This window comes from Monodon monoceros, unplaced genomic scaffold, assembly GCF_005190385.1.
Source record: "Monodon monoceros isolate NGI ecotype Baffin Bay Population unplaced genomic scaffold, NGI_Narwhal_1 Super_Scaffold_12, whole genome shotgun sequence".
Classification (NCBI taxonomy): Eukaryota; Metazoa; Chordata; class Mammalia; order Artiodactyla; family Monodontidae; genus Monodon; species Monodon monoceros.
Window position 1 is genome coordinate 155,935,580 of NW_021703768.1, and position 53,968 is coordinate 155,989,547.

A 53,968-nucleotide genomic window follows, 5' to 3' on the forward strand; every position below is an offset into this window, starting at 1 on the left:
GTTGGGGGGGAATGGGGACTGACTGCTGATGGGGACGGGCTTCCTTTCGGGATGATGGAACGTTCTGGAATTACATAGAGATCAATATACTAAAAAGAAAAACAAAACTGAATTACACTTTAAAAGGTGAACTGTAGAATAGGAGAATTATGTCCCAGTAAAAAGAAAAAACCCAGTGCCTCAAGGTGTCATGCTCTACTCCACCCTGGGAGGTGGGTGTGGCCTCGCCCGCTGCCTGCCGCCTGCGGAGTTAGCTGTCCAGTCTTAGGGAGGGCACACAGGCCCTGCGACACCCCGACGCTCGGCCCACGGCTGCATCGCCACGTGGAAACCCAGGACGGTGCGGCATGGGCCCCCCACAGCAGCCTCCCTCCCGCCAGCATGGGGGTGGGTGGGGCCGACCCCGCCAGGAGAGACGGGAAGGGGCCGAGGCACCCGGAGATGACAACCCCCCCCCCGCCCCCCGCCCCCGGCAGGTGCCAGGCCACAGGCCCCAGCTCACCTTGGCGTAGATCTCCCGGAGCAGCGGCGAGGTGTTGACCTGGGGCGAGGGCACGGGCGGCCGCGGGGGGGTGAAGGTGGGCTTGGCCTTGCGCACGGCCCGCAGGAGCTCAGCCCGCTCCTCGGCGCTCAGCGGCACAGCTGTGAAGAGCCCCTGCAGCTGTAGCCCGTCCTGCGCCATCTGCTTCAGGCACCTGCAGGGCACACACACCCGGCTCACAGCGCCAGTGCCCGGGGAGCCCCAGGGATCCCAGCCTCCAGCTCAGCCAGGCCACCCTACACCGACCCACCCACCTTCGGATGGTACCAGCATCCTGGTCCAGGCGCCCCATGCACTGCAGGGCAGCCGCGTAGGACTGCAGGTCCGGGGCGAGGCCGGCGTCTTTCAGCATGAAGAACACGTACGTCAGCTCTTTGAAGGAGCCCTGGGGGAACCAAGCGGGGTGAGGGCCTGCGGGGGGGGCCGGGTGTGGGCGGAAGGGAGGCCCCAGCTCGGCCCACAGTGCTCCCTGCTGCCCGCCCACTCCTCTACCCAGTTTCCCGGCGACCGGGCCTCCTTCCTCCACACAGGCCTCCCCGCTAACTTCCCCTGTGGTTTCTCCTCCAGCCCACTGGTGGCTCAGGAGAGATGCGACAGACCCTTCCAGAGAGAGGCATTCCCAGCACCCCACCATGTGTCCTGCACCCTGTCTGACAGGTGCTGCCACCCCAGACCACGTGCCAACAACTGGGTCCTAGGTGCTTGCCTGCACGGCCCGGGGTGGGGGGCAGGAAGCGGGGGCTGCTCAGTCCGGTAGTCACCAACCACAGCGGCCACTTAGCTTAGTTTAACTTAAATACTTGCTTCAACAGCGACAGGAGCTGGAGCAGGTGAGGAACACTGGCAAAGTCACAGAAAGGCCTACCGGACGCTGCTGGTCCAGATGCAGCCCATCTATCCTACCTCTAAACACTCGCAGCAGGAGGACTTCCCTGGTGGCGCGGTGGTTAAGGATCCTCCTGCCAACGCAGGAGACATGGGTTCGAGCCCTGGTCCAGGAGGATCCCATGTGCCGCGGAGCAACTAAGCCCGTGCGCCACAACTACTGAGCCTGCGCTCTAGATCCCACGAGCCACAACTAAGACCTGATGCAGCCAAATAAATAAATAAAAAGTGGAAACAACTTTTATTAAAAAAAAAAGAAAAGAGGGCTTCCCTGGTGGCGCAGTGGCTGAGAGTCCGCCTGCTGATGCAGGGGACGTGGGTTCGTGCCCCGGTCCGGGAAGATCCCACATGCCGTGGAGCGGCTGGGCCCGTGAGCCATGGCCGCTGAGCCTGTGCTTCCGGAGCCTGTGCTCCACAATGGGAGAGGCCACAACAGTGAGAGGCCCGCGTACAGCAAAGAAAAAAAAAAAAAAAAAAAGAAAACTCACAGTAATGTCACCACCACCACGAAAACATGCATTCGAACCTTCACAGTGTTAAACACATACATACATGGGGTTGGAGCCCTAGATTACAGCCCTCACTCCTCCCAAGATGGGAAACCCAAGTGTCAGAGGGAAGGGAGGGGTGTGGCCACGGGGAGCACGTGGCAGAACGGGACTAAACTCAGGTCTGGGTGGCAGCCAGGCCTGCCCGACATAGGCTGGCTGCCTAGGGCCCCCAAAACTCACATCCACCTGGAACCTCAGAAAAGGGCCTTATTTGGAAACCGGGTCCCTGCAGGTGCAGGGTGCAGTTAGGATGAGGTCAGTTAGATGAGGTCAGGTGCAGTTAGGATGAGGTCACACTGGAGGAGGCCGTGTGACCACCGAGGCAGAGATCAGAGGGACGCGGTCACAGCCCAAGGGACATCGCAGACCCAGGAGCTGGCAGAGGCACGAAGCACCCTCCCCTGGAGCCTCCAGAGGGAGTGGGGCCCTGCCACGCCCTGACCTCGGACGTCTGGTCGCTGGGACTAAAAGAAAACAAACTTCTGCTACTTTAAGCCTCCCAGTTTGTGTTCATTTGTTCGGCAGCCCCAGGAAGCTCATCTAATCAGAAACATGCTGCCGTAACAGGACGCTTTGTTGGGGGGACGGCGGAGGCCAGAAACCTGGGAAGGCAGACTAACTCCTGGAACTGAGTGCCCTCCTGCAAAGACAATGCAGGCAAGAAGCCCCCCGTGACTGTCGCTGTGGAGGCCTTGGGAGCCTCCCAGCGCTATCAGGCAGCTCTGGGCCGCGTTCTGTGCGTGAGTCGGCACAGCGAAGTCCCTGCCGCCAACGTGCCTTAGCGAGTCGCACCTGTGTCTTCACACAACTGTTTCCCTTGTTTGCCCGGCACTAACGCTTTCCCTGCTGCTCCTCAAATGAGGTCGCAGACCCACGGGAGGGAGGGTGTTGGGGAAGTTTTCACAGCAAGGGCGCTTAAGCAACACTCCTCAGCAGCCACAGGTCAGAGGAGAAATCGCAGGTGAAAACAGAAGACGTGGGAGAGGGAAGCAGCTAAAGCTGTTCCCAGAGGGAAAGTCACAGCTGTGAGTGTCTGCATTAAAAAGCAGGATCCCACCTAGGAAACTCGAGACAAGAACAAGCCAGATGGAAAGCACTGAGGTCGCAGCCCCAGGGAGGGTCTGCAGCGCCCCTCGCACCAGAGCCGTGGTCAAGTAACCAGAAGGAAATGCTCTGAACCAGAGCACAGCTTCATTTTCACACTTTGCTTTGAAGGCCACGTGTGACTCATAATTGACAAGCCTAAAGAATTATTAAAACAAGAAAAGACAAAGGCCTGAGCCCTGGGGCTAAAAGACAAGGGTTCGAATCTAAGTGCCCCCAAGTTGGCTTCTGCCTCTGACCCCGGGGCACTCGCTCCCTGGGCCCAGTCACTCACCTGGCGAGCCCAGCCGAGCATGACCATGTTGTACATGGAGAGCGTGAGCAGCCGTTGCTGCTGGGACTTGCTGTGGTGGGTGACCAGCACGTGGTGGGCCAGGGGCAGGTGGCCCGTGAGCAGGCAGCACTCAAAGAAGGACAGGAGCCTCTGCTGCTGGCCCTCCAGCCGCGACTCGGGGCCTCTGTCCGCCGGAGCCGCCGCCGCCTCGCTGCTCAGCCTGTGTGGGGCCTCCTGCAGCAGCTGTGCCAGCTGCTCCTCCCACGGGCTCCGGGGCGCCCCCTGCTCCCAGTGCTGCAGCTGGCCCGCCAGCTTCCTGCTCAGCAGCCGGGGCTCCAGGCGCAGCTGCTTTTGCCAGGCCCCCTTCTCCACACGCTTCCGCAGCTTCCCCTCCAGCCGCTGCTTGCGCTTCTCCGTCAGCTGCTGATCGCTGTCCAGTTTCTGCGCCCAGCGGCTGCTGGGTGTGGCGGCGGCCCCCTGGGCCCCGGCCTGGGCCTGCCTGGGCGGCTGCGCGCCGCCAGCCTCCGGGGCTCGAGCCACGGTCACCCTCTTGGCCACCCTCTTCACCGGCACCTCTGCCACGCCCTCGGCCTGCAGCTGCCGCACCCGCGCCTTGAGCACTATGGGGCAGAGGGCGAGACGTCAGGGGACCCCGCTGCCCAGGAGGCGAGAGACCTCAGCCCCATGTGTCTGCTGACCACCGCCAACGTCCCTAGACTTACCTCGTTGGCCACGCACGCCCCACCCACCCAACCAGCACTCATCCACCCGAGCCACTCAAACCCAACGTCCCGAACAGGCTCCCGGTGTTGCCCACAACCTGCCTCTCTGCGTCTTCCTCCACCCCCCCAAGCTCTGTCCTTCCCAGCCTGACCAAAAGTCACAGGTCGTCTGCGACTCTCCCCCCCTACATGCAGCCCGTGAGCGCCTCCTCAGGGCTCTGCCTTCAAAATCCACCCGGGTGCCGGCACCTCCCTGCCCCTCCCACCCCCACTCCATCCGTAATGGCCTCAGGGCCTTTGCACGTGCCATTACCCCCACACCCCACCAGCCCACACAGACAATTCACAGCCCGCCGCTGCCCCGTGCCACTTCACGGACAGTCAGCTCTCAGAACCTGGGGCAGTTCTGTTCTACAGAGTTTCAGGCCACTGAGCTGGTGAACAGGGAACCACCACTCCCAGGCAAACACGGGGCTCCTGAGAGCCCGTGGTCGTATTTCCACCAACAGGTCCACACATAACACTGTTTTGTGAGTTCTCATCTGAGATATCTTATTTCCTATGTATTGCTAATTCACTAACATTGAACTCACAGCCAACACTCCTACAACTCACCCCTCAACAAAGCTTGTCGAACATGCAGATTTTCTACAAAAGGCACGTCACAGCCCCGTTGAGCTGAGGAAACTAGACAGCACCCCAGCACCAGGTCTGGGGCCATTTTAAACTGCAGAAACACCAACGAACAGCACAAACTGCAAAAACGTGGCACCAGATACACCCTGAAAAGGATGCCTGTTGACAGGGCGTCGCCCGGCTCCACCTCAGCTGGGAAGGTGTGCATCGGCTTTGGGGTTACAAGCTCAGCTGGTAGGAGACTTTGCAAACACAGAATCCGCGAACGTGAGGACCAAGGGTATCCATCTCCTGCCTGCGCCTGTCTCACTACAACATCGGCCCCAGAGAGAGCTGGCCCAGAGCAGAAACACAGGCGCGGCCCTAGCCTCAGTGTCCGGAGACTCGGCAGACCCTTTCTGCACGTGTGGGAGAGTGTCCGGCGGCAAAGCGTCGGGCAGGACACGAGGCAGAAGCAGGATGTGGGCACAGGTTTCCCTTGGAGGCGGCTGCATCCAAGCCACCTGGGGGGGTGACCCAGGACAGGCAGGTGCAAAGCTCCTGATGCCAGAAGCCGAGGAGGTAGGCAAAGGCCTGGAGGTCTACGGCCCTCAGTGGGGGTCTGGAGATTATTCTGTGAGAGAGGAAACAGTTGGACGGTTCAAGGCTGGGGAGTGAGATGAAGTGATTCAGATTTCCAGACCCTGGGCTTAGCTTTAAAATAATGAGATGGGTGAGAAACGAAAGAAGGTTGCTCTTGAAGCCCATGGGACCTGTGGCTTCACATCTGCGTGTTTGGGGTTTTCTGAAATTAGGTGTTATTTTTCAAAGCCTCCCCCACCCCACTCCTGGCTGCTGGACACACACTGGACGAGGGACAGGAGGGGAAGCAGGAGGCACTGGACGTCTGGGAGGGAGAGGACAGTGAGGCGGCGAGAAGGACAGATGCCCCCCCACTTGCTACAGAGGCCGCCAGGACCTGGCTGTCCGTCCCAGGTGACAAGGACCACGAGTAGACCCCATCATGCGCCCAAGCCCAGGAAGCTGAGCCAGGACCACTGAGCTTGGTCATGTCGCAGCTCAAAGCCCAGCTCTGCACATGCAGCGGTGCGTGGCCTTGAGCCAGTCTCTCCAGCCACAGATCTGGGCCTCCACTGTCTCATCTGGAAAGGGGGAGCCCCTGCTGGGACGAGGGAACTACAAGAGCTCGTTGTGTACAGCACTCGCTTCACCGTGGGAGCCCTCGGACCACCAGAGAGCGGGACCCCATGAGTCACCCCACCTTACAGACTGACATCCCTTCTCACCGGGGTCCCTGTGGGGAACCAGGGAGGCGGTTCCCAGCAGCGCTGCCGACGGGGGGACAGCGAGGAAGGGGCTTCAGGCCCCAAACCTCGGGGGTCAGGCTCACCCTCCAGCAGCTCGGCATGGCCCCAGTCCTTCCGGCGGTCCTGCTCACAAGGGCTGGCAGTCGAGCTCCTCTTACGGCTCCAGGAGCCACCAAGAGCCCCTGCAGGAAAGACCAGGGAGGCTGAAGGAGGCGGGCATCAGGGGTGGGGGAGGGAGGGCCCTGACGGGGCAAAGGAACCCTAAAGGCAGTGGGAACTGACAGTGGTCACCGGTCTCACACTGGAAAGAAACTAACAGGACAAAAGTGAAGGGGACACCACGGGCAAAGGAAAAAAGAAAACTGGGGCGTGGGGTGGAGGATAAAAGGTTCGTCGAACTAAGGCACAGACAATCCAAAGGTTAAAAACCCTAAACCGTAAATAGTGGGTCATGGGGCTCCAAAAGAAATCAAGGGTCGAAGATCAAAGTGCCCCGCCGACCCCTGTCCGGAGAGTGGGCCAAGGGCGAGTGAAAGCGGGGTCGAGTCACTGGGTTTCCCAGAACTCCCAAGAGCAAAGGGCAAGGGTCGGAGGGAGCTGGATTCCGAGGGTCGAGAAGCCAAAGGTCACGGCCGCGGGTGGGGGGGCAGGGCAGCGGTTCCGGGACTCCCCTTCATTACCTTCCTCGGCCAGGAGGCCGGGGGGTCCCGCCGGCCACAGGGCCCTCCCGAACCCCGCCGCGCCGCGGCCCCAGCGTACAGCTGACATGCCGCCAGCACGCGGAACCACCGCGCCGCCGCAACGCACATGCGCCGCCCGCGCCCGCCGGGAGTTGTAGTCCTATGGCCTACGGCGGCCGCGAAGGGACCACGCGCCTGGAGAGCGCGGGAGGAACCACAATTCCCAGGGGGCATCGGGGCGCCGGAGGCGGGGGGCATGCGCCGGTGGTGCCCGCTGATTGGCTGTTCCCTGTCGAGGCGGGGCGGGACAGAGCCGTTGCTTGGGCAACACTGCGAGAATCTAAGCCATCTTTGGGAGGACCCGGAACCTGCGTTTTGTTGTTGTTGTTGTTTAAGGAATAGTCGCCAAATAATTAGGACAGCGTTCTGCAATTTAGAGATTCCTATCCGCGATCTTCATTGATCCAAAGATAGCTCTGGGGAGGGAACTATTACTATCTCCCGTTTATTGTGGAGGAAGCTGAGGTTCAGAGAGGTCAATCAGGTTCCCCAAAGACACACAGCACGAATGTCAGAGAGACTGGAATGAAGGCCCACATCCGTCTGACTCAAAGCCGCAGAGCCAACGGTCAGCTGGGTCATTGTGTTTCCTGGACATTTCCCTCATTCACTCTTCCTGGCCTCAGTTTACCCACTAGTTCCCAAGGCCAGGGACGGAGTGGGGCAGAGAGCGCAGACTCACCTCTAACTAAGTTGACTTGATGACAAGTGGAATGAAATAATGCCTGGAGCATCTCAGCCCTCGTCTCCAGGGAGATCCCACTCAGGAGTAAGCAGGGCCAGAACTTTAGAATCAGACCTGGAAGGCATGCCTCACCTTATCGTTCAGTTGGGGAAACTGAGGTCAGGGGAGGGAGCGTCTTCTCTGGGATCGGCTGGTATGTGAAGGGTGAGAATAGGCACACATGGTGTAACTGCGCTCCAGGCAGCAATCAAAGTGAGTACAAAGGCCTGAGAGACAGGAAAGTTGGAATTGGAGCAGTGTTTGGGAGAGAGGAAGCAGAGACAAAGGTGGAAGGGTGCTCAGGGGCCAGACCACGGTGGGCCTTAGGGGCCTCAGCTCAAGCTGCCACCTGTCCCCAGTTGCTCAGACTTCAGTCTCCCCACTACCCAGAGTGGAGGCCGGACCTGTACTCTGGAAGGGCCAGACTCCTAGGTCTGGACGCCTCTCACCAGCACATTCCAGATGCAGCTGCCCACGCGGGCCTGTGCACTGTGATGCCACCAGCTGGGAATGTTTTCAACAGACAGCAGCATCCTCCCGAAACCGCCCCAATCCACCCCAAGATGCCCTGGGGTGCCGTGACCTCAGACCTGGCTCATATCTAGGGTTTCCTTCCTGGCCTGGTGGGGGAGGGGGTCACTGAATCAGCTGGCCCTGGCTCCCCCTAGACCTAGAGACATCCCCTCGTATCCCTGCAGTCTGGCAGAGCCAGGAGCCTGGACTGGAAGCCAAGACTTCTGAATTCTTTTGCCTCAGTTTCCTCTTTTACTCTCTGGGACATCAGATTCCCTAAACCAGTATCTCCCCAAGAGCTGGATCCTGGATCTTGGCGGTGAGGAAGCCATTCTCCTTTCAGTCCCTGCTCAAACACAGGCGGTCTCGATTGGTGCCACTTGCGTGTTACCCCTGTCTCAGCTCCTGGGCTGGGGTCCTGCCAATCGGAGACTTTTGTCACATGGTCTCTTCTCTTTGTATTTCTTCTTACAGCTTATTGTCAATGTGTCAACGTATGGCACTGGTTTTCCACTCCTGATGGGGATATCAAATTTCCTTGTAAAACTTAAGCATGAAAATACGAATAACACACGAGACAAGTGGAGACAGAGGTCCTTAAGAGGGAGTCATGGCATCGAGACGTTGGGGTTTGGGCAAGACTGTGTTTCAGAAGCTGTTCGCGTGTGCTGGGTTCTTCCCCAAAACTTTTCACCCAAATTGAACCAAGAGACGATCAGGTGAACTTAGGCTGTGAGACATTCTGTGAGACTTCAGAAGTGTTGGGGGGAGGGGAGGGATAAACTGGGAGACTGGGATGGACATACACACACTACCATACATAAAATAGAAAACTAGTAAGGACCTACCATGTAGCACAGGGAACTCTACTCAGTACTCTGTAATGACCTATACGGGAAAAGAATCTAGAAAAGAGTGGATATATGTATATGCATAGCTGATTCAGTTTGCTCTACACCTGAAACTAACACAGCATTGTAAATCAATTACACTCCAAGAAAAAATTAATAATAATAAAAAAAAAGGAGACGTGTTGAGGAAGGCAAGGAATGCTCTCTAAATGGAAAGACACGGCAACAGATTCTGGGGGCCACCATAACAAACGACCACAAACTTGGTGCCTAACAACAGAAATTAATTCTCTCATATTTCTGGAGACAAGACATCCAAAATTAGTATCACTAGGATGAAATCAGGGTGTGGACAGAGCCGTGCCCCATCTGGAGGCTCCCGGGGAGGGTCCTTACTGCCTCTTCCAGCTTCTGGGACTCCAGGCGTCCTGGGCTTGTGGCCATGTCCCTCTCGTCTCTGCCTTCGCCTTCACGTGGCCTCTCCTCCGTGTCTGTGTCTCTCATAAGGGTACTTGTGACTGCATTTAGGGCCCCTAGGATGATCTCATTTGAAAATCTTAATGTAATGGCAGCTGCCAAGACTCTTTATCCAAATAAGGTCAGATTCACAGGTTCTGGGGATTAGAATGTGGACACATGTTTGTGGGTCTTTATTCAGCCAATCACAGAGACAAAGGGAGAACAGAAGGCACTGCATGTGCCCTACCCAGGTTTGGCATGAGAAAAAAATGTATTCAAGGACATAACGGTGACAAGAGGGGGCATTTGAGCGTGGATGAGGGATGAGGTTGCCGCTTGGCTATGACGGAGGACCTTGACATTAGAAGACTCGTCCGGGAATTCCCTGGCGGTCCAGTGGTTAAGACCCCTCGATTTCACTGCCAAGGGTCTGGGTTCGATCCCTGGTCGGTGAAATGTGATCCCCAGCCGCATGGCACAGCCAAAGGAAAAAAAAAAAAAAAAACTAGTCCGACCATTTCTGAGGTTGCCTCTCAAATACTCACGTACATAAAAAGACCACACGTGTGTATTTTTCAGGTAGAACATGAACAGTGCACACATCAAGAATACAGTTCACGGGACTTCCCTGGCGGTCCAGTGGTTAAGACTCTGCATATCCAATGCAGGGGGCGCGGTTCCATCCCTGGTCAGGGAACTAAGATCCCACAGGCCGCGTGGGCGCAGCCAAAAAAAAAAGAAAGAAAGAATACAGTTCAATTAATTTTCCAGGACACAGGGGTGTTCCAAAGAACACCCAGCCCCTGAAACCCCCTCATGTCCCCTATCATTGCCCCTGAGGGCGACACCCATCAGACAGTTCACATCATGGGTTGGTTTTCCAGAATGTCCCATAGATGGACATCTATTGTGTCTGACTGCTTCTCCTCATTCTGTCTCATTCATCCACATTGTTGTGTATTCAGTGGGTTACTCTTTTTCATGGCTGCATAGTACTCCCCCATGAGTTTGCTGCAGTGTATTTACCCATCCTCCAGCTGATGGAAATCAAAAATAATATGTAGAACTGGGGACTCCCGCAACAGGGCGTTAATTGTGCTGTTCTCACAACTTGTCTGTAGGCTTGACGTCTTCCAGAAAACCACAGGGAGATACCTCTGTACCCAACTAGGATGGCTGCAGTCAAAACGATGGCCAATCACAGCTGCTGGTGAAGAGGTTGGAACACTGGATCACTCGTGCACAGCTGGTGAGAATGTGAGATGGGGCAGCTGTTGTGGAAGACATTCTGGCAGCTCCTCAAAAAGCCAACCGGGCTTCCCTGGTGGCACAGTGGTTGGGAGTCTGCCTGCCGATGCAGGGGACACGGGTTCGTGCCCCGGTCCGGGAGGATCCCGCATGCCGCGGAGTGGCTGGGCCCGTGAGCCATGGCCACTGAGCCTGCATATCCGGAGCCTGTGCTCCGCAACGGGAGAGACCACAACAGTGAGAAAAAAGAAAAAAAGCCAAACCATAGAATCACCATGTGACCCAGCAGTTCCACTCTTGGGTATATACATGAGAGAAATGGCGACTTATGTTCACACTTAAACTCGTACACGTCCGCAGTAGCATGATTCACGACAGCCAAAAGGCAGCAACAACCACGTGTCCAGCAATGGATGATGGGTAAACAGAATATGGTCCCTCCACACATGGGAGCATCACTCAGCCATGCGAAGGGGTGAAGCATTGACACTTGATACAATGTGGATGGAAGCTGAGCACAATGCTCAGTGAGAGAAGCCAGACACAGAAGGACACAAAGGGTGTGAGTCCATTGATGGGAAACGTCCAGAACAGGCAAATCCACGGAGACAGAGAGTAGATTCGTGGTTGTCAGGGGCTGGGGAGGGGATGAGGGTAACTGCTGATGGGGACGGGGCTTCTCTTTGCGGTGATGGAATGTTCTGGAACTAGACAGAGGTAAGCATTGACAACTCTGTACTGAAAGCATTAATTGCACAATTTCCTGGGTGAACTGGGTGGCATGTGAATTATATTTCAGTGAAGCTGTTGCGAAAAGCACCCTGGGGCGCAGCTCTCTTCTCAGGCGTGGGTTCCCTCCAGTCATACAGGGCCCTGGATCTTGTCCTCCTGGCAGGTGGGGTGGAGACAGTCTATGAAGGGAAGAACAAGCTTCTAGCCGGTGGGAGTGGAGGTGTTATTCCGAGTACCCAGTGAGGTTGTGGATTATCTCATTCCATCCTTCCAGCCTTCCCTCTCCTGGCCTATTTTCCACAGGAGGAGGCAAGGCTTGGGGAGGTGATGCCTGCAGGCCAGTCCCCTGGGTGCTGGCCTCAGGGCTCTGAGTGTGGGGAGACAGTCCGGGCTGGACCCCTATCTCAGTCCTGGGGTCCTGGGCTTGGATGTCTGCCACACCCCCTGCGTGGCCCTCCTGGGGCCAGGAAGAGGGATCGGGGAATCCCTGGAGCCACCAGGAAGGCATCCCTGCGACACCGTCTAGCTGGACCGGTTGGCCCCCCAGCAGTCCATCAGGGCAGGGTTGTCACCTTGTCCTCACCCCGGTGCTATTTAAAGGTGCCACCTGCATCCATGGCTGTAGAACTGAGCCACCAGGAGCCAAAAGGCAGGGAGCCCTGGGATGTGTCCTGTGTGGGGCCTTGGGGAAATCCCTGCCCCTCCTGGGCCTTGGCTCCCCCACCTGTCAATGATGTCGCTTGGCTCTGAGTCTGTGAAGGTTTACTGCACTCACCTCGCAGGGCCCAGGGCACTGGGTGGGTGTGTCTGTAACAGGGTGGCCCCATTCCTACCACCTTGGACATGCAGAGACGGATGCTGGGGACAGGGTGCTGGCCTTGGTCATCAACCCGGTCCCCATCAGCTGGCCTCGGACATGCCCAACTGTCCATCCTCCCATCGGCCACCTTGCTGCCCAACACCTGTGTGCACAGCATATGCTCCAACAGTTCACCTGCCCCTCCACCCACACTTTCCCCCAGGCCCACCCCTCAGCGAAGCCGCATGCCCCCTGGGACTGGCTCTCAGGAAGCTCTAGTTGGAAGGGTAGACAAGCCCCCCGGGGCATTCCCTGTTCAGGGGCCTGGCTGGCAAGGACAGGCACTCGGGCCAGAACTTCCATCCCAACCTCTGACCCCTGGGCAGCTCCGTCTCTCCCTGTCTCTCTGTCTCTCACACATCTGTCTGTCTCTGTCTCTGTCTCAGCCATCTCCGCCTGTGCAGTCTCATAGACTCTGTCCCTCCATCTTAGTCTCTGTCTATATCTCTGCCTCTCAGTCTCTTGTCTCTTTGTCTTTCTCTGTTTCTGGCTCTTTTTTTTTTTTTTTGCCCTTTTAAAAAATTGATGTGTAGTTAATTTACAATGTTGTGTTAGTTTCAGGCGTACCGCAAAGTGATTCGGTTATACATATATACTATTCTGTTTCGGATTCTTTTCCATTATAGGTTATTACAAGACCTGTGCTGTACACCTGGCTCTGTCTTTATATCTCTCTGTCTCTGGCTCTGTCTCTTCCTCTCTTTGGCTCTGACTCCCGCCGTGTCTCTGTGGCCCGCCTCTCTCACACTCCCGCAGCCCCTGCAGGCCAATCTGGCTACTCACGGACAAGCACCGCCCTCCCCGCCCCGCAAGGCAAACAAACACGCACGGAGGCCGGAGTGTTTTCCCGAATGGGCGCCGCCCTTGTACTGGCCCCACCCCCGTGGGGAGTCATCCCGCCCCCTGCGGCTCTGGCCCCGCCCCCCAGGAGCCGCATTGGCCTGTCCCAGACTCTGCAGGGCGGTCAGGCCGCCCTGACCACGGCCCCGCCCCGCATCCTGGCCCACCCACTGTGGCTCTGGCCCCGCCCCCGAGGCGCCCTATTGGCCCCGTCGGGCACGCTGCCCCCCCATCTATCAATGGCAGAGCCGCGGACGCGCGCGGGGAGTCAAGACCAGGCGGCGGCGAGCGGGGCGCGGGGCCGTACGCGGCCGCCTGTGGCTGGACCTGGCGTGGCTACTGCTGGCATGGGCGCCCGGCGCCGCGGGGACCCCAAACAGTCCGCGGAGACCACGCAGCTACATGCATCTGGAGGGCGACGTGCGCTGACGGAGCCTCTTCTCCTCCACCCACTTCTTCCTGTGTGTGGACCCTAGCGGCCACGTGCAGGGCACCCGCTGGCGCGACAGCCCTGACAGTGAGTAGCCGGGGGCGCTGCGCGGGGGCAGGGGTACAGGGCAGATAGGCGAACAATAACAGCAAAGGCAGCAGTAATAGCAGCAGTGAACTGGGCCCTCTCTCACTTGAGGGAGGGTCCGGAGGCTTCTCTGGCCGCGTGGCGTCAGCCAAGTCATTTCCTGACTGGGGCCTCAGTTTCCTCAACTGTAAAATGGGGTCCAACTCACTTGGAAGGAGGGTTGGACAGTTGGGGTGAAGGTCACAGGGGAAGCTCCCAGCTCTGGTCCTGGCTCAGCAGAAGGGTCTTTGTGAGATAATTGACGTTGGGGTCACGGGACCCATTTACAGAGGGGAAGCTGAGGCTCCCGGAAGGGCCCCCGTGGGCCCAGTACATAATGAGATGGGGGCAGAGCTGGGTCTGAACTCTGAACTCCCCACCCTGCAAAACAAAACTCAGGACCTGCCAGAGTTGGGGACCCCTCTATGTCTTCCTAGACACCCATTTGGCAGATGAGGAAACTGAAGCACAGAGAGGGCAAATGACCTGCCTGAGGTGGGAGGTGGGGGCATGGAGCTAGGGCTCCAAAGTGCCCAGAACCTCATCGAGTTGGAGTCATATCCCTGCTGCCCTGCCCAGCAAACAGTAGGTGCTCCATAAGTGTTTGTGGAATGTATGAGGCAAGAGGAGATGAAGGGACAAAGAAGGAGAAGGAGGAGGTTGGTGATAAGTGGGAGACCAGGGCGGTCGGTGACCCCAGGCTTGTCTCAGTCTCCCCACATTTTTGAGGCTGGGCAGGGGAGCGGGGGAGCCGAGCCATTGCTGGCCACTGCCTGAATCACCACCATTAGGGCAGATAATCACCCCTGCCCTTCCCACCTGCTTTCATCTGGGGCTCTCAAGGCCCTCATTAGGCTAACTGGACGAGGGCAAGGACAGGGGGAGTGGCTGGGCCGGTTGCTCAGTGCTGGGCCTGGCCAGGAAGGGTGGCCTCGGGCTGGGGGTGAGGTCTGGCTCTGCTGGGTGACCTGGGACAGTCACTGCTTCTCTCTGAGCCTTGGTTTCCCCATCTGGGCAGCGATAAGGGTGACAATGAGGAGGTAGGCTTGAGTTGAGCCTCATAAAGAAGGAGCTGGCCATGCACAAGAGGAGCTGAGTGCCTGACCCAGGAAATAGCAGGTGCAAATGTCCTGTGGGACATGAGGTGAGCTGCCCATCACCTGAGGCATCCAAGTCCAGAGTGAACACCAGAGGGCAAGGCCTTGACTCCAGATTAGGCCCCAGTGCCTGGGTGTGGCTCAGAGAGTGTGGGCTGGGGCTTGTCCCCCAGCTCTGCTTCACTGGATAGGAAACATCAGCTCAGATGGGGCAGGGCTCGCCCAGGGTCATCCATCCACAGACAGGGCCCGAGAAACTGGCTCTGCCACTTCTCAGGCCTCAGTTTTCCCCTGTGGGAAGTGGGCACGGTCCACACCTCCCTCCAGGGGCTGCTGTGTGGGCTTGGTGGGATACAATGCCTGGCATACAGTTGGCACTCAAGCAGTGTTAGCGGGTATCACTGATGCGAACACACTGTGCTTTAAACACCCTGTGTCCCACCTCCAGGCCGTTGCCCGGGCCGTACCTGCTGTCTGGAATTGTCTCCTCCATAACCGGACACGGCCGTGGCTAGCCGAGCTGTCAGGGTCGTTGCCGGGGGTCTACATCTGACAGCAGCAGCTCACCTGGCAGGCACTCACCTACTCTGGCTTGGTTTTCTCATCCCTGACTAACGGGGCCCTCCCCTGGGCTCCCCGTTGCCCTCCAGAGAAAACCCTGAGCTCTCCCCAATGACTTCCCCCCGACCCATCAGGGCCAGTCCTGCCTCAGGCCTTCCCCCTGGCCTGGTGTCCTTCCTCCCCCACCCCGTCACTCCCACGGCCACGGCCACTCCCACGGACCTGCGTGGTCCCTGGTGCATCCCCACGCCCAGCACAGGGCCAGGAGCACGGTAGGTACTTGGGGAATGTTCCCCACACGAATGAATGAATGAAGAGCGGGGTGGGTGGGCAAGTGGGTGGTGGGCGGGCCCTGACCCAGCCCCTCCCCGCAGGCGTCTTCTTCGAGATGCGCTCCATCCGCGTGGGCGTCGTGGCGCTCAAGGCCGTGAACACCGGCTTTTATGTGGCCATGAACCGCCGCGGCCGCCACTCCGGGTCGGTGAGTGCAAGTGCGCGGGTCGGGCTGGGGTGCGTGGGGCGCGCCCGAGTGGGGGCGTGGCCAGGGGCGTGGCCAGGGCCGCTGTGAGCGGGTCTGCGCTAAGTTCCGGGAGCGGCTACAACACCTACGAGTCTGTGCCCTGGCGCCACCGCGGCCGGCCCATGTTCCTGGCGTTGGACGGGCGGGGGGCCCCGAGGCGCGGGGTCCGCACGCAGCGACACCACCCGTCCACGCACTTCCTGCCCGTCCTGGTCTCCTGAGGCCCAGGATCCATGAGTGACGGCTGGACCGAGATTCCAGGAGGCGCGCGAGCCGGGCGGGCAGCTGAAGACCGAGGCCGGGGAAGGCGCGATCCGGGCGAGCCCGTGTCTGGTTACTCAGTGGTTTCACATGCGTTGAGCGCCTGCTGTGCTGGGCACTGGGGACACCGCCGGACCCCACAGACGCGGCCGGCCCTCAGGGAGCCCCTGAGTCTGAGGGGACACTGAGCTGAGCAGGGGCCATAGGAGTCCAGTCACAAGCTGGGGTCAGGGAGGCTTCGACAAAAGCACCTGCCAGGCGGGAGACGGGGACTCGGCCACGCGGGGGCCAGGTCTGGGAGGGCACTCCAGGCTGGGCACAGCCAAGCAAAGGCTCGGACCTGGGAACTCATTGGGGTGCCTGGGGCAGCGAGGAGGTGAGGGAGGCTGGGGAACACCGACCCGCCACAGACTGGCAGGGCCTGGTCCTGGGCCACCGAGCACGTGTCACCTCATGAGGCAGAGGGGACTTCGCAGGTGGGATTAAGTTAAGGCCCCTGAGACGGGGACGACCCTGGATTCCCTGAGGGGCCCAGCGTCATCCCAGGGTCCTTATAAGAGGGAGGCGGGAGGGTCAGAGGCAGAGAGAGACGGGAGATGCTGCGCTGCTGGCTGTGAGGATGCAGGAGGGGCCGCGAGCCAGGGAGGCGGCGCCTCTAGAAGCTGGAAAAGGCGGAACCGATGCTGCCCTGGAGCCTCTGGAGGAACCAGCCCTGCCCACGCCTGCATTTAGCCCCTAAGATGCAAATTGTGACCCCAGGACTGATATGATAAGCGTGTTAAGTCACCAAGTTTTGGTGAGTTGTCACAGCTGCCCTTGGAGACGCGAACACGGTGTCCTCAGAGCCCCTCAGATCCGGCAGGGTGTACAGGCTGGGGTGGCGGTGGGGCGTGATCAGCCTCCTGGGGGTTGATCTTCCTCCGAGTTGCAGGGGTGGAGCCAAGAGGGTGCAGGGGAGGCTCCCACCCCTCCCAGCAGCCACCTTCCACTTCAGAGACGGAAGACCAATATGGGGGGCACTTCCCAGGGCGCAAGCTGGACACTCACCGGCCGAGGCAGCCATGTGACCCTGATGGGGGACAGCCTGTGGATGACACGCCAGCTGCGGGGGCTCGGCCGGCTCACCTCCCCGGCCCGGGGCTGCGCCCCCCGACGCACACAAGTAACACGCCAACCACCTGCTTTTCTTTCTAAGTAGATGTATTTTTAAATAGCTTTCAAGATACACATATTTTCTCCTTTAAAAAACGTCTGTCAGAGCAGTTTCGTCCTTGTTTTGCTGGTCATCCTGGTGGTCCCGGGCCCCCGAGCTTGGAGTGGGGTGCAACGGCCTGTCCACGCAGTTGGGACCCCAGCCGAGCGACTCCACCCTGTCTCTCCACAGATCATGCAGGGCCGCGAGTGAGCTCAAACGTCCATTTATTTCAAAGCAGTAATAATTTAAAATTATAAAAACCTTTCTGCCGTCGAACACGTAGAGGGTGAGGTCAGAGACAAACAGGAAGGGAGTCAGACGCCCCAGGCGGCATGTGCCTAGCCCGGCCCGGCCCTGGGGAGGCCGGGCTCCCTCCGCAGCCGGGAGGGGCGGGTCCTCCAAGCCTGTGCCGCGGGGGGCCTGGCGGCACCGCAGTCCGTGGGCGCGAGGGGTGCGGGAGTCCGCGGCATCCGCGGTCCCGGCCCGCAGCCTGGTGCTCGCCCTGGGGGTCAGCTGGGACGCTCAGGAGCTGCTGGCCGGGTTCTCGTTACCGGGCGAGCTGGAGGAGGATGACGAGGAGGAGGAGAAGCTCACGCCCGCCAGGCCCGGGGGGTCAGTGGCCGTGTTCTGTCCTGTGAGGCTCTTTCGGCAGACGGGGCAGCTGTCGTGCTTTGTGGGGACAGAGGGGAGAGGGGAGCTGTTCAGAGGCGGGCGGGGCGGGGAGGGTCCCGGGCCGGCCCGCCGCTCACCTGCTCCAGCCAGGGCACGATGCAGCCGTCGTGGAAGAGGTGGTTGCAGGGCAGCTGCCGCACGCGCTCGCCCAACCCGTAGTCGTCCTTGCACACGGGGCACTCCAGCCCGGAGCCTGTGGGAGCGGGCGGGCCATGGGGCTCTCAGGGGGGCTTCTCTGCAGCCCCCGCCAGAGGTGTCCCAGGGGATGGAGGGCACACTGGCCTCCGGACCAGAGAAGGCTGGGCACAGGCGCGTACCTACGTGCTCCTCGGTCACGGGGATGGTGGGGAGGGCCTGGATTTTCTCTTTGTCTGCGGGTGGGGGACCCGTGTTTTCAAACTGATTGAGGAGCTGAAACACAAGAGGCCAGAGTGCCGGGAGCTTGTTGGCAGGCGGGCAGGGCCCTCGCCCCACGGGGCTCTGAAATGCAAGGCTGGGTTACCTGCAAAAGCACCGAGGCCCCGTTTGTCCTGGCCCGACCCCCTCGGGGGTCAGAGGTCAGCTGCCCCCAGGAGGCCCAGCCCCGGGCTTCTGCCCACTCTTCTCATCTAGTGAGCGTCACTTCACAGCCGGGGCCGGCAGGCACCTCCCACGGCCGAGGCACCTCCCCAAATCCTCGCGCGGCTACAACCAGGGGACCAGGCACCAGTGACAAAAATACTCAGTGGAAGGCCCCAAGGTGGTCACGTCCCCACCTCACAAGTGCCACCAGGGACGTGGATGTGGGAGACGACACCCCGTCCTCCAGGGAGCACGGGCCTATAAAGTCGTCGTGCCCAGTGCCAACCCCAGGGAGGCCCCTGTACCTGCGTGATGATCGCATCCAGGCCGTTGGCCCCCCAGGCGTAGTCCATTGGGTTTGAATGCAGGACGCCCCTGGGCAAAGAAGTCTGGGGTTCAAGTGGCAGAGGGGCCGGACAGGGCACAGGGGGACCCCCCCACCTACTCACCAGGGGCCCAGGCCCAGGTTGGGGATGGTGGCCGGGGTGATGATGCCGTTGACCAGCTGCTGGATGATCCTGGAACAGAGCAGCCAGGCCCAAGGTTAGCGCCCTCCCAGGGAGGGGCCAGCGTCAAGGGGCTGGCTTTTCAACTGGTAATAATAAGAACCAAACACGAAAGGCGCCCAAAGGCAGTGTCTCCTTGAGGGCTGCACGGCACCTGTCAATGCACGACTGAATCCAATTCTCATTTTGCAACCTGGGGAAAGCACCGTGGGGGATCCCAGGGGCTTGAGGAACCGTGGGATCAGCCTGGCTGTTCGCGGCGGCCCTGAAACGTGCCGGCTGAGGTCACAGTGAGCCAAGGCTGTGTCCTGAGCTGGACAGGCCTCGGCCTACCTGCAGTCAAGTTCCATCTACAAAGACCCACGAAAGCTCAGCCCCGACTCCTGCAGGGCTGGGACGGGCCTACTAGGTCCTCCTGTCCTCATGACCCCGCACACGGGAGGGGCAGGGACACCGGACACCGCATACCGCTGCTCGCCTGCACCCGGGACGGCTCGTCTGGGCGTGGACCAGCGCATCTCAGCAGATGAAGATGCCCATGGGGCGGAGGCCCCTCTGAGAAGGACGATGGGGGGCGGGGGGGGAGGGCAGGCAGGCAGTGGGCACACAGCTCCTCGGGCCAGCCGGACCCACCGGGGAACTGCCCTGCCCAGGGGACAGCCCCTGAGCCAGCACCCACACCTCCGTGCCCACAGAACCTCCTGGAAGGATAGCTCGCTGCTCTGCCTGAGCGGGGTGGGGCGGGCTCGAAGCCCCGAGCGTCCCGCCCGCGGCCGCCCCCGGGCCCCCTCACCCTTCCAGCGTGGGGACGCCTTCGTGCCGGCCGGTGGTCCGCCTCGCGGTGAGGCGGGCGCGGGGCTGCCGGGCGCCGTACCGGTGCCGGGAGTGCTGCTCTCTCTCCCGCCGGCTCTCGGGGTCCCTGCCGTCGTCGGCCTGTGCCCCGGGGGGGAAGGTGGGAATCTCGAAGCTGTCATCAAAGATGCCGAAAGCAAAGTGCCCGTAGCCCTGCGGCAGCGTGAACAGGGGCTGGTCCACGTTCTGCGGAGAGGAGGGCCGTGACCGCGTGGATGGGGGCGCGGAGGGGGCGGGGGCAGGGAGAGAGGCCACTGCTCACAACTCACCTCGAACGGCTGCCGGCTCTGGTCCGCGGGGGCTGTGGAGGGGGCCGAGCCATTCTCTGCACTCCTGGGAGGACAGGCGCCGTCAGCAGCGGGACGAAAGCGGGACCCCCCCTACCCGTGGGCCTCAGGCCGCCTTCCACAGCCCCTGCCCAGGGCCCGAGGCAGGAGGCTGAGGAACCTAAGGGCGGAGGTCCAGCCCAACCCCCACCCAGGTCCAGCGGCTGGCCCTCGTCACGGCCCCCCCGTCCCCCCTACCAGGTTCGGCCAGCGCACCCTCGGGCCGGGGGTCTGTGCCGGGGGCAGCCTTACCTGGTCTCTTCTGGAAGCTCCTCGATAAAGCCAGACTCGCATCTTGGGCAGATGTAATCCTGCGGGAGGAGAGGGCAGCGAGCGTGATCTCTGGGCTGTGGTAGGACCAGCATGGGCGTCATCTCAAGGCCCTGGGTGTGAACCCGCCAGGTCCGGCCGGGCCGCTCCGGGCAGGGCTGGCGCACAGACGCCCTTGCCCGTGGCTACAGCCTCCGATGCTCCCCTCGCAGGTGGCCTGCTCGACCTCCCATGTCCCCGAGTCCATCAGCCGGTGCTCCCCACAGTGACAGAAGTCACAGTTTCGGGGCCTCCAGTCAGCCGCATCTGTCAACAAGCTAGTTGACATGGGTTCAGCACTCTCCCAACTTGGGGGACACGAGAGTGTTCTGTGACACCCTCACCCACACACGCACAAAAAGGAGGGCTGGGAGAGTGACTAGCGGGGCTCCAGGACTATCTGGGCCTCGGAGCAGATCTGCTCCCAGGAAGGTGGCCACCAAGGGCGGGAGGCACCACCCAGGCAGAGGGACCGGCCTGCGGAACATTCTGGCAGCCCCAGCATGCAGCCCATGACACCAGGCTGGAGCTCGACTCCATCCACACCGGCCACCTGCCCTCCCAGCCCTTGCTTTCCCCAGGCCGGACAGCCAGCGGGTAGAGACCATGATGTCCCAAGGCAGCGGAGAGGGGGACCTGCCCCAGGGACGGCAAGACGTCTGAGCACCAAAGCCACCACTCAGGCCCAGAACCGGGCCCAGGCCACACGTGTCCCAAAGCCACGCAAACAGGGAGCTGAGCCGCGAGCGTGAGGTCCTTCCACCCGAGGCCAGCCGCGTACCCACGGGGAGAGGCGCGGTTCCTGGGGGCAGAGGGCACCACTGGCCTTGCCACCCTCTGCGGGGAGCGACGCCGGGGTGCAGCGGGCACAGCCCACCCTGCGGACGGCGGGACCACCACGGTGCATACCGTGTCCCCCCACCTGCCCTGCTCCAGAAAGCAAAGGAAGGTCGAGGATCAGAGGACACTGTCTGAGCCACGGGGAGGGTGGCTGGAGCTGCACAGGTGATGGGGACTTGTATCCAGAATACCTACAGAACTCTCACAATTCAACAACGAAAAGACAAACACCCTGGTTAAAAAACGGCCAGACAGAATGGCAGTGTGATGAATTGGAAGATCGGGATTGACATACATACACTAACATGTATAAAATGGATAACTTATAGGAACCTGCTGCATAAAAAAATAAAAACAAAATTCAAAACTTCAAAACAAACACAAAAACCGGACAGAGGATCAGAACAGACGTTTCTCCCAAGATAGACAAGTGGCAACAAGCCAAGAACAGACACACAACACAGGCAACAGGGAAACGCAACCCGAAACCAGCGGGACACACTTCACACCCGCCCCGGACGGCTGGACCCACAAAGCCAGCAGGGACCAGTGCGGGGAGGAGCTGGAGAAATCGGAGCCCCTACATGGCCGGTGGGGGCGTGAAACGGGGCAGCGTCCTCGGAAAACAGCCACAGTCACCCCACGACCCTGATTCCACAGCCAGGTGCCCACCAGAGGCAACGGAGACACACATCCACAGCAGCCAAAGGTGGACACAACCTAAGTGTCCACCAGCAGATGACGGATAAACACCACATGGTCCCTCCACACACAGGAGCATCACTCGGCCACGTAAAAGGGGTGAAGCCTTGACACTCACTACAACATGGATGGACCCTGACAACAGGATGCTCAGTGAGAGAAGCCAGACACAGAAGGACACACAGTGTGTGATTCCGTTGATGGGAAACGTCCAGAACAGGCCAATCCACAGACACAGAGAGTGGACTAGTGGTTGTCGGGGGCCGGGGTGACAGCTGATGGGCACAGGGCTTCTGTTTGGGGTGATGGAATGTTCTGGACTTGGACAGAGGTGACTGCTGGCTTCAGGACTCTGAATGGACTGAACACACCAACATGTACGCTTTAAGTGGGTGGAGTGTATCGCAATAATGCTGAGCCAGAAACAACAGGGATGGCAGTGCTCTGCCCTCCTGAGCAGGGCGAGGGGCCCAGGGGAGGCTCCCCTACACAGTGAGTGGCCATGACAGTAGTCACTGGCGTGGGATTTCCAGGGCCGGCGGGGACATCACTCAGGGGCTCCTCCTCAGGCCCCCCAGCCAGCCCTCAACCTGTTGTTTATTTCAACGTTTCACAGGGTGCAAAACGTGGCCACAGGAGGCTTTGTGATGGGTGACCAGGTGACCAGGGTTCTCATCCCCTCTGCCCAGCCCCCGGGGGGAGGGCAATGGACACAGGCAAACGTGGCTGCAGGTGAGTCTGTGGTGACCAAGGTTAGGAAGCTGGGAACCAGACGGCTCCTGAACACAAGCTCACAGGCAAGCTAGGACTCTGGCCTGCCCACACCACCAGGGTCTGATCTCGGTCAGCAGGCAGGTCCAGAACCTCACTGGAGCCTGGCAGAACCCCCGTGAGAAGCATCTCTCTCTCTCTCCTGGGGACCCTGCCTGCCCCAGGCCCGCACCCTGCCCCGGGGTGAGCCTGGAAGAGCCAGGGCAGGGCCGGCGCCACACCCTGCTGGAGATCGGGCACCCCCTCTTCCACTCTTGAGGCTCGCCACTGCTCCTGGGTGCCTGAGAGCCTGTCACCTCGCCATTCTCTGGAGTCCCTGTGTCTCCCTGAGCCCAAGTGCTCCCCACCTCACCTTGCAGCCCCAGAACAACCCAGCCCGGCCACGCCCACTCCCAGCTCCGCCCATCTCTGGGCCTCTGCCATCCCCTGTCCCCTGTGTCCCCTCGATCCGAGCAGATATCTACCTGGCTTGCTCCCTCTTGGAAGCTGGGTCTGCTCAAACATCACCTCCCGGCTGCAAGCCTCGGTCTCCCCATCTGCAAATGGAGGGTGGCCTCAACCCCAGGCTCTGGAATCCGGCAGCCGCGGCTGTCCTGCGGCTCAGTGCTGGCTGTGGTCAGGCCCTGCTCTGCGCCCTCCATCCTCGGAGAGCCCCACGCCCTGAGACTGAGTGGCCTGGCTGAGCAGTGCTCGCCCCGCACCCAGGGATTCAGGCAGGGCCCCGGGCTCTGCTCGCAGGCGGTGGGGAAGGCCCAGACCCTGGTCTTCCAATGCTCTCCTCCAAGGGCGTGTCCCTGAGATTTTTATTACATCACTGTGTAATAAAAGCGGTGGAAACCCTGGGATGGAGTGCTCGCCCCCCACAGGGCAGGGCCTGTCTCCCTCGGCAGGACCCTAGCTCGTGAGCACCTGTTCCTAGCCGAAGACTCCTCGTCTTGAGGAGATGGCCGGCAAGAGGGCCACCCTGTCATCATCACCATGGCAACAGCCGCCGACCGGCAGACGAGTGCTACAGTGCTACATTTACTGAGCGTTTGCTCCCTGTGCTCGGCCAGCTGGGGCCCTCAGAGACAGGCCTCACCCTTCACGCGCCCTTTCACACCATGTGCAGACCCAGGGTCCCCGGCCAGGCGCGTGTGGTGAAGCTGGGGACGCTGAGGTGGGAGCTGGAGAGATGCTGGCCTCGGCGGGCCCAGGGCCCCCAGAAAGGGTTGGGGCGCAGAGCTGCGGGGGGTATGTGAGCTCAGGTCCAGATACAGACCTGACGAGACTCCCCACGCCCCTGCAGCCCCTCGTGCTCCCAGCCTGACCTCACCAGCCCACAGACCCCAGGGGCAACCCTCCTCAGATGTCACTGGGCCCACCCAGACCCCATGGGCAAGTGCCCCTGCCCCGCAGCACTGTCTTCTGCGTCTTAGCAGCTGCCCCACAAAGCGCATTCACGCCCCTCTGTCCCCCCCAGCGTCTGTGAGCCCCACGCATGCTGCTGAATGCCGGGGTGCAGCACCGTCCCGGGGCCTCGCATCACCTGGGGCCCGCTAAGTGCCGGCAAGCGCCCATCGACGTGACACATGGGCCCACCCTGCCGGGGGTGCGCCTCACTTCAGCCTCCAACGGCGCCGGGAGGCTTGGAGGTGCAGCCGGGGAGCCCCACAGTGTGGCTCTGTCTGGCACCCCTCGTCCAGCCACCCCTCCGGGGCTCAGCCCCCTGCTGCACCCCCAGACTCCCGCCCTGTGCCGCACCGGCTGTCTCCGGAGCAGCCCTGTGGGGCAGCCCTCATCTCTGGGCCCCTGGGTCTCAACTCCAGGCCCAAGGGTAAGCCTCCCTGGGCCTCGGCAGCAGCGGGGGAAATGGGCGCCCTCGGCAGCTGCACAGCACGCCGCCGGGCGGGTGGGGGCCCAGCCTGCTCCCCAGCGGCTCTGTGTGGAGGACAAGGTGCGGGTGCGTAAGGCTGGGGACACACACGGGCCTTCTCTCCTCACCCTGATGGCCCTCCGAGGCAGCTGCCAGGTCCTGTCCCCGTCCTCCGACCCTGCTCAGGGACACTTCTGAGAGGAAGACAGGGGTCATCCACAGGACAGCAGGCCTCAACAAGGCCACCCGTGGTGGTGGGCCAAGCCCCAAACGCCACCTGGTCCGCCCACCCGCGGGGCCCACCCGCGGGGCCCGCCCGCGGACGCCCCATGTCCACCTCGTCCCTGGTGCTCCCGTTTCCTGGGGGAATCGAGTCTGGGCCTGCGCACCTGCGCAGAGGCCTCCGGATCGGCCAGCCGGTCCGGTTCCTGCTCCCACGTGCCCGCTCCAGGCAGGCACCAGCCCCTCCCCAGCTTCCCGGGCTCCCCCTGACCACGCGTGCCCGTCAAGCACAGGGGTGCCCTCGCCAACCCGTCTGACAGGCGAGGAGACCGAGGCCCAGGGCGTCTGGGCTGCTGCGAGGAAGCCTGCGGGCAGAGGGCGGGCAGAGGGCCGCGACAGCAGGTCAGGAGGAGCAGCTCAACACCAGCCAGCGTCTCACTGCACACCAACCTCGGGCTGGTTTCCCGTGAACAGAGGTCCGTGCTGGCGGGCGGCAGGGGCTGGGGGGCAGGGGTGGTGGTGGTGGCGGGGAGCGCAATTGCTGGTGGGGCACTTCCAACGTCACCATGTTAAGAGCCCACCTTCCTGCCCCCGAGAACACCAAGTACGCCCCTTACTCATAAACAGACACCCACTCTACTGGGCCTCTTCCAATCCCATCCCAAACTCCACGCCGGTCCCCTCCCTGCCATTATTTGCGCTTAACAGAATTTACCAACGTTCCCGATCAAATATTTGCCAATCGCTTGTTCAGCGTTGGCTCCCTATAAACTGGGAGGGCAAAGATCATGGCTACCTTGTCACCATTGGATCCTGTGACTAGGAGAAACCTCGCTAGCCCAGTGACAGTCGGAAAAGGTCAGGGTCCTTCTGGGCCAGGACCCAGGCCCCAGGCTGGCCCCAGGAGGGGAGGCCAAAACAGCTAGCAACACAGACTGCTCGGCCCCAGGCTTCCGATGGCTCTGGACAGGCCGCTCTGGGGTAAGCCTGAGACCCAGGGCCTGTCCAGGGCTCACAACAGCTGCGAGGGGCTGCGTGCAGCTCCTCCAGGCTGGGGACTGTCCTGCGACCAGCCCCTTCCTGCCAGTCGAGAAAACCAGACCCATTGCTGGGGCGTGCAGGGAGCCGGAAGAGGCAGAAGGAGGACTTCTTCCGGGACGCTGGAGTGGGGGAGTGGGGCAAGTCTCAGCTCCTCAAGTCTGCTCATGCACCCAGGGTTTCGATTTATGCACCCCCGCCAAGCCCCTTGCCTCTGGAAGCCACACCACCTCTACCCTTTCTCTCCTCCTGGGCCCAGGCACTCCTCTCCCCTCCAAACCCTGACTCTAGCTCAGTATCCTCTGAAGCTGGGATAATGTCCACCAACTCCTTCTCCTGCCTCCCCCAGGGAAGCCCACAGCTGCAAAGGTAGGACTAAGAGTCTGGCTCTAAATCAACCAGGTGACCAAGGAGAGCTGGTACTCTATCAATCGTTGCCACCTGCAGCTCCTTCCCCTGGTCAACCGCACCGCCCGCTTCTTGCTCCCCGAGAGCTAGCCGAGCGGCAAATGCCGGGAGCGGGGCCGCCGTGCCTTCAGTCTTCCACCCGTGCAGCGGGGGAGGGTCGGCCGGGAGCTGGGGCACTGATCCCATCCTGGACCTACCGACTCGGAACTTCCGGGCTGAGAGGTCTGGAAACCGAGCCTTTCACGAGCAGCCCTCCCGCGGCCTCCACCCGGGCGAGAGCGCAGGGCCCACCTGGGTGCAGGCCCCCACCCCCGGGAGGCAGAAGAACGCAGGATTGGGCCGCCGTCGGGCCCGGGAGAGCGGCGACTCCCTCCCACGAGGCGGCCGCGGCGCCGACCGCGCTCGGGGCCGGCCCCGTTCCCTCCCGGCCGCCGGCCCAGCTGCGCCACCAGGGCCGCCCGCTTCCGGGCCCTCCGCGGGGACCTCAGTTTCCCCGTCCGAGCCAGCTCGCCTCAGGCTGAGGCAAAGGCCCCCGCCCGCCTGGCCTGGGCCTCACCGGCAGGCGCGGCACGATCTCGACCGAGCAGCAGTGACAGAAGTACCGTCCGGGCTGCGGTGACGCCTCGGCCATGGCCACCGCCGCCTCCTCCGCGCCGCCCGCCCCCCGCGCGGCACTCGCCGCCCGCCGCCGGCCGTTTGCTGCTCCCTCGCCGGCCGACGCTCCCGCGCACGCTCCCGCAAGGCACGCAGGGCACGCACGGCGTGAGACAGGGAAGGGCGGCGGAAGCGGAGCAGGCGGCGCACGCGGCGGGCGGTGGCCCGGGCGACGGTGGCTGCCGAGGGGCAAACTAGGAGCGGGCGCAGGGCCGGGGCGGGGCCAGGCTGTGGGGATGGCAGGGGGGCGGGTCCTGAGGGGGCGAGGCCGAGTACCCTTGACAAACCTGGATCAGGGCCCGGGGTGGGGTTGGGGGCGGGGCCGAAGGCTGCGGGAAAGGCCGAAGGCGGGTCTTGGGCGGGTCCGAGCCCTTCCTCGTCTACAAATCTACAAAGGTCCCCGCTTCCCTCGTTATTGCTCTTATTGCCAAGTCCCACCTTTCTCTCACCTTTCTGTCCTCTCTGTTCCTGGGACGCTCTTGAGCGCTTTCACCTCCGGGCCTTTGCACTGGCTGTGCCCCTACGCGGTGCACCGTTTCCAGGACACCTGCGTGGCTTCCTAACCCACACGTTTCAAGTCTTTGCTCAAATGTCCATCTATTGAGGCGCCCTCCGCAATAGCACTCATTTCCGCCTGATAAACTGTAGGGTCAGCTCCACAACAGAAGGGATTTTTGTATCTTGTTCCCAGCTGGACTCAGAACAGTGCCTGGCACACAGGCAATCCATAAACATTCGTTGAATGCATACAGACAGGAGACCCATTCCTGAATCAAGGAGGGCTGCCCTCCCATGTCTCAGTGTGGCACATGGGATAAGAGAGTCTGAGGCCTGCCAGGTATGGCCTTGTTTCCATGATGCCTTCAGGTGAGAAGAGCGCAGAAAACCTAAACCCCCCAAAAAATTAATCAGCAGGCCAGGGTCATTTCTGAGGTTAGTTCCAGGCCAATCATGCACTTATTTCTTTATCCACTCGACAAACTTTCATTGAGCTCCTGTAGTATGCCAGACCCTTTGCTGGGTGCAAGGACACAGCAGGGGCAATCACAGACTCAACAGGCAATAAAAGTGGTTTTCTGAAGTACTCCATGTCTGGAGGAGACAGAGCTGGTTGAAGATACCCTCCAGCCCCGTGAGGTTGAGCCGGAGGATGAGTCCCTAGGGTAGACTTGGTTCAGCCTGGGGAGACAGACAGGACTTCCCAGGGGAGAGGACATTGGAGCCAGGGCTTTGAAGAACGAATAGGAGTTGGTTGGAGTTGCGCTTCCTGCTGAAGGGAGCACTGGAGCACGAGTGTCAAGGAATTACAAATTGGAGCCTGTGTATAAACGATTTTGAATGTCAAGAGACTAGGAACAGAGACTTGTCTGCCAGCCACCATTTTGTACCCCTCAAGGCTCAGTGATTCCAAGCCATTCCTGCTCTGACCACCAGAGAGCGCCCCAACCCTGTTGCTGGGAAACCAGGCAACACCCACCCACCCCTGCCCCGCCCCCCAGGATGGGCCTTTTGCCTCAGGCCGTTAATGCCTAGCCCTGGGCTTGTTTCGCACCAAAGACATATATTCATTCATTCATTCATTCATTCATCCTGCAGAAGTTTGTTTTTGTTTTTTTAGTGTGGGTTTTCTTGTTTGTTTGTTTGTTTGTTTGTTTTGCCGCGCAGCTTGTGGAGTCTTAACTCCCCAACCAGGGATTGAACCCTGGGCCCTCGGCAGTGAGAGCACGTAGTCCTAACCACTAGACTGCCAGGGAATTCCCCATCCTGCAGAAGTTTATGAGGTACTGCGCAAGAGGCCTTGGAGTTAGCGGGCATGCGTTCAAATCCCACCAAGTCACACTGGCTCTGTAGTCCTGGGCAACTCGCTTAACCTCTCTGGGCAGGCGGCAGAAACTGCCTCTCAGGGTTGTGAGATTGGATTAGGCTTGGGGCACCTGTGGGTACCCAAAACACCTCCTCACTGGGCCCTGCTGCCTGCCCTGAGTTTATCTGCCCCTCTCCCACCCCTCCCCAGCCCAGTCTCATTGGCGCCCATGGGTAGGCCAATCTGTATCCCACCTCAGGGCATTTGCCTGGTCATGCCCTCTGCTGGGAGTGCCATTCCTACCTTCCCTTCTCTTTACCTGCTTCTCATGAGGCTGCCCCTACCCTATCCTGGGGGAGCCCACATCTCCTGCTGCACCCGGCTGCCCAGTGCCTTCTTCCCTCTCCCCCTGCCACGGCCACTTCTGGATCCAGGAGTTATCAGTGGTGTCTCCCAATATGTGAAGCCAATACCCTGCATATAGTAGGTGCTCAAAAGCACCTCAGCGCCAGGCCTGCACAGGGTGCTGGGGATACAGTGGGAACAAGAATATGGGGTTTTGTATATTATAAAACTAAGAGCTCAGGATGTGCCAGGCCTGAAGTTTAATCCTCACACAAGCACCATGATGTGGGAAAAATGAAGACTCCCATTTTACAGATGAGGAGACTGAGGCTCAAACATGGTCATATAGCAGACTCCACCATTGGACCTCTGGGTCTGGGCTACTTGCCCTGTTGGTCACCCTGGGACTGGGGCATTTGAATTCAAGAAATCGGGCCACTGTCTGCATGTGATCCAGTGTTCCTGAGGCTCTTGGGCCTCAGGCATCCATTTGTGACTGGTGGCCACCTTGCTGCTGCCACTGATGGGACAGACTTGTGAGGGGTGCCCTGGCCACCCCAGGGCTCTCTGATTGCGGGGTGCAGCGAGACACAGGTGCCTCCTGATGGGTTCTCAGCATTTTCTTGAAAAGTCTTTGAAAGTGGATTATGAGGTAACCCCTCAGGACAGAACCATGTCACCCCCCCCCCACCCAAGTCACTGACTTGGGTTCAAATCAAGCCTCTGGGAGGGACCTTTGGAGGCTTTGGAGCTGGAGAAAGCACTGCTGTTACCCACCTTGCAGGCAGGCCACTGCTCCACCGAGCATTATATCAACAGGTATGAGCACACTGCTATCTGCTCATGCATTTTGGGGTTTGCTTTTTATTCTTTTATTTAAATATTTTCTTATGTCTTTTTTTTCTTTTTATTTATATTTGTTGGTTTGTGTTTTTTATTTCTATTTTTCATTTGCTTTTTAAAAATTAATTAATTTATTTTTGGCTGCATTCGGTCTTCGTTGCTGCACGCGGGCTTTCTCTAGTTGCGGCGAGCGGAGGCTCCTCTGTTGTGGTGCGCGGGCCTACTCATTGCGGTGGCTTCTCTTGTTGCGGAGCACAGGCTCTAGGTGCGCGGGCTTCAGTAGTTGTGGCTCGCAGGCTCTAGAGTGCAAGCGCACGGGCTTAGTTGGTCCGCGGCATGTGGGATCCTCCCGGACCAGGGCGCGAACCCGTGTTCCCTGCACTGGCAGGCAGATTCTTAACCACTGCACCTCCAGGGAAGCCCCATTTGCTTTTTTGTTTGTTTGTTTTTGATTTCTGTTGATACCTTTTGAGTTGTGCTTTTTCCTTTTTTTCACTTTTTTTTTTTTTTTTGCGGTACGCGGGCCTCTCACTGCTGTGGCCTCTCCCGTTGCGGAGCACAGGCTCCGGACGCGCAGGCTCAGCGGCCATGGCTCACGGGCCCAGCCGCTCCGCGGCATGTGGGATCCTCCCGGACCGGGGCATGAACCCGTGTCCCCTGCATCGGCAGGCGGACTCTCAACCACTGCGCCACCAGGGAAGCCCCACTTTTTAATTCATATGTTTTAGTTTGTGGAATGGGTTTGTTTTTTAACTTTGTTTTTTATTTGTTGGTTTGGAGATATAAATACACACAGTAATTCCTCAGAGTTCTGTTCAAATGGCCTGACGTGGACCCCTGAGTCACCCATACCCAGACCAGGACCCAGGACCCTGCAGCCCCAGAACCTCCGATATTCCCCAAGCTATTCCCCAGGAGGGTAGTCACCATCATGTTAGATCAAACTTCCTTCATTTCTACCTGCTCAAAGAATCTTTCAGGAATAAGCCGTCAGAACAGGGACGGGGAAGCCAGTGGGGAAGATGGATGCCTCCATTCTCTCTCTCCTGATGAATGTCCCTTGAGTGCTGCTCAAAAGTTGTTACTTTAAACAATTTCTAACTTGCAGAAAAGTTTCAAGAATAATACAAAGGGTATTATTGACCCGGGCGTCCTTGACCCAGACGCCCCAGTGGTTGACATTTTTTGCTCTCTCTCTGTGTCTGTGTGGAATTTCAGGCAACGTTACTGCCCCCACGCCCCTTTATCCCAAACACGACCAGGCGTACTTCCAAAAGCAGGCCTCTCTCTTACCTGAAAACAGTAGCACGTTTACCAAATTGGGTAATCAGCTTTCAGGGCTTTACCAAGGCTGCCCCACCCCCACCCCCACCCCCGGAAAAGGGGGTGGGGTCCCTCCACCTCTCAGCCTGGCAGGGACAGAGACCACCATGCAATCCCTCAATCAAGATGCTGGTGGAGGATCGACTGTGTGCCAGGAGCAAGAACACAGCCAGGATGCAGCAACAAATGTCTGCGAAACTAGCCACGCACTCAACAATACTGAGCGCCGTGATGCGCAGAATAAAGGCCCCCAAATACGTCTGATTTCAGCTCCTGTCGGACTCCTGATCTCCAGAAGTAATAAATGTGTGCTATTTTCAGCAGCTAAATTTACGGCACTTTGTTAAAGCAGCAAACAGGAAACTCATACGTCAAGCTATACTGGGTCACCTCCAGACACAGTCCGCCTGGGCATTTGTGAGTTTCCTTGAAACCCCACCCCCAACAGGCCATTGGCCAGTGCTGTATTACATGATTGTGCCCGACAGCCCGTCAACTCTGTTCAACCAATCAGAATTCACCTCTGGGCTGAGGGCGGGCCCTACCTTCTGCCGCAAACGTGGCCGCCAGATTCCTGCGTAAAATCCGGTTGTCCGCTGTAGGGAAGGGGATGGGGTGGGGACATTAGGGGGTAACGTGGTAAAGTAGCTGCGGGAAGGGGCATGAATTGAGCAGGCTCAGAAGCAAGGGCTTCAAACCCAGGCCGGCAAGCCTGGACTCCATCCAGGGGCTATGGGGAGCCATGGGTGGCGTTTGGAGCAGGAACCGTACGCACGATGGGGGCGTTATAATGCCCAGCTCTGTTCAGAGATCTCCCATGCTATCTACCATGGCCGAGTCTTCAGTGCTGCCTTGGTTATCATCATATGCCCCATTAGGGAACAAGCAAGGCCTTGCTTCCCACAGCCTGGAGCGTTTCACGTCTAGTCCAAGGGCTGCAGATGCTAAGTTCATGTGGAGTCTATCACAAGCATTCTTCTGGCTTGAGTAATATGGGATCGGGTGACCCTGAGCGTTCCGGACCAGGCCACGCATGACCTGCATCCTGGACGCAGTGGCACATCAGGGTGTGTGTGATTCCTACAGCCCCTGCAGAACCCGCTGCTCTGGATTCTAAAGGCTCCGCTTGAATGAAATGTAAACGGGCTTATTGTAAGCTGGTTTTGTCCACAGCAAGTGATAGAAACGCCTCTTAAACCAGCTTTATCTAACTGGGGAGGCGGAGTTCAGGCACAGCTGGATCCAGGACCTCCAAGAACAGCACACGGCATTGCTGCTGCCTCTCTTGGCTCAGTGTCCCACTGTGCCGGCCTCTCCCTGGCCATTGGCAGGAGCCACCTGCAGCTCCAGGCTCACACCCCTCTAGCTCAGGCAAGAAGTGGGTGTCCCTTTCCCAGCAAAAGTCTCAGAGCTGACTCTTCCTGGTTTGCTGAATGTCCGATGATTCTAAGTGGTTGGGCCTTGGTTGGTGCCCACTCTTGGGGACATTTGAGCTGGGATTGCAGATGATCCCCCAAAGGAAAATCTGGTGCTGGAACCGGAGCAGGGATGCCAGCCACAACCTGGGGGCTCACCCTGATGGCTCGGGGCTCAGCACATGGGTCCTGGAACCTTGCTTACCTGGTATTGACTCCATTCCCAACCTTGTGGGGCTTTGTAACGCATCCACCCGAAAGTCACTTTCCTTCCTCCAGCCTCAGTTTCCCCCTTCTGTAAAATGGATGCCTGCCTTACAGCATTGTGGGGAACGGCAAAATACTTACCCATTCTTAATTAATAAGTATCTCTGCACCATGTCATGCCCCTACCATGCACCAGGCATTGTCCCTGGTGTCCTGGCTGAAATCTGCAGTACTAGGATCTGTGCCCATTTTACAGATGAGAGAATGGAGGCATGGAGATGTCACATGTGGCTTGGCCAGGGTGGCACAAACTGGACTGGGCTTCCACCAGATGCCTCCTTCTCCCTCCAGGCCTCAGTCACCTCCTTGGAAACCTTCCTGCTCCTAGGGTCTCTGTCCTGCGACCGTTTTCCACCAGTGCTCACTCCCTCGTTTGTCTCCAGCCAGGCAGGGACCATATCACTGCGACACTGAACCCCTTTGTATTAGCTGCTGTCACAAATCGACACAAACTTGGGGCCTTAAAACAACACAAATTTTTCTCTTCTAGTTCTGGAGGTCAGAAGTCCAACATGGGTTTCTCTGAGCTAAAATCAAGGTACTGACAGAGCTGCATTCCTTTCTGGAGACTCCAGGGGAGAATCTGTTCCTTGCCTTTTCCAGCTTCTAGAGGCTGCCCACATTCCTTGGCCGGAGGCCCCCTCCTCCCTCTTTAAAGCCAAAAACAGCAGATCAAGTCCTTCTCATGTTGCATCTCTCCAACCACAGTGGGGAAGCTCTCCACTTTCAAGGATCCTGTGATGACACTGGGCCCACCTGTATAGCCCAGGATCATCTCCCATCCCAAGGGCCTCAACTTAATCCTATCTGCAAAGTCCTTTTGCCGTGGGAGGTGACATATTCACAGGGTCCAGGGACCCACATGTCTCAGGGGGCTGTATTCGGGCTTTCTCTTACTTGTAGCACACACATCCCATGACTTCTTTTCCCATCCCTCCTTCCCTCCCCCACTGTTCAATCTAACAATGTAAATGTCCTCCTCTTCTGAGAAGTCTGCCTTGATCTCCCCAGGCTGGGTCAGGTACAGCGTCCTCCATCACAGCTCTGTTTATGTTGGACTGTCACTGTCGGTTTCCCTGGGGTGGTGAGCAGGGACCTTGGGGAATCATGATGGGTATGGGCTAGGGAGGAACGTTATGGCAGGCGCCTGGGGTAGGAAGCAGGCTGCAGGCTGGGTCGGGGTGGTGAGGAGGGCACAAATGGGAGATACTCAGAAGAGGGCTCCCCAAAGAGGGCCATGACTTTTTTGAGGTCACCCAGTGTAGAGCCTCTGGGCTGGGGAGACACGCCAGGCTGGGGAGCAGAAGGCCACTGGCCACTGGCCTCAGTTTCGAACCCATGCCAGGCCGACAATGGCCCTTTTATTTGCACAGCTCAGGACGGGGTGGCTGAGCCATGGTAAGGTCAGGTCTCGGCCAAGGTCACCCTGTCCAGCCCCCGCACACCCTTGCTGAGAACACAGGGTCTCATTCCTGCCCCATTTCCCAACAGGGGAGAATCTCCTTGGACTGTCAGAGGCCAAGGCCAGGTAGAGACAGCTGGGTGCCCTCCCTCAGTGCTGCTAGGAAGTAATGCGGCCCTTGGCACTGCCCTGGGGACACGGGTCAGGCTGGGCAGCTAAGGTGGAGTAAGTGGTCTGGGCACGGTGTCGGCCAGCAGCAGATCTCGTGCATGCAGAGGAAGGGCTGTGCCTTCAGGGATCCTGTTTCTACACCCGGGGTGGGGGCAGATGCAGGGATGGGGGGCGACGAGGCATAGGTGCCCCTGGGAGATGACCAATTGCCCTCAATCATTTTTGTTTTTTCCTAAAAGCATTTTCCACTCTTAAAAGTTATACATTAGTTTGTTTTTCTATGTATTTTCTTGTCTATGACTCTGACAAACCATGAGCTCAGCGAGGACGGGACTGGGTCTGCCTTGGTCAACCTGAGGCTCCAGCACCCCCCAAAGGTCCCTGCTACCAGCAGATTGTCACTAATTATTTCCCAGAAGCACAAACACAGAGGGGCTGCACAGGACCCACGAGCCTGTTGGGGTGCCCTAACAATTTGGGAGGCCCCCAAGATTGAAGAGATCAGCTCCAAAATAGGAAAAGCAGGGGCTTCCCTGGTGGCTGGGCCCGTGAGCCATGGCCGCTGAGCCTGCGCGTCTGGAGCCTGTGCTCCGCAACGGGAGAGGCCACAACAGTGAGAGGCCCGCGTACCGCAAAAAAAAAAAAAAAAAAAGGAAAAGCATCCTGCTGCACTGAGGCCCCAGCGGACTCAGTGCTTCCCAGGCCCACGCTGATGTGGCCATCATAAATTGTGGAAAACCCAGGATTCCAGGGTGTCCCAGGACAGGGAGCACTGATCCTTGGAGGAGAGAAGTCCGCAGGTTGTTGATGTGGCCTGGGGGCACGGTTTGCAAAGGCCTGGGGTGCTTGGTGCAACCTCAGCTGTGAGGGGCAAAGGCCAGGCACAGTGGGCACTTTACCACAATGCAACTCTTGTGGTATGATTATTGCTGCCAGCGATGTAGTCAGGACCATCGTGTCTCTGGGGTCTCTCTCTGCCACACCTCTCTGCCTCTGTTTCCCACCCCACCAACCTCCCCATCCCTCCACGCGCTCACACCCAGCCGTGCCCACCGGCTCCAGCGGCCAAGTGGCCAGGCGGATGGCCGGGGGTGTGTGATTAGGGAACTGGCTGGGGCTGAGGTCCCTGGGGCGTGTAGGGACGGGGAGGACAGGCCGGGAGTCCAGAGCACACTGGGGCCACCCCAGCGACCACATGCAGAACACGACGCGCACGGATCCACAGACGCGCCCCCCTTGGTTCACCGGCCAGTCCCCCAAACGCACGGCGACACCTCGAACTCACAGCCACCAGCCCGACTCCCGGGTCGTGCCCCCGCCCCCGACCAGCTGCCGCCCACATCGCGCGCGACACTGCCCCGCGCCCCGCCCCGGCTGGCCCGCCCCGCCCCGCCCCGCCCGCAGCCCGCGGGACCTTTATAGGGCGCGCCGGCCGCGCGCTGGAAGTGGTGCCGCCGCCGCCCTCCCTGCAGCCCGCCCGCCCGCCCGCCGCCGCCCGCGCGTCCGACGCGGGGGCCGCCGCCGTGTCTGCGTCCGCCATGCGTCCCGGGGCGCCGGGGCCACTGTGGCCGCTGCCCTGGGGGGCCCTGGCGTGGGCCGTGGGCTTCGTTGGCTCCGTGGGCTCTGGCGACCCCGCGCCCGGTGAGTGGGGCGGCCGGAAGGGGCGGGCGGGGCGGGCCACCCACGTGGGCCTGCCCGGAATGCGGGCCTGGGGGCGAGGTCGGGGGGCGCGGCGGCGGTGGCAGACAGCGGTGACCCGTGGTGACCCGTGGCCGCTGCAGGTTGAATCTGGGAGGGCTTGAGGCTCCCCTCCCCCCAGCCCCAAAAGGCCCAAAGGAGGGTCACCAGGAGGTCAGGAGAGCAGATGTGACTCCTTCACAATTTATTTATCAAGAATCTAGTCACAAGAGCTGCTGACAATTATTGGGCGCCTAGTGTCTGCCTCTTCCGTCCTGGAATCCATGCAACAGCCCAGTAGTGTGGGCACTCTTCTGCCCGGTTTCCAGGTGGGGAAACTGAGGCACAGGGTCACACAGCTTTTAAGTGGCAAAGCGGGGATTTGAACCTCGACCATCCGGGTCCCAATGCTCCAGAAAGGCAGGGCTGGGTGGCTGGACTCAGGACCTCCAGCTGGGGTCTCAGATTTTCCCTGGGTCTGGTTCAGGCAGACAGGTCATTGGAATCTCACACCTGCCACTTGCGGAGGTGCCGGGGAAGTCACATCCCCACTCCTGGCCTCAGTTTCCCCTTTTATACGGGGTGCCAATGTGCTGGGCTTCCCAGAGCTGGTCCCTGGGAGGCGCTCAGCACAGAGCCTGGGAGCTCCATGGAATGGGGGCCGTGGCCACCCCCGCCCCCACTTAACGGTGCAGAAACCGAGGGCCATCTGCCCCCCACCCCACCCTGCAGCCCCACCCCAGCCCCGCAGTGAGGGGAGAGCCAAGCCCCCTCCCCGAAGGCCGCATCCCCGGGGAGACAGTGAGCTCATGCGAGGGGAATGTTCCCGAGTTGGAGTGAGTAAGAGGCGGGCCAGGCGAGGGGGGGCTGCTGGGCGAGGGGGCTCCGCGTGCCCTCGGGCGCTGTCTAGACAGAGGGCAGAGGCGGGAGAGGCGGCTCCAGGGCCCGCTGACCCTGACACGTCCAGCTCCGGGCATTTGCCTGCTCGGGCAGGATGCCAGGCCCGGGCTGGGGGCCTGGACCCAGGGGGGAGAGGTTCCCAGGAGGGGGTGGGGTGGGTGCTGGAGCAGTTTTGGGGCTGGAGCCCAGAGAGGAAGGGTCCCCAAAGAATCTGCAGCCAGGGTGGGGACACCTGTGCGGTTCTCTGCCCCTCCTTCCCAGGTCAGGGGCAGATCATCCCCTCCATAATTACTGAGCACCAACTGTATGCATCGCCATGGGCCGGCAGCTGGCTGGAAGGCCAAGGCCGGGGTGTGGGGAGGGGCACCGGAGGGCGCCTCTGGCCACGTGGGAACTGGCCCGCTTGTCCGCAGGTGGTGTCTGCTGGCTCCAGCAGGGCCGAGAGGCCACCTGCAGCCTGGTGCTGAGGACGGACGTGAGCCAGGCTGAGTGCTGTGCGTCTGGTAACATCGACACCGCCTGGTCCAACTTCACGCACCCGGGGAACAAGATCAGCCTCCTGGGCTTCCTGGGCCTCGTCCACTGCCTCCCCTGCAAAGGTGAGACCCTGGGTGTCGGCCGCAGGCCAGGGTCACAGGGTCAGAGGCGGGACAGCCGAGAGTGAGCCCCCCGTCTTGGGGGCAGGCAGAAGCTTGAGGCTGCCGGCACGGGGATCCCGGGCTCAGAGAGGGGTTGCGGGCCTTCAGGCTCCCAGCTTAGCCACCTGCAGGTGAGGGTTCAGGAAGCTCCAAGGAGTCCCCAGTTTGGATTCCAGCCTCTAGGCCCTTGCTCACGAGGAGCCCTCTGCCAGGGTGGCCTTTCCCACTTGCCCTGCACCTGGTGGATGTGCTCACACCTAGCTCCTAGGAAGGTGGATTTTCCCCGACTGGCCATTAGGGTTCGTGACCCCACACTCAGTGTTCCCACTTATCTGCCCTCGACCCCGCAGATTCCAGGGTCTGGGGTTGGGCTTAGCTGTGGTTAAACAGCTGCATGTTAAACAAGCGTGTGCCTCTGCACCATGCTCTGCGAAATGCTGCCTCCCCCATCAGACTAGGGGCTCTCTGAAGGCAGAATGAGTGAATGACTAAGTCAAGACATCGTCTCTGCCCTGGAGAAGGGGTTGGGGACTTTTCCAGCCCCCTGTGCAAGGCTGAACCTGCAAGGACCCAGAGGGTGCAGGGGGGCATGACTTGAAGGAGGTGGGCTCTCGAGCCAGGGTGCTGGCAGATGGTTAGGAGTTCGCCAGCTGGAGAAAGCATTGGGGAGAGCATCAGCAGAGACCATGGCCTGGGATCAGACCCTGGTGGGTGGAGTCAGGACAGGGGCACAAGGAGGAGGCTGGAGCTGAGGGCTGCAGACCTGCAGGCCAAACTGAGGAGCCTGACTGGCCGCTGGGATGTGATTAATCCCAGATCAGCCTGGCTGGGTGGTCCCAGACTCAACTGCCATGTGCCCTGGCTCCCTCCAGAAGCCCCTCTGGCTTCTGGGAGGAGGACAGACTTCAAAAAGTGCCTGGCCTGGTTATGAGACGGTCCAGGACCCCCCCCCCCCCGCCCCCCAACCTTGTCTGGCCTTGGGGACAGGAACTCAGCCCTGCCACTTCTGTTCTTGCTTGCGTGAAGCCACCCGGGAGAGCGTTTCCAGATGTGCGTGTGGGCGGGCAGCATGGGAGGCGCCCAGGTGCAGCCCACATGCCCTGGCACAGGGACTTGGGGCACGCCAGCTAGTCTCTTAGGAGCATCCATCATTTTCTGCTCACCCTGTAAGGTGGGTTTCCCCATCAGCCCCACTTTACACACAGGGAAACTGAAGCTGAAACATCAACTCGAGCTCAGAGACGGCCCTCCAGACCCACAAGCCACAGAGCTGGGGGGTCCATCGGGTCCGGCCTGGAGTTCTCACGCCGAAGTGCCCTGGCTGTCTCCAACTCACAGCTGTGACCGTTTCCCCCTTTTGTAAAATGACGACAAAACGGCACCACCTTGTGGGGGTAGATGGGAGGCTGCCCTGGGCCTGGGAGGCCAGAAGCAGCCGTTAGCCGGGCCTGAGTGGGGGCGGGGATCTCAGAGAGAGACTTGTTTCCCTACCTGAGAAATGGGGCTGCGGGGGGCGGTAACCCCTGGTTCGGAGGGCTCGGGCTGTGGGAGGCCCCCTCCTCAGGAAATGAGCCTCAGACCAGGCCGACGCCCCGCCCTCCCTGACACCTCCTCCGGGGAGGTCCTGGCAGGCACGGGGAACAGACGCTGCCCGTCCTCCCCATACCCGCGCCTGGACGGGGTGGAGCCCCCCGCTCCCCCCGCGGGCTGACGCAGCCGATCCCCCGCCGGCCTTCCCAGAAACGCGCGTAAATCAGGGAACAGACGTCAGCCCGAGCGGGTGGCCCAGCTGCGGAGCGAGAGCTGGACCGGGGGCGGAAGCCCGTTCCTCCCGGACCCCCAGATTCCGGGCAGAGACCCCTCCCTCCCGCCCACACTGAGCCCCGCCCCCCGACAGAAGCCCGCCCCAGGAGCAGCGTCGAGTCCGTGTCCACCCGGGCCGTGGCTGAATCTCGTCCCTAACGGTCCCGCCCCCAGACCCCCAAATCAGTCTCCTCCCCTGTGGGCCCCGAATCCGGCCCGGCCTCTATCCCTCGGAACAGGGAGGGGGCGAGGGCGCGGGGGGCTCTGAGGACCTCCGGCCTCGGCCACGCGCCCCAGCCCACACGTGTGTGTCCTCTGTCCACAGATTCGTGCGAGGGCGTGGCGTGCGGCCCAGGCAAGGCCTGCCGCATGCTGGGGGGCCGTCCGCGCTGCGAGTGCGCGCCCGACTGCTCGGGGCTCCCAGCGCGCCTTCAGGTCTGCGGCTCGGACGGCGCCACCTACCGCGACGAGTGCGAATTGCGCGCCGCGCGCTGCCGCGGCCACCCAGACCTGCGCGTCATGTACCGGGGCCGCTGCCGCAGTACGTAGGGGCGGGGCCTGGGGGAGGGGCGGGGCCACCGGGCCTGAGCGTCCTGTAAGGCCGCTGCCGCAACGCGTGGGGGCGTGGTCTTGGCAGGAAGGGGCGTGGTCTGAAATCCAGGGTGTCCTATTATGTCTTACGGATTTGGGCGGGCTAGGCGGGGTGGCACCCCACCCACCAGCCCTGCTCCCAGGCCTTGTGCTAGGCGGGGCTCAGATGGGAGCTCGTGGGCGGGGCCTAGCGGAGGGAGTCTACTGTCCCGCGAGAGTGTCACTGGATTAGGTCTTTTGTGGGGTCATGAATGAGAAAGAGTTGGGTGCAGGTTTGGTAAGGGGATTCTGGGGCTCATGTGGGGTGAGAGATACGAGTGTGTGTCAGAGAAGCTTACTGGTGCAATCAAAGGGGGGAGGGATTGAGAGTGGTTCTGGAGTGTGGGCGCGGTTCGTGGAAGGGGTGTGGCTTCTGGTGCAACAAGGGGGCCGCGTCTGAGGGTCGGACCCTGAGGGCGGGCTCGCGGCGGGGGCGGGGCCTGTGGCCAAGGTTAGGAGGAGCGCCCCTGACCCTCCCCGACGCCCCACCGGCAGAATCGTGCGCGCACGTTGTGTGCCTGCGGCCGCAGTCATGCGTAGTGGACCAGACCGGCAGCGCGCACTGCGTGGTGTGCCGCGCGGCGCCCTGCCCCGCGCCCTCCAGCCCCGGCCAGGAGCTCTGTGGCAACAACAACGTCACCTACATGTCCTCGTGCCACCTCCGCCAGGCCACCTGCTTCCTGGGCCGCTCCATCGGCGTGCGCCACCCGGGCAGTTGTGCAGGTGCGGCGAGGGGCGGGGAGCAGCGGCGGGGTCTAGCCCCCAGCCCCTCTCCGCGCCCGCATTTCTCTTTTGGTCCCTCCCACTCTGCAGGCACCCCCGAGCCGCTAGATGCTGAGTCGGAGGAGGACGAGGAGAACTTTGTGTGAGCCTGAGGGACCGGCCTGGGCCTGGCGTTCAAGGCAGCCCCGTTTTATTTATTGCCACAGCAGAGTCTAATTTATGTCCCACGGACACTCCTCAGAGTCTGGACCGGGACCATTTTGGGAGCCCTGTTGCCCCCCGACGATACCTTGGAGGGACTGGGGGAAGGAGGCCTGGGAGCAGGGCTGGTGGGTGGGGTGCCACCCCAGACCTAGGTACCCTACTGCCCAGGAGGACCCCACGCTTCTCCTTCCTCGGGGATAACTCTATTCATTGTCGCTGCCACCGAGAGGGCTGGGGACTTCCTGCCAGCAATTAATGAAGAGGCACCCTGGCCTCTATTGATAGAACAGGGACCAGGGGGTGAGAGGGGGTCCACGGCCTGGGTGTGTAGAGATGAGCCTCAGAACATGCCCAGACCCCAGACAGGCCAAGGAAGCAACCACTGTCCCCCACCAGCCCCAGGGTAACCAAGGGGCTTACCTTCCCTCTCCCTGCAGCTCCCAGTGTGTTCTGTGAAGGCCCCTGAGAAAAGCCCAGCTTGTCCCCAGGGACAGGGTGCCATCTGGGCCTCTGGACACAGGACTTGGGCATGGAGAGGCCGTATCTGCCCAGAACAGGGCACCATGTCCGGTGGTGCCCGGCCCACTTAGGGTGGGACCCGGTGGGGTCCCTGCTCACCCACTGGCCCAGGATGGAGAATAGACACCAAGACCCACTGCACACCTGGCATCCTGGAGCCGTGTGTCTGAGAGGCACCCCAGTGCCTGCTGCCCCGTGCACAAGTGAGGTCCAGACCCGGGACCCTCTGTCCCCCGCATCCTGCCCTGGCCACGCCTCTAAGCCCTGTTCCCAGCTGAGCCCCCCCTGCCTGCCAGCCGGGTTCCCTCCATCTTCCTGGGCTGTTGCTCTTTGTCACCTCCCTGTGCCTGTGTGTAGACTGGAGGTTCAGACCAGGGTGGGGGCCCAGCGGGGCAGGAGCCCAGCTCCCCGAGTTCGGAGCGAGGAGCACAGGGCAGTGGGGCTCGTCCGTGTCCTTCCCAGCCTCCAGGAAGTGCCTTACCTGTGACACCTGGAAAAGTGCCCTTGAGCAGTGGGTTCGCCCGAGCCCCCGACAAGGCAACCTCCCCCACCCTGGGGTCCTGCCTCGCCTGCCAAAGAAATAAACACTGAAAAAGCCACTTTGGATGTCCAGGCCTCGGTTTGCCCGCCACCTCTCTGAGCCTCTGCGCCGCCCACTTTGGTAGGGGGTTACCAGCCTGGGTCCTGGGGTGCTGTGATGCTGGTGCATAGTGTGTTCTGGAAGCATCCAGCGCAGAAACACAGGTGTATGTCCTTGGGGCGGCCACTGCCCGACTCGGGGCCTCAGTGCCCACCTTCAGGCGGTGGGCGGCAGCCGAGGTAGAACTGGGGCAGGTGGGGTGAGGGTGGGTGGGAGAGTCTTGGCCTTTATGGGGCAGGGGAAGGAAAGAGGGGGGTCAAGATGGCTTAGGGCAGCCCCAAGAGGCCACCTGGTTTAGGGTCCAGAAACGGAGGCCTGGCCTGGAAGGGTTGGAGGTACCATAGTGACACTAACACGATTAGTAAAAGTACCAGCTGGGACTCGCCCAGCCTTGCCGCCAGCCGGGCACCATTCACTCAAAGCTCTTTTCAGAGGGTGAGCCAGGCCAACCTGAGACCCCACCCTGAGGACCAGAGCCCCTACCCTCTCCCGGCCTCGGTTTCCCCATTTGTGTGGGGTTGGCTGGAGGGCAGAGGAGTGGCAGTCCAGGAAGGGACCAAGGCGGGGAGGCAGGGTGGGAAACTCCAGAGGGGTCAGCGCGGGGAGGGTGTGGGAGGGTGGAGAGGGGCCCAGGTCCTATGGCTCAAGGTCCCTCCGGGAGGGAGTGCTGGAATTGGACCCTCGGCCACGCTGAGGCCAAGGAGAAGCTCAAAGACGTGCATGGACCCTGGAGGCAGACCATCGTGTCTGGTGAGCCAGTTAACACTTTATTGTGTTATTTTGCCCTTTTTGTTTGGAACTGATTCCCCCCTATCCCACCTGCCATCCCACACACACCAGGCTTCCTGGGGTTTGGGGGCCCATGGACCCTCTGCCCCAGCCATGGAATTTTCCAGGCTGGAGCTAACCTCATCTTGTGCGCTGCTGTGGTTCAGGCAACTCCTGCTGGGCCCCCAGTGGTCCTGGGTGGGGGGCTGGGCTGGGGGCCGTGCGGGCCCCGCCGAACCACATCCCAGATCCAGGTCACGAAGGCGGACACCAGTGTGTACACGTCGGGGGTCTTGGGGTTGCCGCACCAGAGGCCGGAGAAGGAGACGACGCCATGGGCCTGATTTCTGCAAACCAGGGGCCCCCCAGAGTCTGCCTGGAGGTGGAGGCAAAGGTGAGGCCAGGGGTCCCTCTCTGGGCCTCACTTTCCTCAAAGGAGCTCATACGGGTGAATCTGAGAAGGACCCTCCCTGCCTCAAAATCCTTCCATGGCTCCCTAGAGCTTTTACAGCAAAGACTAAGCTCCTCACCTCAGCCTTTAAGGCCTAGAGGATCCAGCCGCCACCCACCTGTCTGCCCTCCTCTCCCCCGACTTGCTTGGTTCCAGCCATGCCAGCCTACCTTGCTCTTCCTGCAGCAAACCAAGCTCCAACCTCTAGGCTTTTGCATATCCTTGAGACCCGTTACTGCCCCCTGCTGGACACTGCTTGTATAAATACACAAGTCGGCAGCACCTTGTGCAGTGCACAACTTGCGCAGCTGTACACAGCAGCTCTGTGACTGGTCTCTCTGCCTGGCATGCCTCCCCTCAGATCTTCTCAAGGCCCCTCCAACTCTCAAAAGTACTTTCCTCAGAGAGACCTCCCGGAATACTCACCGTAAAACTCCTGCTTCCTCCTCTCCCCTCACCTCCCCACACCTATCACCCTAATTGTCACCTGGAATCAGCTCTGACCCTAAGAAGTAGGTCCTATTTGTGTGACAGTTTTACAGATGGAGAAAGTGAGGTCCCGGGAAGTGAGGTGACTTTTCTAAGACCACACATCTGGGAAGCGGCTCAGTCTGGACGTGGACCCAGGCAGTTGGGCTCCAGAATCTGAACCACTGCACTCTCATGGCTGGAACAAAAGACACCGCCCCCCACCCCCACCCCACACCTGGGCTGAGTTTCTTCCTTGGCACCGGGGCCAAATTTGCCATTAATCCATACAAGGGCTTAGGAGCAGGAGCTTCTTCCTTGAGATCTGGACCTTGCTTTTTTTTTTTTTTTTTTTTTGACACTGCTTTTAAAGACACAGATCTGTAGCTGTTTGTGCAGTGCGCAACCTGCACAGCCATACATGGCATCCCTGTGACCCTGGGCAACTCCGCGCCCTTCCAGGGCCTTAGGCGAGGCCCATCTGGTCAAAGGTGAGCTGGGACTTAGTTCCCAAGGCTCTGCCCAGCTCTGACCCTCTCTGTGGGCCTCAGTTTCCCCACGCGGTAAGCAGGCAGGACAGAGACTGAGTGTCTCACCGAGCAGAAGCCACGTCGCCGGCGGTCCCCACTGCGGGTGCAGAGCATGGCAGGGCTCAGCTGCCCCCTCCAGGAGCTGTTGCAGATGTCCAGGCCCAGCACGCGGACCTCGGCCTCCATCAACACAGGCGGCAGCTCCTCGAAGTCGGACACGGAGCCCCAGCCGGCCACCTTGCACTGTGCCCCGGCCCTGGGTGGCCTCCGTGGCAGCCCCAGCAGCCCCACTGCAGGACCCAGGATGGCAGAGCTGTTCAGCTGCAGGGGGAGCACTGAGGTTAGGCCTCCCCCACCGCAGCCACCCACCACTGCTCCTGCCTGTTTACCTTTCTGGGTTTCTTCTTGGCCTCATGGAGAGAAGTCAGTGGCAGCCGTCATTAGGCTGTCGGAAGGCCACCACGCGCCACTGCCCGTCAGGCCTCAACTGCCTCAGACCAGGGCTCTGGTCTTCCCCAGCCTCCAGTCTCAACCCCTCAGCTGCCCAAAGGGTCTTTCTAACGAGCCTCTCCTTCCCTGCTCTGAGCACGGGTGCTCACAGGATCCCAACAGCTGATTTTAAACAAATCAGGCCATCGTGGGGGGGGGCCTGGGACCCGCGTCTGGCCCTCGTCCCCCACGCAGCGTCTCACCCGCAGCAGACAGATGTCACTGGTGTGGGTGGCCGGATGGTAGTCGGGGTGCATGAAGACAGCCGAGATGCTGAACACCTGCTGCGTGGCCTCTGCGGTGCGCAGGTTGTGGGCCCCTAGCACCACCAGGCCCGTTTGGGGGTCTCTGCGGGGTGGGGAGGGTGGTTGTGAGCGAGGCTGGGGTGAGGGCCACCCGGCACGGGGTGGGGTCTCTCCCCACCTGCCAAGCAAATCCATGTCATCCTCACGCCAGCCCGTGATAATAAGCGTCACGTTTATTACCGTTCCACCTCAATTATGGTATTAACTCCAATCGCAGCAATATGAATTTAATTTAATTTTTTTTTGGCCACGCCGCGTGACCTGCAGAATCCTAGTTCCCCGACCAGGGATTGAACTCGCTCCCCCTGCAGAGAGACCATGAAGTCCTAACGACTGGACCACCAGGGAATTCCCACTGCAGTACTTTTTTTAAAAATTTTAATTAATTAATTTTTGGCTGCATTGGGTCTTCGTTGCTGCGCTCGGGCTTTCTCTAGTTTCAGCAAGCAGGGGCTACACTTCGTTGGGGTGCCCGCGGGCTTCTCATTGTGGTGGCTTCTCTTGTTGCGAAGCACGGGCTCTAGGCATGCGGGCTCAGTAGTTGTGGCTCGTGGGCTCTAGAGCGCAGGCTCAGTAGTTGTGGCGCCCGGGCTTAGTTGCTCCGCGGCCTGTGGGATCTTCCCGGACCAGGGCTTGAACCCGTGTCCCCTGCATTGGCAGGCGGATTCTTAACCACTGCGCCACCAGGGAAGTCCCTGCAATATTAATTTTAATACTTATAAAAACATACTTAGAATGAATATAATACTCATTATATTTATTCTAATTCCCACCTCGATTATAGTATTGCCTCCAATAATTTCAATATGAATGTTAGTAATCGTTATAACAATATGCTCAGGACAAGCATAACGGTTATAACATCAGCTTATGGTCACGGCTGCTGCTCGTTCCCTACTTCTCCTGCCGCCCCCCCATCCCTGATAAACTCCCCAGCTGAGAGGCCTGTCTGCACGAGCCCTCACCCCACCCACACCAGGGCACCCCCTCATCCTGGCTCACCTGTCTCTGAAGCAGTGGGCGGCTGACACAACCCAGCGGGTCTGCAGCAGGAAGCCCCCGCAGTGGTGCTGGCCCTGGAAACTCACGGACGCCATGTAGGGCCGGGAGTGGGGGGTCACCTTGTGGCCCCCGATGATTCGGGACGCCCAGGAGCCTGCAGGCAGGGTGGGCAGCGAGTCAGGGACGGGGCAGTGTGGGGTAGGGGTCAGGCTGGGCGGGATAGACAGACACAGAGATGCCCAGAGAAGGCCGTGGAGTTTGCCAGGAGAGGTGCCGGGTGCACTAAAAGCTGGGCCCGGGCCTGGCCGAGACCCCAGCTGGGCCTCATGCCCGCCTCCCAGCTGAGACCCGAGAGGAACAGCCATGCAGGGGGCTGAGTAACTGACTACGTGGTGCTACCTGGAGCTTCCTGGGTGGGGCCCCTGTACGGGGCTCTGACGGGCTTGGTTGGGCTACTCGGGGGTCCTCACCTGGGGGCCTTATGGGCAGCATCTGGAAGGCGGTCAGAGTCAGCAGCAGGCAGGCCCAGCTCCCCTCCCCGGGCCTCATGGCTGCTGCAGGTCAGCCTCTCCCTGGAGAGCTCTGCGGGCCGTGGTCCACCCACCGCCCAACGGCCCGGAAATGGGGAACTGGGCTGTGGCCTGTGGTCAGAGGCCCCACCAGCCCAGTTCTGAGCCAGTGCTTCGGAAAGTCTGATGATTCTCCTGCATCGGGGTCATTGATGATAATCGTAATGGCACGGGAAGCCAGGAGCCAGGGCAGTGGAGTGGGCACGGGGGCTCTGGGGGGCTCCTGGCTCTGCCAAGACATGTGACCCCAGAGGTCCCTAATGCGTGCCATGCCCCGGTTTACCCAGCATCTCCCAGGTATGCAGTTGGCAGCACAACAGCCCTCGCTGCCCCTCAGGGCTGGGGACCAGCTCTCCAGCTGAAGGGGGTCCGGGTCCAGCCCTGCCCGTCACTGCCTCAAACCTCAGTTTCCCCATCTGCAACCCCAGCCTCCAGAAAGCCTTGTGACTGCTGCTGCCTTTGTTGCATGTATTGAGGTATTGAGGTATTGAGTGCCTACGGCATTACCAGCCTCCGGTAAGTGCTGGAGATGGAGCCCAATGTGACAAAGGCACCCACCCTCGCGGTGCTGGCGTTTCTCGGGGTTGTGGGTACAGATGAGGTGATCTGGCTTCATGGCTGAAGCACAGGCTCTGGTGGCCAGAGAACAGCGAGCTTGTCAGGTCAGTTCAGGGCCTTGAAGGCGGGGGCTTCTCCTGTGGGTACCGGGGAGCCATGGAGGCTTCAGAGCAGGGAAGGGGCAGCAGGGCCTTGGTGAGGGGCCACACACAGGGGACACACAGGTCAGAGGCCCTGTGCTGCCTTGCGGAGGCTTTGCTGAGACCCCGTGCCCGTCCGCCATCAGTCACTAAAGTGGAGACGCAGAGGGACATCTGGGAGGCAGGGGAGCCCGCACAGCATGGAGGAGAGCGACTGGGGCTAGGGGTAGCCCTGTGCAGAGAGGGGGCCAGTGTCACAGGAAGGGGAACGGAGGCTCAGTGGCCGCTGCTCACAGTAGGCTCACCCCACACACGCCTCGGAGGCACAGAGGGTACCTCGCCAGAACGCAGTGCCCAGCCCGGAGGACCAGGGTGGGCTCCATCAGTGCCGGGGCGGGGGAGGGTGGTCCTCCCAGCCCATCACTCAGCATTGCGACAAGGGTGTGAGGGCGTGGGATGGACGGAGAAGGTGAGGTGGAGCTGGAGGTGGGAGAGACCCAGTGGCAGAGACATGGAAGAGAGGCAGAGACAGAGAGATAGACACAGAGATAGACACAGAGACAGAGGGAGACATAGAGGCAGGACAGGACTCCAACATGGGTCTCACGGGGCTAAATCCAGGTGTGGGCAGGGCTGGTCCTGCCGGAGCCTCCAGGGGAGCATCGGTTCCCGCCTTTTCCAGCTTCCAGAGGCGCCGCCTCCCTGGCTCGCGGCCCCTCCTGCATCCTCACAGCCAGCAGCGCAGCATCTCCCGTCTTTCTCTGCGTCTGACCCTCCCGCCTCCCTCTTATAAGGACGCTGTGATGATGCTGGGCCCCCAGGAATCCAGAGTCGTCCCCATCTCCCTTAACTCAATCCCACCTGCAAGGTCCCTTCTGCCCCATCAGGTGACATACCCACAGGTCCCAGGACCAGGATGCGGAGGCTGTGGGGCCGTATTTAGCCAACCTCAGTCCCCTGTGTTAATTAGTTTGCTATGTTGTTATCACACCCATTTCACAGACAAGGAAACTGAGGCACAGCCTTGAAAGCTGCAGGGTGGGGGTAGAACCAGCTGGTTTGGAAGGAACCAGCCGTGCTGGCATGCAGACTCCTAGATCTCAGCCCGGATAGGCCCACTGATCAGGTAAGAGAAGGTCATTCTAAGCCACTAAGTTTGCAGTGATGTATTACTGCAGCTGCGGGAAACCATCAGGCCCTGAACATGGAGGAAAGTGGGAAACGTCCATGCGAACGTCGTTTCCGGGGTCTCGGCCAGAGCTAGAGCCCGCATTTGCCTCGGAAGTCAATGCAGGCGGTAGCAGATGACTCTCCGGGAGACTTTGGTGGCTCCTGTCCGCTCTGGCTCCCTGGGGCTGTCCTGTCTCGTCTGTGCCCCAAGGCCTCAGTCACCTCCCCCAGCCACATGCCCCTGGGGGTTGGTATTACCCGAAGCTGCAGATGTGTGGAACTCATGCAGTCCTAGAGCAAACCAAGCCTGTCGGTACTGTTTCTGTCCCCATGGGGAAACAGAGGCACAGAAAGTTTAAGTACCTTGACTAAGGCTGCACAGCGAGGGGGAAATGGGGCCAGGGTTGCAGCCTCAGGCCAGCTCCTGTTGCCTCTGCCAAGGGCCAGTTCTTCCCACAGCCCGTTGTATTTTCCTTCTTGTCTGGCAAGCAGTTATGAAACCAGCAACTGTCCTTCAAGGATCCAAGTAACCAAGTCCTGAGGAACGGACTGTGTGGAGCTCAGTGTTTCCACTTCCCAAACTGAAGCCCAGAGAGTGGAGCTTGGCTGGCCTGGGGCTGCACAGCAGACAGTCTTGAACCCAGAACTCCGGGACTGTCATCCTTGAAGGGTCTTTCCATGGAGGATTTGGGTGGCTTTCCAAGTCAGAGCAACTCAACAATAATAATGTTGCTTCTGATGACGATGATAATAATAGCTCCCTTTACTGAACTCTTACTTTTGTTATTGATTTGTTAGAGCTCTTTACATATTGAGGAGATTAGCTCACAGTCAGTTCCTGAGCATCTGAGTGGGGTATGCATGCAGTCGGTGCTCATCACCCAGCCCTGAGTGGGGCATGCAGTCGGCGCTCAGAAAGTGCACAGCCTCTTCCCTAGCCCAAAGCAGCAGCAGAGGTTCAAGAAGTCAGGAGAGGTTATGGGGCTTGGTCAGGAGCCCCTGAGAACTTGAGAAAAGCTCAAAATCTTCCCAGGAAACCCCCCGGGCTCAGTGTTGGAGCCCAGGGACCCCACCCCACTTGGCCCCTGTGTGTCTCAGTGTCCTCATCTGTGAATAGGGTTGGTCCTTGGAATGGGGCATAGGCCCGGCAGGTGTCAGCTGGTGACGCTTTCCCTTACACCCCACACTTTACTTTTTAACCTCGTTAACTGACATTCCAAGGAAATCACTTCTTCCTTCTTTCTTTCTTCCTTTTTATTTTTTATTGTTTTTTGGCTGCGCTGCACAGCATGTGTGATCTTAGTTCCCCCACCAGGTATCAAACCCGTGCCCCCTGCAATGGAAGCACAGTCTTAACCACTGGACCGCCAGGGAAGTCCCAGCTTCTTATTTCTTGAGTGGACGGCACTGCCTTAAAAGTAAACAGTCCAGGACTTCCCTGGTGGCATAGTCGTTAAGAATCCGCCTGCCATACATATAGCTGATTCATTTTGTTATACAGCAGAAACTAACACAACATTGTAAAACAATTATACTCCAATAAAGATGTTAAAAAAAAAAAAAAGAATCCGCCTGCCAATGCGGGGAACACGGGTTTGATCTCTGGTGCAGGAAGATCCCATATGTTGCGGAGCAACTAAGCCCGTGCGCCACAACAACTGAGCCTGTGCTCTAGGGCCCGCGAGCCACAACTACTGAGCCTGTGTGCCTAGAGCCCGTACTCTGCAACAAGAGAAGCCACTGCAATGGGAAACCCACGCACTGCAACAAAGAGTACCCCCACTCGCCACAACTAGAGAAAGCTCAGGTGCAGCAACGAAGACCCAACGCAGCCAAAAATTAAAAAAAACAAACAAAAAACAAAGGAAGCAAATAAATCTCTAAAGAAACAGAATAAACAGCCCAATCCTGCATCCTGCATCCCAGCCAGGTTTCCTCTGGATGCCAGCCCTGGCCAGTGTGGGGTGGTGACAGACACCACTGCCCTTCACAGACTTTCTCCTGGACCCGCATCCAAAGGCCTGGCAGAGAACGGAGGAAGCGACAAGTAGGTGTGAGTGGCTGGCACGTGGGGGCCCTGAGCAAGCCCATTCCACGGATGGGTGAACTGAGGTGGCGGGCAGAGCGTCACCACTGCTGTCCACCTCGTCTGCCCTTGCAGCCTCCAGGATTTCCACAGGGGGAGGATGGGTGTGGGGATGCGGCTTGGCCACTGTTGTCTGGGCCTCGGTCTCCTCCTCTGGGAAACAGGTGACCCCAGAGCATCTCTGAGGGTGTGGCGAGATCTCAGCGGGGGGCTGGGTGCCCTGGGCGCCCCTCGTCTGCAAACTGGACGCCAGCGCCACTCTTCCTGCGGGGAACGTCAAAGGAGATGGAGAGAGGTATGCAGCCCTTCATTCCATGAGTGTTTATTGAGTGCCTGCTGTGTGCGGGCACTGCATGAGTGCAAGGGGGGGCAGGGGACACAGCAGCAGGAGGACACAGACCCCTGCCCTGGTGGAGAGACAGTGAATTGACATCGTCTGCAGCAGAATTAAGTGGGGAAAGAGTGACCGGAGTCGGCAAGAAGCATAGGGAGGGGGTAGGATTTTAGGGCAAGAAGGAAACCCAGGAACCCTGGTAGAGTGAGGAGGGGAATCCAGGAGGAGCCCAGGGTGGGTGCGGAGAAGGTGTCTGGACAGCCCAGCGGGGTGTGCGGCAGGGACAGGGGAAGGAATGGTGCTTTCAGTGTTCACCTGGGCCTCGAGAGCCAGACTGCAGGGCACTGGGGAGCCATAGAAGGTGCTTGAGCAGGGCAGGTGGGGGCAGATCCTCTGGTGAGTGTGGAGAGGAGAGAGGAGGTGGGGAGATGGGGGGACTGTGGTTGAGCTGGAGTGGGGGACACAAGGCCTGAGCTAGAGTCAGGGCTGGGAGAGGTGAGGGGGTTTGTGACTCAGGGACAGGGGAGGAGTGGGCTCTTGGGGCCCACACAGAGCCCAGTGTCAGACCCCCCTGGAATCCAAGTGCCCAGAGGATGTCCGGGAGCAGCCGGAGCTGCTGTAAATAAAGTTTTTTTTGTTTTTTTAAAAATAAATTTTATTTATTTATTTTATATTTACTTTTCACTGCGTTGGGTCTTGGTTGCAGCGCGGGCTTTTCTCTAGTTGCAGCGAGCAGGGGCTACTCTTCGTTGCGGTGCGCGGGCTTCTCATTGCGGTGGCTTCTCTTGTTGCAGAGCACGGGCTCTAGGCACGCGGGCTTCAGTGGTTGCAGCACGCGGGCTCAGTAGCTGCGGCTCGCGGGTTCTAGAGCGCAGGCTCAGTAGTTCTGGCGCACGGGCTTAGTAGGTCCGCGGCATGTGGGATCTTCCTGCACCAGGGATTGAACCGGTGTCTCCTACATTGGCAGGCGGATTCTTAACCACTGCGCCACCAGGGAAGGCCCTATAACTAAAGTTTTATTGGCACATGGCCACACGATGTGGCCATATACTGCCTCCGGCCACTTTTGCACTGCAATGGCAGAGCTGAGTCCTTGCCACAGAGAGTGGCCGGCCCGCGATGTTGAAAATGTTTACCATCTGGCCCTTTACAGAAAAAGTTTGCCAACCCCTGAGCGAGTGTATGCTGGGCCCTGTTTCAAGTCCTTCGTGTATGTTCGCTCCGTCAACCCTTCCAGCAGCCCTAGGAGGTAGGGAAGTGAGGCTCAGAGAGGTTAAGAAACAGATCCAGCGTCACACAGCACCTACAGAGCTGAGCTGGAACTGGAACCCAGGCCCCCTGATGTTTCTGAGTCTTTTTCTTTGTTCTGTTTGCTAATTTATCTCATCGTTTTCCTGCTAAATGGGTACATGTTCATTGTAAAAGGAGGGTGCAAAGGCCTGTGAGAGGAAAGGCAGCCACGCCCTCCCCCGTCTGGGGTGCATCGTGCCCCATTTTTCTCCAGGGCTCATCCAAGCCTCTTTCCCTTTACACACCCATTTACTGAGCACCAGCTGGGCAGAACAGTTTTACAGAAACCCTAAGGGCTCTGGAAGAACCTCCCTCTCTGCACCCCCCTCCCCCACCCCATGGAATAAGTGTGTTCGGGGCCCGGTGGCCAGTGTCCTTCTAAGAACACGTTGGTGGGGACAGCTCCTGCCTCCCTCCTGCTCTGTGGGGTCTGCACAGATGAAGGATCCAAGATGGACTACAGGGAATCGAGGGGACGGCAGGGGAGCGAGTCGGCTCTTTCTGCTGCCTGAACCTGCTCCCCACCCTGGGGAGCCCCCCGTCTAGCCCAGGCTGGGCCTGACCCCAAACTCCAACCTGGGCATCCAGCTGCCCGACCAAGGCCCCTTTGTCATCTCCCAGGCCCCGTTCGTGTCTGCATGTCCTTCTAGGAGCTCAGGCTGGAGAGGGGAACCCTGATGCCTGTCATCCCTCATCCCATCCCGTAGCAATCCTGCAGCCTCCCCCTTCAAGATCCATGCAGAGTCCACCTGGTTCTCACGCTGGTCCAGCCTCTGCCATGTCCCTGGGGGCCCCAGTTCAGCCTTTTCTGGCCCCCAAGCCCCCCCCCCCGCCCCCTTAGCCCCTTTTCATCCACTCCCCACCTGGCAGCTCGAGCGGCCTTCACAAACATAAACCGGGGTGACCCCTCTCCTGCTCTCAACTCTGCTGTGGCTCCCCAGTGCCCTCAAGACAAAGTCTAAGTTCTCCCTGCCCCCTCTACGGACCCCTCTCACTCTGAGCACGCAGGCCTGTTTGCCCCGTGGGAGCAGATTCAATTCCTTAACCCTCATCCAACTGTAGGGCCGTCCCCAGAGCCCAGCCACTGCTCAGAAGACCAGCAATTGCTTTATTATTATTATTTCTCCTCAACGGGCCTGGCTCGGTCCCACCGCCGGCCTTTTGCGCTTGCAGTGCCCGCTACCCTGATGCTCTTCCCCAGATACTCCCGCAGGCAGTCTGCGGGTCCTTCCGCCCGCAGTAGGGCCGTGGTCCTCGGAGCGGCCTCCTGGACTTCCCCCGTGCTATTTGTCCCCATTCGCTCACCCTCCGGACCAGGAGCCGGGCAGGGGTGGGATGGATGGCGGCCAGGCTGCGTCCCAGGCCGACTCCGGACTGGCTCGGCCGGAGAATCAGCCCCGCGCCGAGATGGAATGAATGGGTCGGAGCGGCCGGAGGTTCCGGCGGGCCGGGAGGGCAGACGCCTGGCGACCGGGGCGCGGCGGCGGCGGCGGCCGGCAGGAGGCGCAGGCGGGCGGCGGCGGGAGGCGGGAGCCGGCGGGAGGGGGCGCGAGCGAAACGCGGCGCATCCCACCCCTGCCATCTCGGCGCGGGGCTGATTCTCCGGCCGAGC

The 53,968-nt window shown here is 60.2% G+C and overlaps 5 protein-coding genes across 21 annotated transcripts in view; 2 read left to right on the forward strand and 3 right to left on the reverse strand.

Moving 5' to 3' along the window:
• Window positions 1–6,809, reverse strand: part of POLRMT (RNA polymerase mitochondrial) — a 20,893-nt gene extending 14,084 nt beyond the window's left edge. For 6 of the 10 annotated variants that reach the window (XM_029216640.1, XM_029216639.1, XM_029216645.1 and 3 more), the window contains exons 1-4: window positions 4,693–5,973; window positions 3,356–3,975; window positions 796–926; window positions 503–695 (exon numbers count right to left, since the gene is read on the reverse strand). In XM_029216640.1, the coding sequence (XP_029072473.1) occupies window positions 503–695; window positions 796–926; window positions 3,356–3,975; window positions 4,693–4,921 (1,173 nt within the window). In that variant the 5' untranslated portion in view covers window positions 4,922–5,973. Of the gene's footprint in view, window positions 1–502; window positions 696–795; window positions 927–3,355; window positions 3,976–4,692; window positions 5,974–6,103; window positions 6,203–6,700 lie in introns of those variants that run through there. The other 4 variants (XM_029216647.1, XM_029216643.1, XM_029216646.1 and 1 more) reach the window with 1 other exon arrangement.
• A 6,188-nt stretch (window positions 6,810–12,997) lies between these two features.
• Window positions 12,998–16,970, forward strand: FGF22 (fibroblast growth factor 22). The gene is given in 4 exon segments (XM_029216855.1): window positions 12,998–13,147; window positions 13,233–13,503; window positions 15,575–15,740; window positions 15,794–16,970. Coding segments are annotated over 4 exon segments (735 nt in total). The 3' UTR covers window positions 15,942–16,970.
• Window positions 16,971–17,163: 193 nt separating this feature from the next.
• On the reverse strand, window positions 17,164–26,981 carry RNF126 (ring finger protein 126). Of its 8 annotated transcripts, none has more exons than XM_029217746.1 (9): window positions 26,795–26,981; window positions 20,346–20,404; window positions 20,037–20,100; window positions 19,709–19,953; window positions 18,859–18,927; window positions 18,715–18,784; window positions 18,166–18,259; window positions 17,926–18,041; window positions 17,164–17,845 (listed from the first exon to the last, which is right to left on the reverse strand). In XM_029217746.1, the coding sequence occupies exons 1-9, from the start codon at window positions 26,867–26,869 to the stop codon at window positions 17,699–17,701; spliced, it is 939 nt and encodes a 312-aa protein (XP_029073579.1). In that variant the 5' UTR covers window positions 26,870–26,981; the 3' UTR covers window positions 17,164–17,698. The 8 variants fall into 8 exon arrangements, 7 of the variants coding, with proteins under 7 accessions (XP_029073579.1, XP_029073583.1, XP_029073584.1 ...); XM_029217750.1 differs by having other exon boundaries at window positions 19,709–19,848; window positions 26,795–26,974; XM_029217751.1 differs by having other exon boundaries at window positions 19,790–19,920; window positions 26,795–26,974.
• Window positions 26,982–35,924: 8,943 nt separating this feature from the next.
• FSTL3 (follistatin like 3) lies at window positions 35,925–42,149 on the forward strand. Its single transcript, XM_029219159.1, has 5 exons — window positions 35,925–36,103; window positions 37,453–37,638; window positions 39,806–40,021; window positions 40,606–40,833; window positions 40,924–42,149. The coding sequence occupies exons 1-5, from the start codon at window positions 36,001–36,003 to the stop codon at window positions 40,977–40,979; spliced, it is 789 nt and encodes a 262-aa protein (XP_029074992.1). The 5' UTR covers window positions 35,925–36,000; the 3' UTR covers window positions 40,980–42,149.
• An 861-nt stretch (window positions 42,150–43,010) lies between these two features.
• PRSS57 (serine protease 57) lies at window positions 43,011–46,758 on the reverse strand. Its single transcript, XM_029218862.1, has 5 exons — window positions 46,680–46,758; window positions 46,210–46,363; window positions 45,106–45,250; window positions 44,480–44,734; window positions 43,011–43,340 (listed from the first exon to the last, which is right to left on the reverse strand). The coding sequence occupies exons 1-5, from the start codon at window positions 46,756–46,758 to the stop codon at window positions 43,128–43,130; spliced, it is 846 nt and encodes a 281-aa protein (XP_029074695.1). The 3' UTR covers window positions 43,011–43,127.
• Between the last annotated feature and the right edge of the window lie 7,210 nt (window positions 46,759–53,968).

Coding starts and splice junctions, on each gene's coding strand:
- RNF126 (XM_029217745.1), bottom strand. CDS start 24,786: ATGACCCCTGTCTTCCTCTCAGAAGTGTCCCTGAGCAGGGTCGGAGGA. Junction 20,101..20,345: donor GAGCTTCCAGAAGAGACCAG/GTAAGGCTGCCC, acceptor CTGTCCTCCCAG/GAGTGCAGAGAATGGCTCGG. Junction 19,849..20,036: donor AGAGCCGGCAGCCGTTCGAG/GTGAGTTGTGAG, acceptor CCCGGGGCACAG/GCCGACGACGGCAGGGACCC.
- PRSS57 (XM_029218862.1), bottom strand. CDS start 46,758: ATGAGGCCCGGGGAGGGGAGCTGGGCCTGCCTGCTGCTGACTCTGACC. Junction 45,251..46,209: donor GCCCACTGCTTCAGAGACAG/GTGAGCCAGGAT, acceptor CCCACCCCGCAG/AGACCCCCAAACGGGCCTGG. Junction 43,341..44,479: donor GGCGACGTGGCTTCTGCTCG/GTGAGACACTCA, acceptor CTCCACCTCCAG/GCAGACTCTGGGGGGCCCCT.
- FSTL3 (XM_029219159.1), top strand. CDS start 36,001: ATGCGTCCCGGGGCGCCGGGGCCACTGTGGCCGCTGCCCTGGGGGGCC. Junction 37,639..39,805: donor CCACTGCCTCCCCTGCAAAG/GTGAGACCCTGG, acceptor CTCTGTCCACAG/ATTCGTGCGAGGGCGTGGCG. Junction 40,834..40,923: donor CCACCCGGGCAGTTGTGCAG/GTGCGGCGAGGG, acceptor CCCACTCTGCAG/GCACCCCCGAGCCGCTAGAT.